Genomic DNA, 71,135 nt, shown 5'->3' with positions numbered 1-71,135 from the left:
GAGAACCCACAGATGGCGAAGTGAAGGAACAAGTCCCTGGTAAATAATGATGGAAAAGCCTCAGGGACAGCCCATTATGTGTCCTTCCACAGTTTGTTTATTTCACAGACACATGCTCATGGTTGTGGTTTTGTATGTACTTGTAAAATAAATTCCCATTTTCTACTAATAAAATTATGCTTGGTTGGTATAACAATTATATATATGGCATTATGATTGCTATGAGAAAAGGCACTCTGTTAACTTTGCAAACAATCGTGTCAGACATATTACACACCAATGTGTCACATACTCACCCATTTGTGACTTTATGATACCATTCTGTCCATAATCTCCCTGCCCCCTTTTTTGCCAACGAATACTTGAGCATTCTGCAAGATCCTATCTTTCTGCCCTCTGTACTGAGATCTTACAGAACTCCTTTAGTTTCATTGGAAATCAGTGAAGAGACACTAGATATCAGAGAAAAGCAGCTAAGAAGAAACCTATATAAGCTAAGTAAAACCTATAGAAGAGGAAATAACAAATTGAGAAGAAAGTTATGGGAACTGCTTAATATATTACAGAGGATATTATTGTGGGTCTTATTAAAAAGGTCAGTGGTGGTCATGAAAGGTTTGTACATAGTGGTTGGGTTCAACCAGACAAGAAGCAAGAGAACAAGATGCATTATGTTCATACTCTATGCCAGACACTTAGCTAGATGAGTCTTAAATATTCAATTTATTCTCCTCAGGAACTTTAAGGTTTGCATTATGATCCTTATTTTATAATGATAAAACTGAGGCTCTGAGAAATTAAATAAATTGCTCAAATTCATCCACTAAGCATGATGGATGCTTAGTTTGGATCCATCTGAGAGGATGGATCCTGAGAGGAACTGAACGTCATTGTATACACTATCTCACTGAACAGTCCAACAGCTCTGTGAAGTATTATTCTCATTTTTCAGATAGGAGACTTATGTGCAGAGGAATAAAATGTCCTACATCAAGGCTCACCTAGTAAGCAATGATGGAGTTGAGATATAAAGTGGGGCTCTGGCTCAAGTTCATGGTCTGTTCACCACATCCCAGATGCCACAGAGAAACACAGAGAGAATTTAGCAGCTTCTAGAGAAGGTGATAAATCTGGGAAACAGAGAGTTAACTTAACCCACGGAAAGTCTTTGCATAAGGAGCTGCTTCCAGATACGAGTCTAAGGAGCTATTATCACATTACTATATGGATTACCTAGTTACCTTTATAAGGTGTACACATAGTTGTGTTTGAAATGTACCCACATTCCAGTCAGGAATGCGTGGGTTGGAACAAGTAAAACATGGATCCTGTAATGAAAAATTACATCTTGTCACGGAAGGCAGTTTAACATATAGGGAGGAAGAGGAAGACCATATTTAGTTTTTATATTCTATTGTGACACAGAGAGACCCTGTCAGAGCAGGCCCTGAGATCAGCTTTCAGATTTAAGATGAACATTCCTAAGTGGGAAGGTCCAGATGAAACCCAGATAAATATACAGAGCAATTAGGTTATGCAGCAAGGAGCAACAAGAGTGTGGAAAGATTTCAAAGGTGGTTCAAGCCAGAGGATATGTGAACTTCTCCCAACCAAGATGCTACTTGAGGAAGAAAATTCCTCAATAGTAAACCAGAAGTGAAAGTTCATCTTTCTCAGCTGCCTAAAGGAGCCCCTCCAGGCACACCAGGGTCTATCCCAGGAAAACCAGCAGGCCAGATGAAAAGTAAGTAACCCAGGAATGAAGCCGATGCGCTCTCCTTTTGGAATCTGAAGCTCCCATTCTTTCCAAGCCAGAGGAGAAATGGAAATTATCCGTCTAACGTCTTCAACGTTGCCCAATCCTAGTGGGTGAGGGGGACCCTGTTGGAGAGAGAATGGGGGACACAGGTCAAATGAGACAATGAAGAAGCAGAACTATTCCCTCCAAACAAGGCTGAGATTCCAAACAGGAAAATGGGAGATTGGGGTATTTTTGGTGCATGTGAATTCCTGTTGAGGCTCAAAACCCCATTAAGCTCCAGGCCAATCCAAGTCTAGCCAAAATGAAATTCAGTGTCCCAGGGCCCAGGTTCTGCTGCTAAGGATGTAAAGCACTTCTCTTGGCACATACCTGAGCCATTGCAGAGGCCAGGTTATCAGCTCATTTCTTCCCTGACACATGGGCACTGCCGGAGCTATGTACCTATGAAACTAAGTCCACAAAGGATAACCCAGCTGCCCCTTTTCTCAGTCACAGTGTTTTGCTGTGTAGTAAAAATTGCTCATCCATTCACATAGTTATTCAATCTTTGGTGACCACCTGCTAAGCACCAAGTGATGTGTTAAGGGATGAAGAATTCAGACAAGAATCCAACAGTGTTCCTATTAAAGGAATCTGTCCCATGGGTAACACAGATGTATGAACAATGTAGTATGTGCTTGAATCAGGAGCACCACAGAGGAAAAGATGTTTGAAGCATCTTTTGGTTGATTTTTAAAAATTTAATTTTTAGTTGTAGATGGGCACGGTACCTTTATTTCATTTATTTATGTGGTGCTGAGGATTGAAACCCAGTGCTCCATGAATGCGAGAAAACCACTCTACTACTAAGCTACAACCCCAGCCCTGGTTGATTATTTTTAAGCATCTGTGAGATGTATCCTAAGATTATACAAAGTGAATGTTCATCCATCCGATGACAATATAAGACACCTAATGGCATGTACCCCAAATTCTCATTCTAGCCCTCTCTCAGTCATGTCTCCTCCTAGTGGCAATATCCAACAGGTTAGCAAGCCATTGAGATTCCCCTGGACATGCCAACTATTGCCAAGCTTGTGTGTGTTTGGTGTGCTATTACCTCTACACGGAAAGCCCTTCTTACCTTAATCTGCTCTGCAAGATTCCAGTAATCTATCATTCAAGGGCTGACCCAAATGTCAACTCTCTTTGGAGTCTTCCTTGAACCTACAGAAAGTACTCACTGCTTCTTCATTGTACCCCCAGGACCATTCACACACCTCTGTTGCAACATGTGTAAACTTTGTACAATAGCTACTTGTTCCTGTGCCCTTCTCCCTCCTCCCATCAGACTGTGAGCTCTTCTCCAGGTAAGCGCCAAGCTGAGGACAGCAGCCACTCAACAAATGTTTATGGAAGTGGAAATGAAATTTACTGCTCTGTAAACTCCCATGTGTCTTACCTTCAAAGGGACCTATTATAAATGCTAGCCCAGCCCCCTCTGAAAGGAGAAAGGTCTATTCACCCTGCAATGACCACATGCTCTTTACCCACTTATTGTTGGGATCCTATAGTGTTATGGTCAGGGAACAAGGGGAACAGGAGGAAGAAATACAGAGTATAATAAAATCCAATTTATGGCTTTTTAAAGGGCTATCATGCATACACCCAAATATGATTATCTTGGCAATAGAAAATACTTAGAATGATGTACAAGAAACTATTGGTAATGTATGATTTTGGAGAATGGGTCCAGGCTAGGAGATGGAGATTTGATTTTCCATTGATACCTTTTAATGATGTTGACATTTTTGTCATGAGTCCCTATCATTTTTCAAAAAGATAAGACTTTAAAAATGAGTCTTGTGCTTATATGTGTGCTACATGCCAATAAAAGTAAACAACACAAAAAATAGGTCAAAATTGAGATGGCTGAGCATTACCTCACACTAAGCTGATAATCCCTCTTGGGAGTTGGATGCCGATCTCTCAGCCTCCTAGACATTCAGCAATGGGACAGCAAGGAGATGGAGCTAAAATGTGGTTTCTGATGGCTTTGTGAACACCTGTATCCTGCCATGAGGCAGGGAAGAACAGACAAGGATCTGAGCACCTCCACAGTGCCAAGAAGCCAGGGCTGTCCTCAAATGGGATGCTGTTCTCATACTTTGCATATTTAAGCATTGTTTGGCTTCTCAATGGAAGAGAGTGCAGAGAAGAGAGAAAAGCAAGGAGTGGGAATAATGAGAGGTTTTCAAATTGTTCCAGTTTAAATCAAGGTTGCCTTCTGTCCCCAGAGTGAAGGGCCACACAGACAGACCATTAGCAACATGATCAGAAGAGGGTTGAGGATGTACTTGTTTATGAACACTGTGGTGGTCAGACTGCCTTGGGTTAAAAAAAGTAGTCTGGATGCCCCCATTGGAAGACAAATGATCAAATCCACTGATGGGGTATTTCATCCGGGGGCTCAACTACCAGTTGGCCATTGTTGATCTTCCCTCTGCTCAACTCAAAATAAATACAACCTCCTCCATAGAACCCTGGAGGAGGTGGGCACTTACAGACCAAGCCAAGAGCTGAAACGTCCTGCCTTGCCAGTCTCTCCAGCTGCCACACTGAAGCAGGCCCACGAGGAGAGAAGCACATGCCAGCTCTACCAGCCCCTTCCAGTGGGACTGCTGGGAGAGGCCAAAGCAAGGCCTTTCAAAGTGGACAAATTCTGAATTAACCTACTCTTGTGTTGGAAGTAAAGTATGAAGATGTCACAGCAAGGGTTAACCCCAGGTCATAGGAAACTTGCCACCAAGGGCATAAAAGGAAGCAAAAAGAGGTCCCTGAGCCATCAAAATAGATTTTGCCAAGTCTACACATTTAAGTTCTTCCGCTTCCTCCCTGGAGTGAGCACTTCAGCTCTTACTCAGAATCTGTGGTCTCTTTCTCTAGGCCCCATTTCAAACTCATCTGGTTTCTGGTTTTTAAGCTGGCAAGATCACAGGCAGAAAATTACTGTGGATATGAGGAGCTGGAGAAACCATGTCTTTAATGCACTGAGAAGTTCTGATTGACAAGATAGAGAAGAAGCAGGAAAACTCTGAAGATCAGATATAGGGTCCCCCAACAGCCCAGTGGCCTGAGGATCCTTGATGTGAGGCAGGTAGTTCTTCTTGGGCCTCAGAGGTAGAGCAGGATACTGGCTCATGACTGGCCAGGAACAGGCAGCTCTGTCCCTGTATGACCTGATCAAAGGTCCCAGGGGGCTCTGGAGAGACTGCTGGTGATTGGGATGTTACGAAGCTTCTAGTGCAGAGCAGGACTGGCTCTGAAAGCAACGGGAAACCATGACAAGTTTTCAGATATTTCCATCCTATTTGTTTTTGTTTATTTGTTTGTTGTTTTTTAAGGTTTGAGGCTTAAGGAAGAAATCCTTCAGCCATCAGGAATCCAAATTCCTCAGACTCCTCCAGGTTTTCTTGATGTTTGTGGATGTTTCATAATCTCTAACAACTGAGAGTTAGAAGACACAAGAGAGAATGTCTTAGATCAGGAAATGAACCGGGAAAGGAATTGAGATCCACATCCCCCTCCCTGCCCCAGGCTCTAAGGGTCAAAGGTCAAGAACATGCATTTAACCTGACTTGATCCTTCATGAGAAGTCTCAGACATGTTTTTAAACCTCTGACTTTCAACCTCAGTGTTCATATCAGCAAACTGGGTACTATCACTAACTCTGAGAGGAATCAGAAGACATTAAATAAGATATTGTATGTTAAGTATCTAGCCCAGAATCTAGTATATAGGTATGCTTAGTAAATGCAATTTCCATTTTCTTTCTAAAACAGCTTTCATGAGCCAGGCACAGTGCTACATGCCTGTAATACCAATGACTCAGGAGGCTGAGGTAGGAGGATCGCAAGTTTGAGGCTAGCCTCAGTCATTTAGCAAGACTCTGTCTTAAAAAATAAAAAGTGATGGGGATGTAGCAAAGCAGTAAAAGGTCCTTGGGCTAAATCTTCAATATCAGAAGAAGAAAAGAAACAAAAATACAAACAAACCAAAACTACTCTTTGAACACAAATCCTTGCTAGCCCGGGATAATAATTCAGAAGTTTGTCTGGAGTTGCTGGAGCAAGTTTCCAAGGATCTCATCTGGAGTGGCAGGTAAGCAGCCATCCCCAAAGGCAAGATGAGACAAGATGATAAAGTGAGAGATTGCAGGAAATAAGGCAGCGCAGTAAAGTATTAAAGAGCAAAATCTCTGTTCAAGATCTGCATTGAACTCCTGATTTCAGCTCCAACTAGCTGAAATCCTTGGGCAAGTTTCCTTACTTCTCTGTGTTGCAATTTTCTCATCTATAAAATGGGGATAATAAGCTGGACACAGTGGTGCACACAAATAGTCCCAGCAATTCAGGAGGCTGAGGCAGAAGGATGTTAAATTGGAGGTCATCCTAGACAATTTAGTGAGACCCTATCTTAAAATAAAAAAAATATAAAGGGCTGGGAATGTAGCTCAGTGGTAAAACACTCCTGGGTTCAATTCCCAGTACCACAAATAATAACAAAAATAAAATAAAATAAATGAGGATAATAATAGGATCTACATCATAGTGTTATTAAGAGGACCAAATGGGTTAATCAATACAGAGCCCCAACACAGGGCCTGGCAGAGTGAGGTGCTTGCTCTTTCAAGGCTGGCTGTTGTCATTAAGCACTCACCACTTCCACAGGACTGAGAAAGCACAGCAGAGCAATTGACAGCAAACTCTGGGAGAGGTCTACTTTCTGCATTTCTCCTACTATGTGCTAGCTATGCAAGCTGGAGCAATTTATTGAATCTTTCTATGGCTAAGCTTCCTCACCTGTGAAAAGTGGAGGTAATAATAATAGTACCTCATTCAGAGGAACTAAGTGTTCTAACACATGCGAAGTGTTTAGCACAGTGTCTGACTCCTGTGAATTCCCCAGGCATGTGAGCTATTACTATTCCCTGGCTATGAGGAACCCTGGAGGCCACACGGCCTCGGTTTATTTAAAGAGATTTTGAACCTATAAGATTTTATTTTCTTCTTTCACTTTTTAGGGTATTTATTTCTGATTTTTTGGGGGGGCAGGGGGCGGAGGGGACTACAGATTGAACCCAGAGGCGCTTAACCACTGAGCCACATCCCCAGCCTTTAAAAAATATTTTATTTAGAGACAGGGTCTCACTGAGTTGCTTAGGGCCTTGCTAAATTGCTGAGTCTGGCTTTGAACTCAACAATCCTCCTGCCTCAGCCTCCCAAACTGATGGGATTATAGGTGTGCACCACCGCACCCGGCTTTATTTCTGAATTTTAAAAAGAAAGATAGACTTCTTTATCTTTCTCTCAAAGACAAGAAAATATTTTCGCACCTTTTGTGCCCTGTCTGCAAGTCCCATTCTCCTATGTATAAGAATGGAAAAGAACCTCGGAGTCCATGTGCTTGCACCCCAGATACTAGGCAGGCAACACACTCACTGCAACATTCTAACAGAGGAAAAGGAGGCCTGCTCACAAGGTGAGGGCCCAAGATCATGATGTGGCCACATTTCCCATCACACTGGTGACCGCTCAAGGCAAGGTTGCTTGCTGGTCTTACATGTAACTTGCTTTGGCATTTTAGGGGAAACTTTAAAAGTAGCCTTCTAGATGGAAATGCAAGCTGTCAAACAATATAATTTTTGGGGGGGCAATATACTTTTTCTTTTTCTTTCTATTCTTCCACATTGTTTCCCTAAAGAAACAGTGTAAACTGAGTGTAAAGAACAAGAGTCTAGGCTGGGTATGGTGCCACATCCCTATAGTTCCAGGGACTCAAGAGGCTGAGGCAGGAGGATTACAAGTTTGAAGCCAGCCTCAGCAACTTAGGGAGACCCTCAGTCTCTTAGTGAGAACTTATCTCAAAATACAAAACAAAAAGGACTGGGGATGTAGCTCCCTGGTAAAGGACCTCTGGGTTTAATCCAGAATAACAACACAACAAAAATAAACAAAAAGCTAAGGGTCTAGTTTCCTTATTGTGATTAAATGAGTTGCTACAACAAAAGACAAAGGCCAGACTGACACTAGATGAATGTTCCAGAGGAGATAGTCTCTCTTTTTTGTTTTCTTTTCCAGTTCTTTCTCTCTTTTCTGGAGGAGGAGGAATGATAATTAGGACACATGCTCTACAAACCCTCCAATGTAAGTAATGGTCTTAGGAAGAAAGCTTAAATGTACTAGACAAAGAATTTCTAAATACTGACCCTTAACTCTTATAAGGCAAAGATAACAAGAGAAGGAGGGTGGGATGAGAATGGCTGTGGAAGCAGTAAGTCATAAAGAGGAGAAGAAAAGAAGGAAGAGGTGTGGAGGGAAGACAGTTAATGATAAGGAACCAACCGTGGGACCAGAGTTGGTCTGGCGTGATAGGTCATCATGCGCTGTACCTCCATTTCCCATGCTAGAGCCAAGGTGGCTGTCCAGGGTCAGACCTCCTGGTCCAATACAAGGCTCTGAATTCACAGAATCATAGCCTTTGAGAGCAGGTACAATCCCCTGAGTTTATCTGTCCTGGCCAGTACAGTAGTCCCTCTATACTACCCCAGATTTTTCTGTGGAAATGTCTTCTTTGATGAGAGACTCATTTATTACTACCTATGGGTTTCTGTTGTTGGACCATTCCAAACAATCCCAAGATCTTCTTAACACTATACTGAGCCCCCCTATGTCCTCTACAACTCTGGGTTCAAATGATATTTTCTGGTGGCCTACTTAGCCACAAAGGGATATATGGGCTCTGGAGTGTGACCACCTTGGTTTTTACCCAGGTTCAGCAACTTCTGCACTAGCTCTGTGACCATTAACAAATTAATCTTTCTGTACTTCAGCTTCTCATCTATAGAATGGAGATATTAATAGTACTGACCGAAATTAGATGATCTGGGGAGAATTATGTATGGCACAAACAGATCATATGTTCATGCTCAGTAAACTAGAGAACTGTAGCTACTGAAATTTTACACTAGATCATGGGGTTATCCAAGGCAAAAACTGGGCCTTATTTATCTCTGTAACTTTTTTTTTTTTTTTTTGTGCCAAGCACAGGGTTTGGCTGAATATTTTATAAAAAATAAATGATACTGGATGACTAAACAATTAAACAGCAGTAACTGTATTCAAGCATAAATCCCTGTACATCATCTTGGGTCTATGACAACCTCCTTTTATAAAAATCTATCACTGAATTCTTCCCCTGTCCTCAATTTAGCTACTGTTTGTTGCTCCTCAATCTAGAAATTCCCATCTTCTCTTCCCAAGGTGGGATGGAGAGCCTTGGCTCAAGGCAGATGTCACAAGAGCCACCCTTCAGACATCAAGTCCAATCCTGTAGAGAAAGTCACTGTGAAGTGTCTTGCCCTGTTTTCTTGTAGCTAAAGTAATAAATTGGGATTGATTTGTCCTGGTTTTTGTGGTGATCACATGTGGCCCCATGGGGTACAAGCCTTCTGAAAGCCTGGGGCCCAAAGGAAGAGGAATAAGAAAACTCTGGGAGAATCAAGATCACAGAAGGCTGAGAGGGAATGAGATAGGGGAGTGGCAGCAGTGGGGAGTAGACAAAGTAGGAAAGGAAGAGGATCTGGGAGCTAAGGGACTCTGCATCCAGCCCAGGAGAGGGAGCCTGCAGGAATGTCAGCAACAAGCTGGAAGGTCCAGCTGCCAAACTGAAATGGCGCTGCCTGTGGAACAAATAAAAGTACTAAGAGAAAGCTGGAGGAGGAAGCACAACGCTCAACCAAGAAATTAAATATCAAGGAACTGCTCCTTAAAAGTTCAGGTACTTTCCCATACATCATCTCCTGCCTATCCAGGTCTCTGGCAAAGTCAGCCTGGTGGCTGCTGAGCTCCCATCTCATCCCACTCCACTGTTCCTTAGGACACAAACATTTTAAGGTCTATAATCAACACACTAAATGTCCACACTGTTTGATACACCAGTGAAGATAGAAAAAAAAAAAAAAAAGTGGGCAAATCTTGACTTAAAAAAAAAAAAAAAAAAATCCCCCTGAACATCCACACTGCATTACCCACCGTGGGGGGTGGGGGGCGGGCAACCCCAGGGTTGGCTACCCTAGGACTTCCTTCACTAGGGGCTCTCTCCTAACATGTGGTACCTTTCTTCCCCCACCTCTGACACACGGGGTGAATGGCAGGGCACACAACCGAACAAGAACAGAAGTGCTCCCTCTTAAGCCCCCAGTATCCTGGGGAAGAGGCCCCAAGCCTTCACGGGAGAGGGGTAGAGGGGGCGGGGAGGGGGCGGTTGTAGAAGATTGCTTGTTTATTTGTTTCCTGGAGCACCCTGTTAAGAATCTCAGCAATTGCAGTTAGTGCCCTATAGTTTGGCAAGCAGAGCTGTTTCTCGTCGTTCCCAGCTGCACGGGATCTAATTCGCAAATACACCATCTTGCGTTCAACACTTAAATGGAAAACAAGCAGCCCGGGGAGGGAAGCAAGTGGTCTAACTCTGCATGCCCCTTTCGGAGGAATTTATATTTCTAGGTTCTTTGACTAGCTGGTGCCAGCTGCGGAGAAGATTTCATTGGCCACGACCCTCATCTCGCTTCCTGAGCCCACTCCCTCAAAGATTATGGAGCTGCAATTAAGCATAAAGAGAGAACGGTATTTGGTTGGGCCTTAGGCCTTGCCAGTATAAAACAGCAGCTAAAAGCTGTGAGAGCTCAGATTTTAAAGGAAGATAAGTGCTTATTCTTCCCACTGGAAACCTGGTTAAAAGAAATTAAGGCCTCTCTTAAAGGTAACTAAGATTAGAAGGCTCGATTTCCGTTTTCTGTGTTTCTGTGGGCCGAACGCCTAGGTCGGTCAGCGAGTTTCTCTGTGTGGAATGACGAATTCCTCTCGTCTGAATTCTAAAAAGATAACTTTGCCTGGTGCTGCAGCTGCGAACGTCTGGCGCCAAGCGACCCAATCCTGGCCGTGGCGTAGCTGAGGGAGGAGTGGGGGAGAGGGGAAAAGGGGGTAGAGCCGAGCCTTGGTGAAAAGTCCCGAGAGCTGCAAGAGGGAAAGTAACGGCGGCTCCTCCCGGCTTCGGCCCCTTTAAGTGCTTCACTGACTCAGCTAAGCTTCCCCCTCAGGTCGCGTTTTTTATGAATGAAAAACGTCCTTACATTCATTATATAAACAAGCCAATGCTGATTGGCCAATGGCCCCCGGTGCATAAATTATGTAAAACAGACCCCTGAGGGGGTGGAGAAAGACCTATCGTGGGCCAATAGGAGGTGGAGTTGGTGGGGCGGCTCCGCAGGATTTGCCCGAAGACAGGGTAAACAAGAAGTGATGGACAGCCGCGGGAACGGCCTCAGGCCAATGGGAACGAGTCTGGATTAGGGCCGCGGGCCAATGGCAGCGGGCGGAGCAGGGGGCTGCTGGGGGCCGGGCCAGCGCTCCAGCCTGGTTGGCAGCTGCCGCGCAGAGTCCAGCCGCTGGTGTACTGAGCGGTTCACCGTCTCCGGAGCGGCTCGACCCAGTCATTCGCCTAGGCGCCCAGGCCCGGTGCGCGCGTGCGTGAGCGCGCCTGCGCCGCCGGGACCGCTGCAAGGGGCAGAGAGCAGCATCCTCAGGTGAGTGGGCGTTGAGGGGGCAAAGGGGCATCACAAGGTGTGTCCTGCAACGGGTCCGAAAGGCCCAGACGGCGAGAGTTCACTGGCTGATTCAGAATCCTAAAGTCAGGGTGCACATCTGGGGTGAACCCCGGGGGCTGACTGGCCCCTCCCCCCAGCGGCCCGGCCCGGTCCGGTTCGGTTCCTGGGAGGCATCGGGCGGGGGCGGCTAACGGTTCCGGAGCGCGAGCGGAGCGGGTTTCCGCACATCGCGGGGGAGGCGCACCCGAGCGCTAGGTGCGGGTGCGGGGCTCAGGATCGAGGTGGGGGAACGCGGAGTTGCGGGGCTTTACTGTGTGGAGATCTGGGAGCCCTGAGGGGACTTGGAGGCTCGCGAGAAGAGACGCTTGGCGGAGCTTTGCAGTTAGGAGGAGGGGGCGGGAAGCAGCTTGAGGCTGAATGTTTGAGAGGTGCTCCCCCCACCCCCCACAACACCAAAAAACCAAGAAGGGTTAAATGACATAGGCATGTGCAGCCTGCGGGTTTGGGGGTCGGCCAGGAACTTATGCAGCTCTTGCAAGTTTCAGATTTTGGAAAGTAGACACCCAGTCCCCCACTCCAATTCTTAGCAGGGTAAGGGCACCGGGTTCCGCGGCGACTCTTGAGAAAATCCAGGAGCGCCAGAACTGCGGCCTGGGGATGGTAGAAAGAAACACAGTGCGGAGCGGGGAAGAAGAGATGCTGGAGCCTCGCGGTGGATTGGGGGTCCGGCTGCATTTTCAGAGGGAACGGGGAACCGAACTCCTGGTGGAGGATGGGGTGCGGAGGAGAGATGTTTGGGGTTGGAGGGGGGTAAATTGGAGGCGGTGGGTAGCACACGGCGCCGCACCTCGTTTTTATGAATGTGGGTGACTTTATGAATGAAGCGGGTTTCTTTCGTTGGCTCGCTGCTCCCTGCGGCTTTTTTTTTTTCCTCCCTTTCCCTTTTTGTGAATGAAGCATCGAGCTTTCTTCCTAAAACGCTGGGGTGAGGGGCCTGCGTCGGAGGCTGGGCGTGCGTTGGGAGTGGGGGCGGGGGCGCAGTTGAAGGAGTTTTCATGAATGGGGAAGGCTGGGAATTGGGTGGAAGTGTGTCTTGTTTTGTGAATGGGGCCCCGCGCTAGGGATCCAGTTACAGTCTCTACCTGATGTGGCGGCCGCGGCTCGCTTTCCCATTCATAAAACCAGGCCCGCTGCGCGCCACCGGGGAGGGGCCTCCATCGAGCCGCAGCGCTGTGTTGAAGTTTTCCTGGGGGCACCCGGGAGGGGGGGGTGCACAAAGGAAGTGGTTTAAACTCCTGGATGAACTCGAGCCTTCCCTTCAGGCTTTAAAAAATACTTTGAACACAATGTTTCTAGTCCTTGAACTCTGAGGGCTGCTTTAGATCCTCCGTGCTGCTTTGGATTCGTTTATGCCAGTTTCTTTTATTAAAATTTTAAAAGAAAATTTTATTCTCAGGGAGAAGTATTTCATCATGAAACTCTGAAAATATCTCCTCACCCCCCTCCCTGCTTTTCTCTTCTGTTGTCTCCCTTCTCCGATAGACATTTACAGAATTCCTAAGGCCACGACTTAATCAGACAGATTTTCGTAGGCGACAGAGAACTCTTTTTCATGCCCTTCAACTCAATGCTAAGATTTCTCAGATTTTCTATACGGGTTGGTGACATTTGAGAGAGGCTTTATTCTGAACGTTTTTGCGCTGTTAGGAAAGCAAGCAGGCAGGATGGCGGCAGTCTTTTTCTAGAAGTTATGAACTGTACTGTTATGCTCCTTTCTTTCCTTTGACTTTGAAAATATCTGATTACTCTGGCCAAGTGCTGAGAAGGCTGGCTGTGAAGAGTTTTCTTGTATCCTGCTCACTTGTGAAAATTTGATAGGTTCCACATTGTGAAAACAAATTGGATGGAATTGCCCATTGGGAAAAAAAAAAAGTTCCCCACTTAAAATTTATATGCAAGTTAAAGAAATTATTCATTAAGCATTGCTTAGGTCTGGGGTGAGTGAAATTAATGTTTTCCACCTTTATGTTTACCTAACTGCATTTTTATTTGGAGAATAAAATAAAGTTGGAAATGGTACCTTCCTAATATTGTTACTTTATTTTTCACAAATTAGAAAACATTGTCTCATCTTGCATTTGACCCCAATCTTTTCCCCCAGCCCCAACACATACCAAGAATGAAAAGAGTTTAATGCTGGGGGTGGGTGGGTGGATAATGTCTTGGAAATCTGACCTTACTATAAGAAAATAAAATTTAAATTATAATTCTTTTTTAAAGGTCTTTGGTAAAGATATGTTTAAAATATGTACAGTGAAATTGTTTATCAATTTCTTTTCATGGATATTTTATTCTTTTAGAAGTTGGAGATACCACAGATATCTCTATAAGTTGCCATGGAGATATTTGTGACATTACAGACATACACCTGTTTGGACAGAGGGTTTAGGTTTTAAATATAAAGAGTTGTGTCTGAAGATAAGTATACTTCTGATCAGTTTTTTCCTTGGAATTATACATAGTGTTTTTTACCACTGACCTATAAAATACTTTTAGAAACACCATGTGTGTCAGATTCTTAATTGCCAATAATTTGGAGTACTTAAACCCAGTTTCTCTACTTCCTGTCACTTTATTTTTAAAACCCTACTACAAATGCTCTGGAGTATCTTCTATATCAGAGAATCAAGAGATCACCTTTTAATGATGAAAATAAGGTTTTTGGTTTTGGGGGAGTTTTGTTTGTTTGTTTTTTGGGTTTTTGGTTTAGTTGTTTTGTTTTTTGTTTTTTTTTTTTTTTTTTTTTTTTTTTTTGTAGAGGAAAAGGAGTACCAAGTCTATAATCTTAATGATAAAAGAAAGACAGACAGACAATAATGACTGGGTAAATGGATTTGGCACTGAGTACATTGTGAACCTTTGATACCATTAATCAAGTTCAAAGTTGGTCTGAAAGCTTACACTTTGAGTGGGCTTTTAAGTACTTCAGAGAAGGGTAGTGATTTTGTACAACCCTAAAGAAAGAGCAGTATAAAATTGCTTCATTGCCCCCCACCCCCCAGTTAAAAATCTCCCAAATTCATATTACAGGAGGATCTCTTTTCCCCCAGAAATTACTCAATGCTGAAACCTTTCAAAGTGATATTAGAGACGTTGGAAGCACCATGGATGGGTTTTATGATCAGCAAGTCCCTTTTATGGTCCCAGGGGTAAGTTTATGTGGCTTTTGGTTTGTTTTGTCCTCCCTCTTCAGTGAGTCGTCTTCTCATTTGTTAGTGGGTCAGTTCCCTTTGGGCCTCTTTACTATACTTCAGTCTTGTCTGTTGGCCTCTTTCAGAAATCTCGATCAGAGGAATGTCGAGGGCGGCCTGTGATTGACAGAAAGAGGAAGTTTTTGGACACAGATCTGGCTCATGATTCTGAAGGTAGTGAAGCTTTCCCCTCCTCTGTTTTGTCTTCCTCACATCACTCCCAGTGATAGCAGCATGTAGACTCTTCCCCTCTTCTCCCTTGCAGAAGTAATAGCCTCATTCTGGGGTCTTCTGTTTTTAATTCCAGAGTTGTTTCAGGATCTCAGTCAACTTCAAGAGGCTTGGTTAGCTGAAGGCAAGTTTCTTGGCTGTCCTATTTTCCATATAAAACATTTTACTGTGCCTTTTAATAAAACTTAAAGATCTAAAATAAAAATCTCTTTTTCAGCACAAGTTCCTGATGATGAACAATTTGTCCCAGATTTTCAGTCTGATAACTGTAAGTACCTTTCTGGTGAAGACACATTTGTTCTGAAATTGGTTGGTTTGGGATCATCAATGTCTAGAATATTCTTTTCAGCCATACCAAGCCAATTTGGACAGTGGCATGCATGTAGTTTCTTTTAATAATTCAAGACCTTTTGTTCCATTTCTTATTAAAATTATTTCTGAAATGCTTCTACTCTATTGCAGGCAAGATTTACTGAACATAATTTCATCCTAAATTTGTTTTTTTTGCGGGGAGGGGCAGGGAGAGCATACTGGGGGTTGAACTTGGGAGCTTGCATATGTTAGGCAGACACTCTACTATTACATTACCAGTGCCCCCACACCTTCCCCTGCCCCAGTACTGGGGATTGAACCTAGGGGCACTGTTACCACTAAGCTACATCCTCAACCCTTTTATTTTTTATTTTTTGAGACACGGTCTCACCGAGTTGCCCTGACTGGCCTCAAATTTGCAATCCTCCTGAGTAACTGGGATTACAGGCATATGCTACTGTGCCTGGCCTAAATTTCTTTTTACTTTTAAGAATATTGCAAAGCTCTGATCTCAAAATTGTGCATTAACTGACATATAAGATGCTGGGCCAAACAATTATTAATCATCCGAGTTCTTATAGCTTTTTTTTTTTTTTTAATACATTAAGCCTTTGATACAAATGATGAATCTGGATATTTTTTTCCTTTTAAAGAGGCAGCAGATAGTTAATGGGAAATTCCAGTTAATTGTGGTTTCACTCAACATGTTAATTTTGTTTCTGCTAAGCTATCAGAGGGTGTCACAGAGTGACCTGATTTTATTTTTCTTGCAGTTGCTGTGACTTTACTGTTCATATAAGAGTAAAACCATTTTTATTAAAATGGTCATTAAGTGCTCATTACTTGAGATAATAAGATGCAGCTTGTGGCTCCAAAGATGGCTTTAGGTGCTGACAGGAGCACAGTTGGTTTTGACCTGAAGTGGGGGGAGCTGTCCTCAACAGGTTTGGGAGCTTTTATGGTCCAGGCAGAGCTATCAAGGACAAAGCTGGCTGATGAAATTTGAGCAGCACAGGGCTGCTCTAGAGAGCATTAGTCACTGGCGAATGAGCAGGTTTAAGAGAGGCCTGGAGAAAATGCTGTCTCTCTTGAGAGTTGCATCATAGAAAAATTCATGTCTCTTAGTCATAGTTTATAATAGCAAGCACCTGAGCCAGGCAAGGATTCAATTTCTCATTTTGCACCAAGATTTTTCCCACCTTTTTAAATCTGTGTGTGTGTGCATGTGTGTGTGTGTGTGTGTGTGTGTGTGTAAAAATGCCACTGGGAGAGAGGGTATCTTTGAGTCTAAGTAAAAGCTGGGTATTCTAAATCTATTAAATGAAAGAACAGAGGTACCAGCTAAACATTCTTTAATGATAGGCCTTATGTCCAAGGCACAATGCCATGAAACTTTAAAAGGAATAGACTAACACAGAGATGCATGGTTACCTTAGCTTTGTCGTAGCTTGCTGTGGATGTTTTCTATATGAAAGGAAACTCTTATTAATTATTGCCCTTTGATTGCTTTCAAGTGATTGGGAAGCTTGCCACTGAAAGGCTAAATAAAGATAATTCAAATATTGTGTGTGTGTGTGTGTGTGTGTGTGTGTGAGAGAGAGAGAGAGAGAGAGAGAGAGAAGAGAGCAAAATGAAAGACAGAATTTGTAATCTAACTTTGTTCTGTGTTGACAATTTGGCCCAGCCTTTCCATTTCTTGCTCAGAGCAACATAAACTAGAGTCTGTTTGGGAGGTGGCTTTCTTGGCAGAGGTTCTTTGAAACATTTTTATGACACTTTTGTTTGTTTCTCTGTAACCCAAAAGAGTTAAAAGGGAGGTGATTGCCTGTGCTGAAGCAAAGGTCTGTTCATAAGAGAAAGATGTCAGCAAATAAGATTTGTATTTGAAAAGATATTTATCTGGAAGAACAAGCTAAAGCAAAGAAATCAATAAATGTGTTTTGGTTCCTTAGAAATAATTCCTGCTTAGTGAACAGAATGTGCTAAGTTCAGTAATTAAAATACCATACCTTTAATGGAGGTGCTTTGGGAGATGTCCCTGATTACTAAGTGTGAGGTTTTTTACTTTGCTTTTTGCTTTAAATGCTTAAAGTTGAGTTTTTCTATATTTTAAGGATAAAATTGCAGCCTAGAAAAGCCTCCTCTAACTCTTATTTCTTGACATGGAGCTTAGGGAAGGATAGATTTAAATAGGTTTACTTGTTGAGAGGTTGGGCAAGAGCGCCATTATGGGGCAGTGTGGCCTTGAGCTGTTCATTCAGGCTGATCTGTTTGACTGTGGTTCAGACTGACATAGAGCCCCAGAAGAGCTGCCGGAGCCCACAGCTGGGCAGGGCAGAGCAGAGAACCCTTACTTCTTTGGGAAGACTTTCCACAGCCTTGTGTTGGAGGCCTCCATTCTAGTTATCTCTGGAAGAGGCCATGATTATTCCAGGGGAGGGAAAGAAACGTATTCAAATTTAATGAAGTCTTAGGAGTTAGTTTGAATCACCCAATCAATGAATTGTAAACCACACTTATAATTGCCAGGAAGAGCAAACCTTTTTTCCCACAGTACCAGAAACATTTGTAATAAACGTTCTTACCAGTAACCACTGATAATGTCAGCTTATCCTGTTAAAATGATTTGATTTAATTTTCCGGTATGTATGAGAGTGTGTGTAAGTATTAAGAAAAAACTGCTAAGTAATGTGAGTAATTTTTTTTTTATTTTGGGATATCAGTTTTGAGGATTATGACTTTTTTTGGGGGGGATAAACACTATAAGTTTAACTTCTAAAGAGATTATGTTTTCTAAGTTTTTCAGATTTGGGTTCCCTGCCCATAGATATCCATCCCTGAGTTATATGAATAAATGAAACTATTGTAAGTCTTATGGAAATGTCCAACTTACTTCTAGCTATGCAGACATTAATGAAGTATCTCTTACTACAAATTCCTAAAAGTCTAATTCAAGGAAGGAGAAAGTGTGACCTATGGACTATAAGCGTTCTGCCAGTACCTTCCATTGTCCCTTGGTCCTGAGAAGTAACCCTAAAAATCCTAGACTGTTTGAGCTGGAAGTCCCTTGTAGAGATCATCTTGTCTCACCCCTTCATTTTATAGCAGTAGCTAAAGAGACTGACCATTGATTGGTTTGGTGGCAAATAGGTTTAGGTGAAATGAGAAGGAAAAAAAAAATCTACAATAACATTTTTTAAGAAACTCTCACAGAGCTGCAGAATCAGGCTACGGGCAGGCTCAATGGATTCAAAACTCTCTCTCATCATTTCAGATACCTGGAGGTGACTCTCAGTAGAAAGCCTTAGGGAGATTGCCAGCCATGTAGTCCAACACCTCAATTCTCTTCTGTGATCCCAAGAAAGCTATTACATCTAGTGCTTCAAGTTTTTCCATTTAGGATTTGGAAGAGAGCAAGAAATTATAAAACAGAAAAATTATTAAAACTGATATTTCCTTAAAGACATATTAATGTGTATATAGATATTTTATCTGTTTATAAATCACTGCACGTATGTGTGTGTATCTATATAAATGAATGTATAGCTAAATACGTACATTATCATATAGACTACAAAACCAGGGAATCTGGGTCAGTATATCCATATATACACATCTTTACTACACATTTTTACAGAATTAACAAATAAAAGTCATAGATTGGTTCTCAAAAGCCCTTCAATGTGGGGGTGGAGTACATGTTACATTCTTTTTTTTCTGAACTGACTACTTGGGTACTTACGGGAGTAATACTAGATTTTGGCATACATAAATAGCAGTTTTTAAAAATGCAGACTTCAGGGCTGGGGCTGTAGCTCAGTGGCAGAGCACTTGCCTTGCATGTATGAGACACTAGGTTCAATCCTCAGTGCCACATAAAAATAAATAAAACTACAAAAAAAAATTTTAAAAATGCAGAACTTCATTTCTTAGTTTTTAAAATATCACTCATTTGTTTCAGTGATGGTATTGTGAATCCCACCATCAGGATCTTGAGTAACAAAAATATTTAATACTGAGGAAAGAGCATGATAAAATCTTATTTTAAAATCATAGCCTCAATACTAAATACAATTTAGATATTTGTTCTAAAATTCAAATGACCCCATTTTCCCCTTGAAGTGTTCTTTTTAGACCCGTGTTTCAAAAAGAATGGAACTACTGAAGGAAGTACAAGTAATTTCCTAAGGACTGACTAATTAACTGATAAGATCAACTTTTCATAAATACATTGCAGTAGATGGCTGGGGAAATAGGATTAATTGTTATGACAGCCCTTGAGCCTAAAACACATTGATCTTAATCCTGTGTCACTATGAGATTATTCTGCTGAAAAAAAATTTTTTTTTCTTTTAACATGGGAAGCAGATATAGTAGAAATAATCAGTTCCTTTCTTTTGGGCAAGGCACACACCTTTCTGACCTGATGGGGTGTAGAAAGCTTCGTGTTTACTTGCTCTGTGGTCCAGGGCCATTTCCATTTGAAAGGATCCTCCTAAAGTCTTTAGCATTTTTTGGAAGATAAGAAAGAGAACTGTAGGCACTTCACAAAGGAGAGGCATAAGGAAGCCAAGGCTATTGGTTTATACTTTTTAGGAGCAAGTGGTTCTGTAGGTAGGGAGAAGGAAGAAAAGAATGCTGAAGAAAGCTGAGGAAAAGCATGGTCTGATTTTACAGAGTGACTTTCAAAGTCTTTGTTAGGCAGCCCCACTACCTTGTCTCTGGAGAGGTTGCTAAATGATCTGAAATCCTTCCTGTTTTGATAGCCTCTAACTCTCAAGGACTCAAGACCTAAAGTACCCATTGACCTAAAAGAGCCTAAGTTTAACAAAGTCTGCTTTTTTCTAACTTTGATTCAGTTAGGCTTATTTAAAACAAAACCAGGTAGCCTTTCCAGTCCTTTGTATTTCATGAGGAGACTTGAGGAGATAATCTCTGTCTTCCAGGCAGATCACCTGTGTAGGTTCCAGAAGCAACAAGATCCTGACATCTATCAAGAAGCCCCCAATCACTCGGGCCAGGGTTGTAGCTCTCTGATAGAGCATTTGCCTAGCATGTGTGAGGCACTGGGTTCGATCCTCAGCACTACATTAAAAATAAATAAATTAATTAAAGGGATTGTATCCATCTACAACTTAAATTTTTTTTTAAAGCCACTGTTCATTCCTTTCTCCTTTAATAGCCTTAAAAATTTACAAGATTAAGACATAGGTAGCTGATAAAGCCAAAAATTTGTATTGTCTGCCATTTCTACTATCTAAGAGTAGTATTGTGACTTCAGTTACTGGGAGTGGGATAGGTTTGGGTGCCTGATTCTTTGCCTAGAGACTGTTTCCTCCAGTGTTTCGTGCGTTTTAATGGTGGTAAAGCATATCCAGTCTCAGAGACTGACGGCCCCCTCTCAGGCATACGGCTGCCCTTGAGGCAGCTTGGGCCCCATCTGTGCCCTGGCACACAGTGCTTCTCTACTTGGATTCCAAGGAGCTCAGAGTCTTGTCATGTTGCAGCTCCCAGCTCTTGGATGAGTGCCAGGCATGCTGATGCCATTACCGGATTAGGTTGCTTTTTTAAAAATTCATTTTGTGAACTCATCAAACTCATTTAACAGAGGCTTTGGTCGTCAGTTTCTATCATTGTCCTTTTCCTCTAGGCTCTGCTAAAAGGAGTGGTGAGATACTAGGCCCCTAGTTGTGTGTGTGTGCATAAATCATATTATAATGTGTGTGCACCTTTGGGCCTGCTGGGGAAATGATATGGACTAGCAACTCAGATGTTAAAGGGAGAAGAGCCCCACGTGAAAGGAACCTGCCTAGCAAATAAAGGAGATTTCCCTGATTAGAAGGAACAAGTATATAAGGAAAATTGCAGCAGAGGATGAAAGATTCCAAGAAGGAGGCTTAAATCTAGGTTTTAAAAAGCCAGGAATTTGAGTTTGGGCTCCTGAACCACCAAGGCATGGAGTGGGGGGATTGTAGTCAGAAAGACCTCAGAGGAATAGGGGCAGGCAGTGAAAAGACGTAAACATCAGACATTTGAAAAACAGCCAAATGTGTTAAGAGAAAAAAAAAAAAAGAAAGAAAGAAAAAGAAAGACACAATCTGTGAACTCAGTTATCTCCTGGATTTGATTTTCATAAAGAAATATGCTTTTCCTTGAAATAAAATGTGGTTGTCAAACCGGCTCCATCAGCTCTCCCTAGGGGCAGTTATTAAAGGTTTGGAAAAAAATCTCTAAGAAACCAAACCAGTTTTTGGCTTTGTACTTTTGGAAATCTTGGAGTAAATTTCACCGTCCAATCCCAGACTTGCACATTCTTCCCTTTTAATGTCTCCTGGGCATTCAAAGGGTGTTCCAAACCCTTCCAAACCATGCCAAAGCCAAGAAAAGGCACTGTGAAACTGTCCTAATAGGGAGCTCACAGCCCCCTTCTCTGCAGCCAGAGAATCTGTGTCTCCAGAATCCCTCTCCCCTGGGAGGAAGCCAGGTGGCTCCCAGTGTAGCTACTGGCAATGAATGGTAAAGAAAGTCTAGAGAGGCAGGCTTCCAGAGAGAGCTGTCTCCTAATGCAAACCAGCTCGCCCAGGGGCAGGAGAAATACCAGTGAAGTCTGTTTTTCTCAGCTGGAAGCTACACTCCGATTCTGAACTGGACTGCTTCTGAACTGGGCTGCGTGTGATAGTTTTTCTTTTGCCTTTCCCCTTTTGCCAGAGGGCACTTCCCGACCTCACTTTTAGCAGATTTGCACACCCTTGCAGATTTCAGCAACAGTCTTGGCTGTTTAGATCCTAGGGAGGGTGCAAAGCAGGCAGGCGCCCCTGCAGTGTCTGAATTTCTTACATAAACAGAGCACACTGGGCGAGCAAGCGTCCCTGCCACGACAGCTGGGCACTGTTAGGTCTGCCCTAGCTAGCTGAGCTGCAGACTCCCCCTTTTGCCTGAATGGAGCATTCCAAATTGGTTGTGAATGGAGGGCGGGGCTCACTTGCAGACTTTTTCAATGAATAACCAGACCCCATTGTGCAGCCTGTGGAAAAACAACCAACTCAAACAACACTGGGACTGTTAGAAATATGCTTGTGATTGGCAGCTTGGAGAGCCTCCAAAATTAGTTTCCTTTGGCTTCCCTGCTGCTCCCTGTTCTCCAAGCCTGGGCTTAATGGAGTTTGAGTTTTCTTTTAAGTGCTGTCTTTAACCCTCAAGCTGCCAGGCTGATGGGGCTGCATTTACAGAGAAGGACCGCCTCTGCTCAGGAGGCCACGAGTCCTCTCCCTATTGGCCCCATCTTGTCTCCCTTTTTAGACTAGCTATCTAAAGGGCAGGATAATAGAGGTAGCTTCCCCTGGAGAGAGGTGTTGAGACTTGATCTGAGGATATTATCCTTTTATCTCCTTCCCTGGAGTTGTGGCTTTAACTCCCCACAGAAGATTCCTGTCTGCCCTTGGGCTCTGACCTCCATTGCTCTTCACTCCAGGCCTGAAGAACTTACCACACACGGATATTTCTTGATTAGGTTTATTTTTTTATTTTTATTAATTTATTGTGTGTGTGGTACTGGGGATCAAACTCAGGAGTTTGATCCTCTGAGCCACATCTCCAGTCCTTTTTATTTTGTTTTGAGATGGGGTCTTGCTGAGTTGTTGAGGCTGGCCTCAAGCTTAAGATCCCTCTGATCCAGCCTCCCCAGTTGCTGGGATTACAGGCATGTGCCACTGTGCCCAACTTCTTGCTTAAGATTTTAACACTGGATTGACAAAGCTGTAATTATTCCTTGGCCGCCTTTCCTGTTTAATTTCCCACTGTGGATGGATAAATGTCATTTTATAAAATCGCAAACTCTGGTATTCAGCTGAAGGGGAATCTCACTATGGCTGCAACCCTTACACTGGGCACTAATCAAATACTTTGCCTCCCAAAATGAGCATCGTAGGAAGTACCAGAAAGAACCCAGCCTCTGATCAAGCCCCAAACCAGAGTGACCTCTCCTCACACTGGAACCAGGCCAGGTTCTAGGGCTACATACACCTTAGCAGTGCCCACCATTAAACATCCTTCAGAGAAGGGGGCTGGCATTGGGCATGGTTGTGCCTGTAGTCCCAGCAATTCAAGGAGGCTGAGGCAGAAGGATCACAAGTTCAAAGCCAGACTCAGCAACTTAGTGAGGCCCTAAGCAACTTAGCGAGACCCTGTCTGTAAATAAAATATAAAAAAGCATTGGCGATGTGGCTCAGTGGTTAAGCACCTCTGGGTTCAGTCCTTAGTATCAAAAAAAAAATCCTTCAGCTAGCTAATACTCACAAAGGGCTCTGTGGGCTAGCCCAGGGCTATGTGATAAGGATCAAAAGAACAGTCCCTTAAAAAGCAAAACAAAACTTAATAGTAATGATTCCATACATTTTCCTCAGGATTTTATGGATCCCTTTTTAGTGCTTACTCTACATCCTCACAATGATAATACTGCCATTTGCACTTGTATTTTGTCATAAGGTTTTTTCCCTGAAAGATTCCCTTTGCTGTAAATTGATCTTGTAAGCATACTTTCCCTTCCTTATTGAAGAAAAAAAAAAAAAACAGGCCAGGGCAGATTGTCCTTCAGAGAGAGTTTGAAATGTGTCAGGAGGTGACCCTAGATATTGGTTGTGCAGGATGGTGCTGATAGGGGGCTTCTCCACTGGAGCTGAGGGGAACTTCGCTTACATAAACACTTTTTAGCTGAGTGCTTGGAAATGCTTTGTAATGGCCTGAAAGAGCACTTGACAAGGATGTTTTATACTTTCCCATTTAAAAAAAAAAAAAAAAGTAGAATGGAAGATGGGGATGTCTCTTGCCCATGGTCACCCTTAGTGAAGACCAGATCCAGAGCCCACCCCAAGTTTCCTAATCTGCATTTTAATAGAGAAAAACTGAATGAAGGTGACTACACTGTGCTGAGGAATATCTTGAGCCAGAAAGTTTCTGTGTCTTCTCAATTATCTCTTCTTTTCTTCCTTTCCTGACCAGCCATAGAATTTTATTTCTTGAGAAAAGCACGTAGGGCCTAACATATTCTATATCTTGATGAATATTAAATTTAGTCCCTGCTTCCAATCTCCATTTGTTGAAATAGGGAAAAAATGTTTCTAAGGCTCCAAGTGTCTCCAAAAGCAGAGAGGCCCTATGATATGTTTTTATCCAACTCAGCTACAGCAACCTGCTCTGCACAGTCAATACCTAGGAAATGTATTTTGTACGTGACTACATTCTCTCTTCCCAATACATCTTCCAATAGGCCTAATACCAGCCTCTTCACTAGTAGGAAAATAACTCTTTGAGTCTCAAAACCTGAATTCTAAGAGTCCTTGGGATGACCTTAGGAAAAAAAAATATGCTATTTTTTATTTTTTTTAATATTTATTTTTTTTAGATGTAGATGGACTCAACACATGCCTTTATTTTTTTTTTTATGTGGTGCTGAGGATCGAACCTAGGTCCCGCTCACTAGACGAGCGTTCTACCGCTGAGCCACAATCCCAGCCCCTATTTCTTATTTTCTGTTTCTTTTTTTTGGATGCTTACATTAGTCAGGTGCTCCTTGGCTTCATTTAAACTTTGTGCAGCTGATACTTAATGCTTCCAGTAAGACTGCATGTGCTAGAGAACAAGGCACAGTCCAGGCACCCTGCTCACTTTCTTAGTTTCTGCTAGTAGGAGGAGGGCTGTGGACAGAAGGGAATGGTTTTGGAAGGAGAAGCTGATTCCTCTAGGGTTTGGATTTTCTCCTGTCAGATTTTAAGGATGAATTTTAAATTTGAAGTTGAAGATAAGATTTTCCACAGGGTTTAAATGCTATTTCAAGTACTGTTATATTTCATTTTAGTGCCAGTTTAGAAGAGAATTGTATAAATTGGGAGTAAGTGTAGAAAGGATGATAAAGCTTAAGGTTTGGTTTCACTCCTTCTTTTTTCCTTTCAGGAAAAATGTCCTGTTATCCTTATGTAGGTGGTGTGTTCCACCCGAGCAGCCCTTCCTGGTCCGCCACAGCAGGGCTGGAGTGGGAAGACTAGGGCTCTCCTCAGACCTCTTTCTCAGTCTTGAAAATGAAACAGTTGCCTATCATTGGTAAATGTTACTATTAAAACCCTTTGAACAGCCATCCAAGGAAAAGTAGTAAGCTGGTCTGAGGATGCTCAGATCCTCCTTTTGGTGTAATCAGGTCAGTCAGTCACATATTTTTTCCTGTCAATGTCATATGCACAAAAGTAACCAACACCCCAGATGGAAGCAAGCTCTGTGGCTGAGTCTAAAGCCCCAGCCCACTACAGTGGAAGGGCGTAGTACATCAGAAGCGGGGATGGGAGGGGGGTTCCTTATTTTTATCTTTTTTTTTTTTTTTTTCAGTTAGATCTGTCCATGTGGACAAGCCATTTACTAAAACTGTTAAATACTTCGGTTTCTCCAAGACCCACAAGTTCTGGGATGTGATTCTTAATTAGAAATAATCATTCTGTACACAATTTTCTTGTGGAAGAGCTCCATCCATATCTATTGACACATGAGCCCTACCTTAATCAAAGTTGGCCCTGTTCTTTTCTAAGCTCCTTCTCTTTAATTTCTTATATTCAAGCCCTCTTAGGTTCCCATTCTTAGAATTCTAAAGCAACAATTCTAAATTGTTAGGATTGTTAGGACATGTGTCCTCGGAAGGAAAGAAGCTGCATAGATCCAAGTTGTTTCAAGTACAATGCTGTTGGAAAGAGTATGAACTTCAAGTAAACCCGAAACTAATTCATCTAGGTTAAAAAAAAAAAAAAAAAAGTCTCTGCTACTGTTGGCATTCAGTTTTCTTCCTTACTTGATAACAGTTTTTCTGTTTGGAAATGACTATTTAAAAGATGCAGTTTGTACCAAGAAGGAGAGAGCACTTCAGTGCTAGACAATCATTCTTACCCACAGTTTACCATCTGTGAGTCAGGACATTCCTGATTTAGTACATATGTACAAAGTGGGCTCTTCTTACTTCCATGACCACTTCTTTGGGAGGAAGGAAGAAAGAGCATTAATACAAAGAATGTCTTTCTTTCTGTTTAGCCAGACTTAGAATAGAAGCCTTTGAAAATCACCTGTGTCTTTCTTGTTAGTATTGATAGAGGTGAAGAAAGGACAAAACCAGTGTCTCAAAATCCTCCTAGCAACCTGCCTTCCTAGCTGATGCCCAAGAACATGCCAGCTTTTCTACTCTGACAAACTTGACACTGGAACATATGTCACCCTCATGGCTCTTCTGTTCTGAAGACAGGCAGTAGACCAGTCTGTGCGTCTCTGTGCAGAACCCATTACTCTGAGCTCTTCCCTGGGCCCTCTGAACCTTTAGAGGTGGAAATGGCTTCTAGCTTTATGCATTGGGTGGGGGGAGGGGGGGTAGATAGCTTTGAGGAGTACCTTTGCTCTTCCTAGCCAAGCTTCCCTTTCCCATTTGTCCCACTGTCTATCCTTTAGGGCCTGAGTGTCATTCTTAACCTGGGTAACGTTTCTTATCTCTGGAAGGGGAGTAAAAAGGTAGTAACTGGGGAGGCTGAGGCAGGAGGATTGCAAGTTTGAGGTTAGCCTCAGTCACTTAGTGAGGCCCTAAGCAACTGAGTAAGATACTGGCTTAAAATAAAAATTAAAAGGGCTGGAGATGTAGCGTAGTGGTAAAGTACCCTGGGTTCAATGCCTCCCGTCCCCCAAGAAAAAGGTGGGTGGTGGGGAGAGAAGGAGAAAGGGGAATTATGGGGACTGAAGTAGAGCAAATTATATTCTGTGCTTATTTGGTTCTGTCAAAATGAACCCCAGTCATGTATAACTATAATGAAAACTCATTTTAATAAAAGATGGGGGAAGTCTTGAGCTCCCCCTGGAGTTTGGAGTGCCCCCCACATTTTCCCTGGTCAGCCCGAGTGGTACTGTCCACCCCTTTGGTTGTAGTTGTAAATAATTCAGCGACATCTTAAGTTGACTCTCATGGGGAAAATTGGGGGTGTCATCTTCAGAGTTGGTGATGTGATTGTGAGGTATCATGTGCTCCAGAGCTAGCTGCTACTGTTGCTTGAAGAGGTCATGAGAAATGGTGGAGGGGGAAGGAAGGAATTTCTTGCTGGATCCTTGAGCTGGGCCTAGCAGAAGCAACTCTCCCAACTGCCTTCCCGCCCCCCATGTTAAATGACATCACTAGATAATGTCGACACCATAGTTCAAATAATATGATTCTAACAGTTAGGAATGCCTCCAACAGTTAGAAATCCAGAAATCCCCTTCCTGCAGAGTACATGTCCCTGTCAAGTCAATCCCTCTTCCCACAAAGAAGTTGATCTGCCTTTGTGATCGCAAAGCCACCATTTTCATCTCTTCCTGCTGTGATTCCAGCCAGAAAGGCTTTGTGCGAGGGTCTAATGGAAGCTAGGACCTGGGGCCCCTGAGGCTTGAATTGCTGATGTGCTTTGGCATCTTCAGAGCTGGGTTTTTCCGTAGTTGAATTTATCTTTCATCTCATATAGTTCACATTCCAAGGAGCAATAAGGGCATAAAATACTGTCATGCTTTGGGGCTGGGGTTGTACCTTACTGGTTGAGCGCTTGCCTCGCATGCATGAAGCACTGGGTTCGATCCTCCACACCACACAAAAATAAATAAATAAAATAAAGATGTTGTGTCCATCTATACAAAAAAAAAATACTATAACACTGGCTTTATGCAAACCAAATTAGAAATGCCCCACTCCTAAAACAAACATATACCCTGCAGCACCTTGCCATCAAAGAACAACTCTATACACTCCAGCATTTTCCCAGAGGAAGTGATGTTCTACAAACCCAATACTTCATACATGTCACAATTTAGACCCACGGTGCTGTTATCAGCTGAACTCCACAGTGGAGATTAAGGGTGATCTGGGATAAACTGGGAAGGGGAGAGAGGCTTACAGAGCATGGCTTCATGGACTTAACCTCTTCAGGTTAAATTGTCTAATTTTAAACCTAGGTGGGGGAAATTTTATCACTAACTCTTAATTCCTCTAAACTGGGAGAAATTCACTCTCTCTCAGGGGGCTTCTTGAAAAATTAGTCCAGTTATTTTCTAAGCTCCTTTTCCTTCCCTTAATTTCTAAGTCCTACATTCAGGGACCTTGGGTTTCCATTGTCAGAATTCTAAAGTAATCTTCCAATGTTCCTAACAACTGTGTGTTTCTGCCACCCCATTTATATATCAAGAGTGGGTTCTCTGAAGACACAGTCTCTACACTGTCTTTCAAGCAAAGTGCTTAGCATTTTTTTTAATAGTTCACTAGAGAAATTCCTGGGCTTGTTCCCCCCAAATACAGTTCTGGTTCTTGAATTTCCCAACACTTGGTATAACCTCAACTGCTCTTAGATATAAGAGATGTCCCCTTACTTCACTTCTGTTCCCACTGTAGTAAGACCTGGCTCTGATTGCACTGGTTATCATTTCACTCTGGTATTCCCCAGCTTTTTTTAATGTAGGGTCATTAAAACTTCAAAAACTTGAATCTTGATCTTAGGTTGGTGCTATTCCTATTCCAGTGTAACCCTAACTCGTTTTGTTGGATCTGTTCTTCCCCTTGCCCATATCATGATATTAAGTTCAAAGCCTTTTTCCTGGAGCTGATTGTGTTACCCAAATATCTGGGACTAAATTCTAACAATAGAGTGGGGTTTTTTTGTCCACACACCAATTATTGAAGCCTTTTTTGCTGAGTGTAGTTTTTTTTCACACTGCATAGGAGAAATCTGATTCCTGTAGCCAAATGTTCCAGGAACTAGCTCCATTGGTTCCTAATTTGGCTTGTGGGTTATTTATTGAACAGAAGGTGATATCGCCATATAGAAAGGACTTTAACCTCATGGTTAATCCTATACTCTGGGACCCCGAAATATACCATGAGGGTCTTTTGGTCCTTGCTGAGAAACAGGACAAATTGGAAAAAATACCTGGAATAATCAACATCATAACCTCCTCCCACCGTAACCTCCTCCCTCCGCCGTGGTTAATTATCAATCTAAAATCCTGAGTACTACAACTGTGCCAATCCTAAAGCAATCTTCTCTATACCTACTGATTCCCTATCTCAAAGTAGAAACCTTATTTTCTTCATGTAGGACTTAGCCTAAGACAAATGCATCTGTTCTTGAAGTTTGAGATTGAAGAATGAACTTGCCCTGAAATCTCACGGGGTGTGTCTGCGTAGGTGTTGACTGTACCAAATGTTTATCGTGTCTCTCAGACATTGACTCCATCCCATACTCCTGCTGCCATCCTTGGTTCCTAAGGCATAAATGCACAAGGGATTCTCCAAGGCCAGCATGCTTTCTTCAATACAATTTAGATCTTTAGCTCCATATCCCTTTCTGATTCCACAGCCTGATAAGCTAGTTTGGGCCAGTCGGAGCCTCAGAACCTCTTGTGCCTTTCCCGCCAAGGGCCCAGCAGCAGAAGTCTTGGCCACCCAATTCAAGTTCTGTTTCCTTGCCCTGGTCTTGGTCCTGTTCAGCCATTAGGGACAGAAATTGCTAAGCCAGCTGCTTGGGGGATGAGAATGAGGGAGAACCTCAAGAAAGAGACCTTGAATTCTTTTTAATTCTGCTAACCTTCACAGTTGATGATAACTGTATTTTGCTCTCTTGAGGACTCTGGAGATAAAATCTAATGCATTGTCTAGCTTTTCTGGTAATGTTCTAACCTTGTGAATATATATTCACAAAGAATGAATTTTTTTCCCCAAGAATGTTTTATGGCATTGAGTTGGACATATGTTTTAGTTCCTGTTATATATCAGTAATATGTATATGGAATTACTGATGGGTGTTACTTTGGCTGGTCATTTTGTACTTAAGCAGTCTTTTTACTTAAGCAGTCAAGTGTTGGCAGCAGGAAATAGTCACAGTGGGAGCAGTGGCAGTTTTTGCCATCTCTAGGGTGTTTTCCTTGCCCTTTTAAGTGGGCCAAGGCCAACAAAATATTTGAGAACCACAGGCTTAGACTTTAGAGTATGACCAACATTTATCCTTGTGTAATTTTAGATTCCCAGGGTTGTATTATCCTTCCAATTTGGTAACAAGCCAAGGGTGGCTTTCTTCATGTGTGAATGCATGGGTTTGAAGTTCTTAACACTTCTGCTTTTGACATGTTAGTCAACCATAAAATAAAGGATTTTTTTCCCCCTCTTAATGTTTTTTTTCCATTTCTTAGAGGAAATGGAATATAATATGTCTTATTGGATTTATTTTTAAGACAGATTCCTACATTTACTTCATTTATTTCTGTATATGTATCCTTTTTTTCCTTCTGAAATATTTGAAAGCAAGTTGCAGACATTATGGCATTTCACCCCCATGTACTTTGTGTGCATCTGCAAAGATTAAGGACAGTCTTCCCTTTATCCTAAGAAAATTACATGTCATTTGGTGTAATACTCAGAATTTTCCAGTTGTTCCCAACAGTCTTTTATGGCTAATGTTGATATTGTTTCTTGTTTGTTTGTTTGTTTTACCTAAAATTGAATGAAGAATCACACATTGCATTTATTTTATTCCTCATATATCTTCTTTAATCTACAATAGTCTCCCAATTTTGCCCACATAACACTGACTTTTTAAGAGTACTGGCCAGTTATTTTATAGTTGTCAAGTTTTTTAGGATACATTTTAAAAGGATATATAGAAATGCAGATAGCACTCAGAAATGCTGATCTCAGGCCTAGAAATACAATATATTGTTGATTCTCTCACTTTTCCCATCCATGTATGTACTGACCTTAAAAGAACAGAGTGAGTCCCTTTAATCCCATCACAAATAGTTTGTGCATATTTGGGGTGAGGGGCTTTGGGGAGGACTCATTATTATTATTTTTTAGCACAACTTGTTTAATAGTTGATCCTACAATTTATGAATGATTTTTCACTACATTAAATTTGAGAATTTATGCTTACGAAGGTTCAGTGTATTAGATGTTGAAATAGCATTTTCCCCTGTACCTCCTCCAGTTCTGCTTTTAGAACGTGTACCCCCTGACTAAAATTGGTATTTCCATTTTTTATTTTCAAAACCTGTTGCCAGGCAGGATCAATGCTAACCATTCAGATGAGTTTGAGCATGCCTTATTGGCTTGAGAAATCTTAGACATCCCTTTTTCCACATACTCTTTTTTAAACTGCCAGAAACAATACACTCACTTGGTGTTCTTGTGATCCTTATTGTTCCCAGAACAGGGTATTATATACTTCCATTGTCATTCACTAGTGCTGCTATAGCAATCACAAAGAATATGGAGATAATAAATTTTATGCCTACAATGAGTTTCTACTTGGTCCTAAAATAGAAAAACATTTCTGACTACTTCTAATAATATGGCAGAACTTAAAAAATAAGCCTCATCCTATTCACCCTTTTTTTTTCTTGCTAATTAGCTGTATGAGCTTTGTCTCACAATTCATCAAAAAAGGCCAGAGCTAAGAAAAGGCAAGACAAGGTTAGAAAGTAGACTTTTGACTTTATCTTGATTTTTCAAATCACAGACCCCAGAGAATACTCCCTCTGGTCACTAAAAGCCCTCTGGTCTTTGGGATGCTAGACAAGTTAAGGGTAAACCATCAAGGAAGAAGAGGCCACATCTGCTCTTTCCTGTTGGGTCCTTTGGTTTTTGTTTTGCCAATGTCATTTTTATATTCACATGTCCCTCTGCTTGATAGTCTTTTCTTTGCCTTCTTTCCTCATGTTCTCTACACCTGACATAATCAAAAAAATAGTATGGTTAGATGCCCTGGGCTTCCCCACCCTCATTTCTTGACTAAACAGCACATGGTTCTTCCCTTAGAGGGAAATGGGTGCCATAGTAGCAGTTTGAGAAGCAGTGACCCCAAGCTGGTAGTCAACATAGTAGTATGTTTAGGAATCAACCTACCTCACTTTATTTAGGATTATGGTCTGGAATCTTAATAATATCTGGCCATGACTGTTTGAATACATTCCACATCACATTTGTTCTGAAGTGCTATCGGAGGCTCTGGAGCAGACACTGGCCACCTGAGACGCAACCTCATGGGCATGCCATTCAGAAGCAGGTGTTGGTGTTCTGGTCAACTTCCGTCATGAGACACAAACTTCCATGTAAAGTAAGAGGATCATGGCTGTTGAATGTGACCAAATAAGGGCCTCTCCCAAGGCCATGCTCACACAGCTGATTCGGAAAAGATGAATCTGTCCCACGTGAAGGTAATGAAACTGAAGAAGGGAGGAGGAAAACCCTAAAACAAAATCTAAAGGACAACTGGTAGAAGGCAGGCAAAGCCTCTGTGTAGAGCAGCAGAAGTCAGGGTGGGTTTAGGCCTTCTTCCCCTCAGACTGCAGTTTAACTGATGAGCAATTTCATTTACTCTCCTACATAAATGTTTCATGTATTCACAACAAAGTCTGTGGCAAATTGAAACTTAGATGATTTTGAAACACCAAAGGAAATTCTTATTAGTCAAGGTAGGTTTTGCCTTTAAGGAAAAAATCCTTTTGAATGAAACTTTCATTCATCATAACATTTAACATAAGTGCTTCCCCTTATTCATATCCCCTTGCTGTACTGGTGAAGTTTGCTATTAACCCTGTGTATAGGGTAGCTGCCCCAGACAGAGTCCACAGGCCTGTACTTGTGGACAGGAAAAAAATTTTGCCAGTGGAGAGAATTATTATTTCTTTTGAATGGACCAGCTTATCTTTTTTTTCTATCTTAAAATAATTGGGTTATTTCTTTGGAAGATAATTTTTCTTTTGTGATGGTAGAAAAGCTTTCTAAAATTTGAGGAATCTTAGCATTAACTCATTGATGTCATTGGGACAGGACAGAGCTGCTTTTTAAAAAAAGTAGAAACTTAATTGAAGTAATAGAAATCATAAGGGTACAGCTGCATGATGAACTTTCGTGAACATTATAATCATTTAGATCAGGAAACAACTTATCAGAGTACAAGAAGTCTCCTTTTGCCCTATCCACTTGAAAGTAACCTCTGTTCTGCTTTAATGGATTAATTTCATCTCTTTTTGTACTTTATATAAATGGATGCATACAGTGTATAACTTTTTGTGTCTGGATGCTTTTGCTCAGCATATATGTGACATTCATATTCATGCAGTTGAAATTTATTCATTCTCATTCTGTGTAGTGCTAAGATTTTGTTTGTGGTTACATGGAACTTATAGATAAACTTTGGAACAATTGATCTCTTTATAATATCAAGCTTTCCAATCCATAACAATACATTTTTATTGGAACTTTGGAACAATTGATCTCTTTATAATATCAAGCTTTCCAATCCATAACAATACATTTTTACATTTTTTGAGAGTCTTTTAATTTTTCTTAGTGTTTTGTAATTTTTAGTATAGGCATCTTACATGTTTTTTATTAGATGTATTCCTAGATATTTGATGTTCTTGTTGTTATTAGGAATTATTTTTTAAATTTCACATTGTTTTGGATATTGGATATAGAAATAGTTCTTTTTTCTATATTGACCTTATATCCAATGACTTTGCAAAATTAGACTGGTTCTTAAACTTTGTGGATACTTTAATATTTTCTGTGTAACCAACCAAACTATCTGTGAATAATGACAATTATATTTCTTCCTTTCTAATCCTTCTGCCTTGTGTTTGTTTTTCTTGCCTTATTGCATTGGCTAGGATCAAGCCTTTTTTTTTTTTTAATCATCTCTGGGTCAGAAAAATTTTTGAAGGAGCTCCCTAGTAATATGAAGATCAACTAGGAAATTATATTCATTCACTCATAAACACCAAACGTTTTTTATTTTTATTTTTTGGCTGTACTGGGGATTTAACCAAGGGGTATTCTACCGATCCTGTTATTGAGGCATTGATTGATTGATTGATTGCAATACAGGGATTGAACACAGGGAGCTTTACTACTGAGCTGTCTCTCAGCCCTTTTTATTTTATTTTGAGATAAGATCTTGCCAAGTTGCCAAGGATGACCTCAAACTCAGTCTTCCAGCCTTAGCCTCCCAAATTACTGGAATTACCAGTCATGCACCACTATGTCCAGCCATATCTAAATTTAAAATGTTATAGTATAAAGCAGTCCACCATATTTGTAATGCATACCCATAAATAAATAATTAAATCTGATTTACTAACTGCCCTTGGCATTTCTATCCCTGAAAAGCAGAAACTTATTTATATTCATAGATAGATAGATAGATATAGATATAAATATATAGATATAACATAATATTCATTTATATATTATAAAATTTGGCAAGGATCCTTAACAGAGTTCTTGTCAAATAGGTATTCAAAGTGTTCCTGCCTCAGAGGTATATAAGAGAGGTTGTCCAGAAGCATTTTTAGGGAAGGACAGGGTTTCTGGTGTGAGAGACAGCACCCACTCAATAGTATGGAGTCTGCTTAGTTAGTGACTGGCTGTAGAAGATAGCAGGTCTTCCAGAGTGCCTGCATTTGTCTAAATGAGCTGAAGACTTTGATCAACTTGAGTATAAAAGGAGAATGTGACCTTTTAAGTGGAAATTAGAACAAGAGGCAAGGATTGCCAAAAAAATGAAGGCTTTTGAGTCAGAAAAGTTAGTTGCCAATAGGGGTGAAGGAGGATCCTAGGCATTTTGGTGTCTTGCAGATAGGGGAAGGTGTTCATTCTTGAGTGTAATTAAGTGTCTGAGGTGTAACCCTACTGGACAGTGCAGAGGAGACATAAGGATACAGCCTTGGCAGTGGCAAAAAGTAATTCTTCCATTGTCTTCTCCTGGTTTGTCTTCCTTCTCCATCTCGTTTCCTATTTCTTTAATCCCTTTTTGATTTAGTCTTTTTCCTATCAGATTCCATCTGGGAGGTAATGGAATGGAATGGCTAAGAACTGCTTGGGTGGAAATTCCAGGCATTTACTGTGGCATATTTCTTTGAGCCTTATTTTCCTGTCTGTAAATGAAGATAATGAAGTAGTTTTGTTTGCCTTTTGTTTTTGTTTGTTTGTTTTTTGGTACCAGGGATTGAACTCAGGGGCACTTAACCACTGAGCCACATCTCCAGCCTTTTTTTTTATTATTATTATTTTTTATTTTGAGACAGGGCCTTGCTAAGTTGCTTAGGGCCTTGCAAAATTGCTTAGGCTGGCTTTGAACTTGCAATCCTCCTGTCTTAGCTTTCCAAGTGTCTGGGATTACAGGCATGCACCACCAAACCCAGCGAAAGTAGTTTTCTTATTTGGCTAGGAAAATTGAATGAAATAAGGTACATGAAAGCAATTTGGCAAAGAGTAAATGTTAAGAGGTCTGCCCATATGCCTCTTTGTTGGTCTCTCTTGTTCTTTTCCAGAGGTATGGTTTTTCCTTGCCCATTTTTCCTGTGTTCTAGAGCACTTTCTCTTAACCAGGTGCAATGAAGTATTTTTATTTTAGTTGAGAAAAAAGGTTTTAACATTTTTAATGTACAGAGTGAGTGAGTGGAATATCTTCCATTTTTGTCAATATGGCAGAAGACTGCTAAAAGGACGGTAGGAAGCCTTTGCTTCTTCTCCCCTCTCATGGGTAGCTCCAAAATCTTCATCAAGTCCTTCAACTCTTTTGGTCTCAGGGGACACTTAACCACTGATCTCCATCCCTAGCCTTTAAAATTTTTTTTCTCTCTAATTTAGGGCCTCTCTAAATTGCTGAGATTGGCCTTGAAATTTTGATCCTCCTGCCTCAGCCTTCTGAGTCACTGGGATTACAGGCATGGACCACCATGCCCAGTTCTTCAGAGTTCTTATCTGTATGTGTAAGGGCTTGATTTATGTGTATTAAGGTCTTAGTCTCTCTTAACTGCATCTATGAAAGGATGCTAAGAATCAAATTATGCATGCTTTGAGGAAGGGCCTATGTCTAGTTTGCTTTCCATTACATCCTCAGAACCTCCAGAATGGTTGGCCCATAGAAGATACTCAAAGAATACAGTGAGAGGGCGAGAAAAGGAAAGGAAGAAGAATTCTTTTTTTTTTTTTTTTTTTTTTTTTTTATTGTTGGCTGTTCAAAACATTACATAGTTCTTGATATATCATATTTCACAATTTGATTCAAGTGGGTTATGAGCTCCCATTTTTACCCCATATACAGATTGCAGAATCACATCAGTTACACATCCATTGATTTACATATTGCCATACTAGTGTCTGTTGTATTCTGCTGTCTTTCCTATCCTCTACTATCCCCCCTCCCCTCCCCTCCCCTCCCCTCCCCTCCCCTCTTCTCTCTCTGCCCCCTTTACTGACATTCGTTTGTCCCCCTTGTATTATTTTTCCCCTTCCCCTCACTTCCTCTTGTATGTACTTTTGTATACCTCTGAGGGTCTCCTTCCATTTCCATGCATTTTCCCTTCTCTCTCCCTTTCCCTCCCACCTCTCATCCCTGTTTAATGTTAATCTTCTTCTCATGCTCTTCGACCCTACTCTGTTCTTAGCTACTCTCCTTATATCTCTTTACGATAAAGAAGGTGGTCCATATTCATCAAGAATTCTTGTTAGGGCACCATTGACCCATACTATGGGCCCGTCTTCGTAACTCTGGGCTTAAAATCAAAGTTTCTAATTGAAGAAGATATTTATCAGTTCAAATAGTAAACACTTTTAACATTTCTAACTTCCCCTCAAGAGTTTATGATCTGTTTTCATTTCCAATTTGTTGCTGTCCTTTATAGTCCTAGGTCTCTGTCATTGTTTAAGGCAGCTATGCAAAGGTACTCTATTTTTGAAAGCACAGGGTATAATTATGCAACATCATAGCACCATCTGCAAGGTGCTGTGCCATTTTCTTTATTTCTCAGGCAGCATCGCATACCTCATTTTACAAATGAGGAAACAGACTGAAAGCAAAGAACATTCCTTGGGCTTCTGAGTTCCTGCTTTAAATACACCACTGTCTCCAACACATGCCATAGTCTGGGTTTCTACCTCTGGTCCAGCATAACTTTGGGGGAACTGAGCTTTCTTCCTCACCACTCATAGGATCCCCCTGTCAGGATAGATCTGTGAGACCTTCCATTCTTCTTCCTTCCATGTTTCATTGTCCTTCAAATGGTTGATTCCTGGGGGAAGAAACTATACGTGACTAACATTGTACCTAAACTTATAGGGTGGATGTGGTCCCTGCCTTCAAGGTTAAGAACCAATTGGAAATAGAATCTGCTTGTTTGCTCTCCAACATTTCTTGAACTCCCCTTTGTTTATAGAACAGAAGATTTTACATGTAAATTAGTTTTCAGGTGAAAAAATACTATAAAAACTTAGAACCAAAATGGTGTAATACACGCTAAAAGTTCTGTTTATATTTGAAGAATTGAAGATATCAAAATTAGCTAAACTTAGGTCAAAAAGTGATTACAAATGAATACTTTTAGACAAAGTAAGAAAAGTACTTTTCAGGGGCATGTAACTTTTGTTTAGACTGGAACATCATTACTTGTCTCCATTATTTTGCCCAAAATACCTATGGCAGAGGACTAGTGAGAGTAGAGGCAGTAACCAGGGCCATGCTGAGAGCTGCCTCAGGGGGACCATGTTCTGTGTCAATCGTCTGACTCTCCCTCCACATTTAATAACAACATCCAAACAACAACAATCTTGGCTACTTTGTGTCTGAATATCTGAAGACATTTGATAACAATTGAGTGTTGGCTGCCATGATGTCACCATCGAAAAATCATGAGAGACTCTAATATTAGACTTCTAAATATAATCTGCCTGTTCTCAACTTATTTCATGTATTCCGGAAAAGCAATTGGCATTATGTAAGAAAGGAATTATAAAAACCAGTCTTTTTTAGTCAGTCACTGGCAGGACTCAGCTAAACCTTGTTGTCTGGGGTCAGGGGCATTGGTGCACACCCGTAATCCCAGCTACTCAGGAGGCGGAGGTAGTAGGATCACAAATTCAAGGCCAGCCTAGGTAGTTTATAGACCCTCTCAAGATAAAAAATAAAAAGGGCTGGGGGTGTGGGTCAGAGGTAGAACATTTGCATGCCATGCACAGAACCTTGTGTTCAATCTTCAGTATCTCTCTCTCTCTCTCTCTCTCTCTCACACACACACACACACACACACACACACACAATAGTAGTTTATTTAGCTTATGGTTTAGAGGTTTAGCGTCTGTTGCTGGTTCATAACATGGCAGTAAAGCAGAAGGGAAAGTGAGCATGTGCAAGAGAGACAAGTCTGAAAAGTTGGATTGTCTTTATAATAACCCATTCATTCCCTCGAGAACATCCTTAATTCTCTTCTTGGGGGCAGAACATTCATGACTCAAACACTGCCTTAAAGTCAAATATGAGTTTCAGAATGGACAAAGCACAGTCAAACCATGAGTAGCATCATGTATGGAAGGACTGGTTGTGAAAAGCTGCCTTTGCTGGTTGGTCACTAGTTGGGCCTGGGCCAGACATGACCACAGAGGTAGCCAGGGCTTCAGTATGCTTTTAGCCTTTCCTAGTAAGTTGGTTGGTCTGTTCAATTCCTTTGCTTTTTAAAATTTTTGTAGTGCTCCTGAAGTTGAGTGTTTCTTATTCAGAGCTGATTATTTAGAGTTACTTGGAAAAGGACTTTAAAAATCATATATATAATTTGCTACTCTCTCTGAATAAGAAATGTATTTGCACCAGCAGTTTGAAGCCTTTGATAAGCTAATGTATAGTGCCTATCAACACTTTTTTGTTGTAGATGGACACAATACCTTTATTTTATTTAGTTTTTTTTATGTGGTTCTGGGGAATGAACCTAGTGCCTCACCCATGCTAGGCAAGCACTCTATCGATGAGCCACAACCCCAGCCCACCTGTTGGATCTTTAAGGGTTTTGGAACCTCTGAGAAACAAGATCCATTGCCAACGAAAGTTGGGGGAAAGATTTGGTTAATTAAAAGTGTCATTTCTGATTTTAAAGAATTGGGGAGGGGGCTAGGACTGTAGCTTAGTGGTAGAGCGCTTGCCTAGCATGGGTGAGGCACTAGGTTCGATTCTCAGCACCATGTATAAATAAATAACAATGAAGGTCCATCAACAACTAAAAAATATTAAAAAAAAAAAAAAAAAGAACTGGGGAGGGGGTATAGGGTAAGAAAGAGGTGGAATGAGACAGGCATCATTACCTTAAGTACATGTATGTCTATACATATGGTATAACTGAACATGTGGTACGACTGTTCACCAGGTACAATCAGAAATGAAAAGTTGTGTTTCATTTGTGTATAATGGATCAAAATGCATTCTGCTGTCATGTATAATGAATTAGCACAAATAAAAGAAAAAAAGAACTCTTCATTGGGTTTTGATAGGAGTTTATATGTGTGGTTTGCTTTCCTTGACACGCGACTTGACAAGAACAGTCAGCTAGTTTACAAGGTTTGCAGAAGGAAGCATTAAGCTCCTTGTTAACAGGCTGACCTCTGTCTTCTGATTTTCAGTGGTGCTTCATGCCCCACCTCCAACCAAGATCAAACGGGAGCTGCATAGCCCCTCCTCTGAGCTGTCGTCCTGTAGCCATGAGCAGGCTCTTGGTGCTAACTATGGAGAAAAGTGCCTCTACAACTATTGGTAAGTGAAGCAGGGAAAGGCTTCCCAGAAACAGCCATCAAGTTCAGTGACCCAAATATTATCCAGCAGATCCTTGGGGGGTCTTTTGTGGCATTGATATAGGTGTAGCCTAATCCATTGGGAACCACTGAGCTACACATAAAAGGCAAAACATTTAAAGTGCTGTGGCTCTAAGGGAACCAAGTTCATGGGATATCAAGCCCTGCTAGAGCCCAGAATACTGGGTGTTTGATCTGTGGCTTTGAGGCAGGTAATATATACTTCTTCATGTCTATCATATGTTAATGTGAACTTTAAGCACCAAGGAAGTAATCTTCAAATCAGAGTAAACAAAAGCGTCCCGATGCCTGTGCCCTTTACTTAAGAATATGCAGGCCCCCAGAATGAAGCTTTAATTTTAAATCATTCTTTGCTAGAGAAGGTAAACATAGATCTCTGCCTGAAAGGGGGAAGAGAAGACTTGTTAATTCAAGTGATATTACATCAGAAATTTACCTTCTGCAAAGATTCTAATTCCAGGAACCCTGGAATATTTAGGAGAGGGGGACCAGAGAGTACCTGAGGTGGAAATTCTCCCCTCACCCATCAACCCCTACACGTGCCTACATGCACAGAGAATTCTTTTAGAAAGAGGGAAAAAGGAAACCGGAAGCAGAGGCTAAAATTATCTTTGTGAAAAATCACTAGAAGTGTTAAACAAATCCCTGTGACGCAGTGTGTTTGTCACTTTTCAGAGGTACAAATATTCCCTCAGGGCTGCTAGCAATTTAACTATGTTAATGCTGTCATTTCCTGGCAACACTGGGCTGCTCACTACTGTTCTGCTGGACCTGGTAACCATGCTAATGGCTTCATTGCAGTTTAATGGTTCCTTTTCTTTTTCTATTCACAGTGCCTATGATAGGAAGCCTCCCTCTGGGTTCAAGCCATTAACCCCTCCTACCACTCCTCTGTCACCCACCCATCAGAATTCCCTGTTTCCCCCATCTCAGGCAACTCTGCCCACCTCAGCGCATGCCCCTGGAGCTGGCCCAGTACAAGGTGTGGGCCCTGCCCCCACCCCTCACTCGCTTCCAGAACCTGGACCACAGCAGCAAACATTTGCGGTCCCCCGACCACCACATCAGCCCCTGCAGATGCCAAAGATGATGCCTGAAAACCAGTATCCATCAGAACAGAGGTGGGTGCTGCTCCGGACCTCCTGAACTGCCTCCAGCATCCCTCTCCTTTTCTCAGTGGGAGAAGGGAAGCAGTTAGTCGTGTTTGCCAGGTACCTATAATGTTCTCATTCCACTGAGGCATCTTGTGAGGTAAGACCAATAATGATATGAATATGACTTGTTTATATACCACACTGCTCCCGAGGTACTCCAAATGGTTTGTAGACATTACGACATCCTTATGAGGTAGGTAAGGAAGAGATAATTAGTGCTGCCCGCCCCCCTCCAAGCTAGGGGAAGGTTGACTTGCCCAGGATGTGTAATCTGTTGACCCTCTTCAAGGGCAGGTTTCCTGGCTCTTCATTGATTTTTGTCTGTGAGAGATGATCTTTGGTTTATGCTGCCTGTAATTACTTTATTACTATTTTACATACATATTAGGGAAGATTGCTGAGTTACAGGAGTCATTATTATTCATCTGATTTTAACACGTTTCAACAGTAGATTAACCAAAGACCTTGATTGTAACAATCTGCTTTTGAGAAATCTCATGGTTAGTTTTTCCTGTAGTTTTTCATTTCTAATAAGAAAAGCGAGGCATCAGGGGTAATTTGGAGTCCTTCATTTATCAAAAACTAAAAGTATTAAGGGAATTTATTCTGTACACTCCAAACTTGAGTTCCAGCCTCCTAACTCTATTATCTGTGGTATTCTAGAATTTTGAAGGTTTATAGTCTGCCTTTACGTAGAATGCTCTGGGGACCTGTGTCTTTTTTTATTCCAAGTCTCGAATGCTGAGATAAAGGCAGTTGTCAGTGATATTACCAAGGGCTGCCACATGATGAGCATTCCATTTCATTTCTATCTTGCCATATATTGGGTGGGTGAGGGAGCAGAAGGGAGAATGTAGAGTGTACTTCCCCAGGCCTGGTCCAGCTCAGATTCCTATCCATATTTACTTGGAGTTCAATTTTCCTTATTTCTAGAGAAGTAAAGTGCCTCTGGCTGGTTCTGATCCATTCCTCCTTTGCTCTGACAGCCCCATAAAGAACTACATAATATGGCTGGTTGGTGTTTATTCCCTTGGTTAGGCCAAGGGCCAGGAACACCTATGCTGTACAGGGCCCCAGGGGTGAGTGTTATTAGGGTGCTGGCTCAGGAGGGGCCTCTGCTCATTTGAAAGAGCTGCCACCAGGCTTTTGACAACTGTTACTTTATATTAACAACCTTGTCCTTTTTCAAGATAATTGGGATATTTGGACTTTTTATGTAAAAAGTACAGGTTTGTTTTTTTTTTTTTAAGTTGGCAACTGATTTAAATTAAAAACAACAACATTCTGCAGTCTAAACAAAACCTATCTGTGGGCAAAATCACTCTGCATGCCTGCCAGTTTGTGAACTCTGGCCTAGACACCATTTTTATTTCAACAGTTTTTTAGTGTTATGTTTTATGAACTTTTTAATAGCTCTGTGTCCAGGACAGAATTAAAAAACAAAACATTTTATAGAAGAGAAATCAGGCATTGGAGCAACTAAAGGACTTTTAAAGAACGCACAGCCAAATACAGGGTCCCACATTCAGAAACCAAATGTAAACTCCTGTAACTATACTATTTGTTTTGGTTATAATTTTTTTTTTTTAGTTGTTGACATGCACTAATGGCTACTAAAAACTGGATAAGTGACCTTGATTCCAACTTAAACTATATCCATCTCATAATACCACCAGAACTTCTCTCTCAAATTACAAAACCCTCAGGACCTGCATAGTTACTCCAAAATCATGTGATAACATATCTTTTTTGTTTTGCTCTGGTTGTACTTTATCTGGTCAGGTGAATCAAATAAGCTTTTTGAGGAAATAAGCACGGTTTAGACCCCTTTTTTTAGACTGCATTTCGCCTTATGTGCTTACTGTCCCCAGTATATATTGATAGTGATGGCAGTTTGCTAGAATCATACTTGAAACAACTAAAATGTAATCTAGTCAAAAGTGCATTCTTAATGTTTCGTGTAATTTTCGTATATAATTCTTCACAGCTCAGTTTATTTTTAGAAGATAAACACTGTGTTTGAAAGCCGTGATTTATCTTGATTTCCTCCCCACAAGAAGGGGGAATACCATGTAATTTGGCATGTTCAGACATGTTCCATTTACACTGAACGACCAGCTGCTTCTCCAGGGACGTGCTCTGCCTTCAGCCAGCCCAGTCCTGCCAGGATTTTCAGCAGGCTGCTCACGGTGTTTACATGTGCCGGGTGGATCCTGCGTTATGCCCATAGTGCTGGCCACATGTATTTCTGTCTTTTATTGTACCATATCTCATTACATCTCAAGTAGAGGAAGGTCCCACGATTCAGTGGAAGGGGCTCCACTGAAGAAATATGTCATCTAAGAATTTTGAGTTACCCTGATACCCTCATGCACTTGACAGCCAGAAAAGATAAAACATTCCTGTAGTGGAAAAATCCACTTCTGGATAGTCCCTGAGAGCATCACTATCCTGGAGGTGATCGCGCTGCCATTGATAGACTCTAGTGGCTGAGTGATCAAGAGAAGGCTACTTATATTTGTCATCTTCTAGGAAAAGAAATGGCCTAACCTGTTCTCTCCCTTGGTGGTGACAGTCCATACCTGAAGGCTTACTGGGATAAGCTAAGTTTTCTGGAATTTTGATTTAATAGAAACTACTCAGTCCTTAAAGATAGTAGATAAATCAAGATCTTTAATAGACTCAAATTTTTCTCGTTTCCATTTCTTCTCTTAAGGTCCATACCTAATAAATTGTCATTCATTTTTACCTCTCACATTTTATAGTTTTTAGAGAAGAAAAGACTTGACTGTGAGTCACATGTATTGTGGGCTGACCTGAAACAAAGCAAATGTGTCTGATGCATCTCTTCTCCACGCACCCTGTTAATAGCATGTTATGTATGGCAGCACAGATTCACTTTGGGATCCAAACTAAGTTTCTTAGATGATTAATGGAACCTAAATAATGAACTTCTATTGGTTGGAATACAGATATATATATATATATAAATTATTTTTTCTCTCCTTTTAAAATTCTGAATCTTAAGAGGGCTGGTTTTCAACATTTTACCATGTTTACTGAGGGGTTATTACCTTTTATCAAGATGTTTAGTAAATGTTCCTTCTACCTCTAGTTTACTAAAAGTTTTTAACATGAATTGATGTTGAAATTTATCAGACATTGTTTATGGCCCTATTGAAGTGATCATATGATTTTTCTCCTTTAATCATTTGGTACATTACACTGATTTAAACAAAACCAACTTTTTTGTTTGTTTCTTTGTTTGGTACTAGAGATTAAACCCAAGGGCACTTTGCCACTAAGCTATATCCCCCAGTTCTTTTTCTGTTCTATTTTTTTTTTTAAGACAGGGTCTTTCTAAGTTGCTGAGGGTGACCTCCAATTTGCAGTCCTCTTGCCTTCACCTCTGGAGTAACTGGGATTACGAGCATGTGTCACCTCTCCCAGTCCAATCTTGGATATTTGTGACACATTCAACACTTGTTTATTATGTGTTATCTTTTTTTTTTGTAAGTTGCTGAATTTGGTGGATTTATTTTTTGTTCGTTTGGCACTCCTGGGGATTGAACCCTGGGCTTCATGCATGCTAGGCAGGTGCTCTACCACTGATCTACATCCCTAGCCCTGAGTTTGATTTCCTAGTATTTATTTAGGACTTCTGAATCTACATTCGTGATTGAGAACAAAGTATCATTTTTTTCTTCTGTTGTCCTTGTTAGGTCTTAGCATGGAGGTCTCATCAAATGAATAAAGGGTATCATCCATTTTCTGTATTCCGGAATATTACACATGAAATTGGTATTCTTTGTTCCTTGAATTTTTAAAAGAATTTACCAGTAAAACCATTTGAACTTGACATTTTTCTTTGTGGGAAGATGTTTAATTACTGGTTCAGTGTCTTTGCCTGTTACAGTTTTGTTCTGGATTTCTATTTAGTTGAATAAGTTTAATAAAATGTTTTTCCCTAGGAATTTTTGTGAGTTTTAAAATTAATTGGCAGGAAGTTGTTAATTATGTCTTTTTAAAAAATCTCTATAGCATCTGTAGTTGTCTCTTTTTCATTTTTGATATTGTTTGTTCAGACCTTTTTTGCTTTTTTTAACCTTAACATATACTTTGTCTTTTTGATAAGTAACTTTTGGCCTTATTTCTATTGGTATTTTGTATTTCATTGATTTCATACTAAAACTATTCTGTTATTCTTTTTTTCTAATTAATTTGGTTGGATGACTAGTGCATTAATTTTTTTTCCCTTTTTATTTAGAATATGAGCTTATAACCAAGTAAGATGTCTTTTGAGGCTGGGAATAATATAGACTGATTTCCATGTCTCTTAAGGTTCATGTCTTATCTAGAAATAGTTGCTAGTCGTTTCCCCTTTCACTCCCCAAAGTGTCCCAATTTGGACAATCGATGATTTGATCTCCCTACCCAAGTCCTGCTTTAGTTACATTATATAAGTTCTGACTTGTAGCATTTTAAAAATGCAGTTACAAGCATTTCCTAGCATTTCTTTTGATCTTGGAGTTATTTCAAATATGTTTCTTAATTTCTAAGCATGAAATGATTTTTATTTAAATGTCATCATCAGAGTATTTAAAAAGTTGATATAATTGGGGAAACAAGGTAGGCCTATGACTCTGGAGTTGAACAGACAGACAGACCTAGGGTTGAATCCCAGCTCTTCTACTGTAGGATATCAGGCAGGCACTTCACTTCTGTAAGCTGTGGTTTCTTCGTCTGAAAATGGAAGTATACTACACTTCCTGCATAGAATCATTGTATGGATTAAATAAAATCACATTGGGATAGAGAAGATGTTCAGTAAATATTCTGAGACAATTTTACTTAAAACACCGCTTTTATATTCCATATACTAAAAGAAATCTTCCAAAACATATGGAAATACCACAAACTTAGAAAGTTAATGTTAAGTTTTTAAAATGTAGCACTCCTTTTATCCCAAATCTTTTCATCATAAGGCTTATCATTCTGTAAATGCACAACTGATACTTGATTCATCTAATATCCTAGTAGCGTGTCATATTTGCTTCACCTTCCTTCTCCCAGATTTCATCTTGAGAAATCAGACCAACATCTAGACCTAGAAAGGACACATTTTCCCCTCCCATCTCTCAGGGTTTTATCACAGTTTAGATCGACTGGTTTGAATCTAAGCAGTGTTGACAGGTCTCCAGGAGTTGACAGTCCTGGGAGTTGTTTCAGAGGTTTTTGGGTGTGCTTTTAGGAACCATGTTTGGCTCAGGAGTATATGGCAGGAAAATAAACACAGATGTGAAGTTGGGCAGCACATTGCCACTTACAATAAAAATCAGGTTCCTCTTTCTGAAAAAGGAGAATGGATATTGTAGACAACTAATAAACTCTCTTAGTTAGATTTGTGTCTGTGATGGTCTTCTCCCAACTTCTTAGGGTCTTTAGACTTGCATAGCTTCTGATTTTAGTTGGGGAATTTATAGAAAAGGTCGGGTATTTGTAGGTTTTGTGTATTGAGGACCTAGCAGTGTGCTGGGCCCTATTACATACATTCTATTATAATGACCTTTACAATAGCCCTTTGAGTCAGACATCCTTGTTGTCTGTCTTTTATTGATGAGGAAACTGAGGTTGGGAGCAGTCACATAACTCACCCAAGGTCACACAGCTAGTAAGTGGTAAAGATTGGGTTTCAACATGGAGTGTTTAGACTCCACAGCCAGAGCCTCTCTGTTTTTCATCATCTTCTCTTAGCCTTAACAGAAATATTAAGTGGTGGTATTGGTTTCTTGGCAGATTGCACACACCATCTCTAAGCTGGCCTCCGAGCCCCTACTTCCTCACCTGGCACCCATAGCCACTGTGTAGGCTTCATCAAATCTGTACTTTTCTCCTCTTTTTTCCCCATAAGCATTGTGTTTACTCTATATGTTGGCAGGAGAGACTGAAAAGGAAATGCAGAAAAAGCATCTAACGGTTTTCATAACGTAAACCAAATGTTGGTAGCGTGGGTGAGCTCTTGGGAGGAAAGGCGCTATATAAATCTGACAAATAAATAAATAACTGGTTCTTTAAATAAACTGGCACTGTAAAAAGCCTTACTCAGTAGTCCATCTTCCTTTGCTCACCAAATGTGAGTTCATTATGCTTGAGCTCTGTTGGGGTCATGGGCCGCAGTGGGAGGGAAAGGAGGCCGGGTAGAAACCGGCTGCTCCTGGATTCAGAACGGTCGCCTGCCTCAGTAAAGAAGCAGCGGCTTTGTCCAGGCTATTTTATGTAGACAACACATTCTTAGATACTTCAAAAGCATTGCTGTGAGGGGAACGGGGTTCAAATGAAGGTCAGTGAGTAAAGTTCACAGAATGTATTTTGAGGACAAGAACTGCATTACTTTACTAATCTCTACAAATAGGAACAATTACAGCAATGAATTCTGCGAGAATCTTCTTCCAAATTTGTTGGGTTGATGACCTACCCCCAAGTTCCCCTTTGCTACTCCTGCTTTTTCAAAGCAAACCAGTGCTGAACAAACCCCAGTTACAGAAGCTGCCCTGCAGACCCCAGGCCTCAGAGCTTCATGTGTCCTTAGAGTATGGGGTTGAGGGGTGGCCGGTGCCCATGTGGAAGGACCTTTTCCTGCAGAGGCTATCCCAGGCCACTCTAGAGTTTCATGCTGGAAGGTGAGAAGATGAACACTAAGCGGAAGTGGGGCCATCAGACCTGCCAGCTGCAGAGGCTCTGGTTACAGAACTGAGAGGTACAGGCCATTTTGGAGCCATCAGAGGAACTGATTTGTGGAGGTCACCTTTGAAGTTGCTAAGATGGTGGCAGAGAGGAAAAGGAGAGAAAAGGGAAGGTGGGTGCCCTCGTTACTCCTCCTCCCAAGTAGCCTAAGTTTGGGCACTTAATAAAAATAAAGCCTTAAGAAGAGCTTTTTGAGTTTCCTTTCTGAAAGACTTCAGGTTTGCAGCATGCTGCTGTGCCTGAATTCTAAATGTCAAGATTAAACGTGAGTTGCAAATTTTCTCTTCTTCAGAGACCCTTGCAAGGTTTCCTTAAATAATAGCAACTTTGAAAATCTAGTTCCTGATAAAGTTCTGCTGTATGGCATGCCTGTCCCTTGTAAAAGGCTATCGGCTCGCTGAACCTTATGCAGTTACTAAAACACATTGAAGACATCAGCCAAGCAGATATGGGTACTTTTGATGTCTGGGGTAAAAGGATAAGTATATATAAAATTGCTCAGGGATCATGTTATAAGATTATCTTACGGCTCTATGCCAAGCATGGTGGCACACAGCTGTAATTCCAGCTCCTAAGGAGGCTGAGGCAGGAGGACTGCTAGTTTGAATACAGCTTGCCAATTTAGCAAGACCCTGTCTCAAAATTTAAAAAAGGGTTGGGGAATGTAGCTCAGTGGTAAAGTACCCACAGGTTCAATCTCCAATACTGGGGGGGTGGGGGGGGCGGAACATGCAATGCTGGTTGCAGTGGAATGATAGCCACCTAAGAACATGCTGTGACGTGCTACACCCCCTGATCTGAAGAGTGTTTTATCTGCACCCAGATCTCTGCAGTTTAAGATTTCAAATCTTGATGTTCTAGAAATCTGTTGGCCACCTGTTGCCACAGACTGATTTAAATCTAAGTCAAGTTATTTGATTAAAGCTATTCAAAGGATTCAGCTAAAAGTAGAGTAAGACCAGTGTTACAGAATTATATTCTTGGTTTTATTAAAAACTCATCGAGGAACTGAGGGTGAAGCTCAGAGTGTGTTTAGCATATATGAGGCCCTATATTCAATCCCCAACACTGAAAATAAAAACCCTCTTTGAAATTAGTTGTTATAAATCATTCATTACTTCTCAAACCCTGATTCCTATTTTCTACCTGAGAAAAACCACGAATGTTTCTCTACGAACCCAGAGGTTAGTGCCTCATGCAAATGTCATGGATTAAGGGTCTCCTCAAGCCATACTCTAAAAGCCTGTCCCTGTCTGTCAAAGATCAGGGCCATGGCAGAAGCCAGGCTTTATAGATATGATTGTGTTTCACCGTTCCAGAAGCTTTGGGAGGATAGTATATCCCCACATCACAGATAGGGAAACAAAGCCAAGACTCTTTGCTCTGTCACTTCCCTAGTAAGTGGCATCACTTGAGGGTCTCAGGCTTTCCCTTCTGTTGTACTGCCCATTCAGCAGGGAGGGCAGTTGGCACACAGCTGGATTTATCTGACAGCTAAACATTAAGGATACTCATTGATTAATAATCATAACAAAAGGCTTTTTATTGTTTTGGGTTTTTTTTTTTTTTTTGAGAGAGAGAATTTTAATATTTATTTTTTAGTTTTCGGCGAGCATGCTACCGCTTGAGCCACATCCCCAGCCCTTTATTGTTCTTACTACAAAAACAATGCTTGTTCGTTTTTAAACCATAGATGGGCAAAAAAGAAAAATCACCAAGAATCATAATTCTCCCAAAGCAAGCAGCATTAACATGTAGGTGTAAATCTTCCCACCATTTTATATGACTGCCATAATTTTTTTTTTTTTATTTTAGTGAAACTTTGATGTTCTATGAATTGTTTGGCAATATTTTGAAAATCTTTCCAGGTTCCTATGTGTTTGCATAGTACATTGTATGTCATTTAAGTGGTTATATCACAATGAACTTGGCCAGTTCCCTTGTTAGACATTTATATTAGTGGCCATCTTTGTAGCTCTCTCCAATCTGATTCAAGTGACATTTATGTGCCAGGCACAGACTTATTAGCTACTTGCTTATCCTCCAAGGAAAAAAATATTTCTCTTTTTACTTTGTACATTTTTTTATTACTAATGAACTTAAATTTGTTTATGACCATTAATGTCTCTTAATGATTTTCCTGTTTATGCCCTTTACCCATTCTTTTCTTCTGAAATGTTAATCTTTTATTGGTTTTTAAAAGCTATGACATTAAAATTGTCTGTTAGAGATTTTTCCCTGGTTTTACTTTTAGTTTTGGTTTTGATATTTTCTGACTATTATAGATTTCCCCACCACCACCACCAATTTAATGTTTTTCTTTTGGTTTTGTTTCGGCTATTTTTTTGGCTTGTAGAAATTTAAACAGTGAGATATATCCATGTTTATCTTCATGGTTTCTGCTGTTAGTATGATACTTAGAAGTTTCCCTCCAAAACTATTTAAGTTTTCATATCTATTTACTTTGGTATTATGGTTTCACATTTTACATTGAAATCTTTTATCCATTTGAAATTTATTTTGGCATGTGGTATTAAATGGGATCTAACTTTTTTTCTCACTAATTTGAAATGCCAACTTTAACAAGTAGTAAGTTTTGGAATATACTTGACAGATTTTGACTTTCTATTCAATTCCTTTGATCTGCCATCAATTTTTCACTCCTACCATCAGTGTTAATTATTATAGTTTTATAATTTGTGTCAACATGTAATGGGTCATTATTTCTTTCTAAAATTTTTTCATCTTTTAAATAAAGGTTAGAATCACTTTGTCAAGTTGATTGGGAAAGTATTTACTTTTATAGAATAATTTGCAGTGATTCAACAGCTTGAAAGTCCTAACTACTTTTTTCCTTTTTACTTAGATCTTCTTTCTTTGCTGCAGAAAACAATTTCAAGATTTTATTCTTATGTAGTCTGCACATTTGCTGATTATTCCATGACTTTGATTGCTGATATGACTGGGATTTTCTTTTCTTTTTTAAAAATACATTTTTAACTAATTTGTATTCTAAGGTCCTCAAAAAATTCATTCTATTCTATATGTAAGAGAGAGTAAATGAACTAGTGAAAAAATATGTGCATTTTAGTGGTAGTTGCAAATACTTGGTCTTATATAGTTAATATGTAACCTGGCTCATAATCTGTACAGATAGAATATACGTTAAATAAATGAAGGAGATTATCACATCATTGCTTTGATTATTGTTGTTTTGCCTCCCCACCAACTCAGGATTGGAAATGTGTAATATAATTTTGGGAAAAGGGTAAAATGTCCAAAAACAAGGATTAATAAGTAGTTTCATTAATCTGAACCTCTAGTCCCCAATACTCTAAGTAAATATCATAATGTCTCTATTAGACAATTTAACTTCTTTCTTCTTACAGATTTCAGAGACAACTGTCTGAACCCTGCCATCCCTTCCCTCCGCAGTCAGGAGTTCCTGGAGATAATCGCCCCAGTTACCACCGACAAATGTCAGAACCTATTGTCCCTGCAGCTCCCCCACCCCCTCAGGGATTCAAACAAGAATATCATGACCCACTCTATGAACATGGGGTCCCTGGAATGCCAGGTCCCCCAGCACATGGGTTCCAGTCACCAATGGGAATCAAACAGGAGCCCCGGGATTACTGCGTTGATTCAGGTGAGCATAAAAATCATGCCATTTGTTTCTTCTTTCTCATATTTATCTGTCTGTTCGTTATTGAGTGACTTCTGTTGTAGAATCTTGGGGAATAATAATTTTATAAGAATTGCCTTCATGCTGGGAACAGTGGTGCATGCCTGTAATCCCAGCATCTTGGGAGACTGAGGCAAGAGAGTTGCAAGTTCAAAGTCAGCTTCAGCAATTTAGCAAAGGCCTTCAGCAATTTAGTGAGACTCTATCTCAAAATACAAAATAAAAAGGACTGGGGATGTCGATCAGTGGTTAAGCGTCCCTGGGTTCAATCCCCGTACCAACAAAACAGGAATGTCTTCAAGGGCTGGCAGTGTATAGTTCAGTTGCAGAGCTTGAGGCCCCGTATTTGATCCCCAGCACTGAAAAAATACAAATAAAAATAAATTGCCCTCTAAGAACTTACGAGTTAGTAAAGCAAACATGGTTATATGAAATTGGATATAGAACAGAGCAGCTGTGCTGATGGTAGGAAGTACAGTAGGCAGAGATAGTGCAAAGTGCACCTCCAAGTCAAGCCTTAAGATTTCTGGGGTATGGTCTCAGATGGTACCCATTTAAGGCCTCTTAGCTATAGGCTCACTGGACACAAGGAATACATTCTGTATTCTCGTCCTATTCCTGGCTTTGTTTTTTAATTCAAAAGACCTATTAAAATCCCAATGTAACTCTAAGAAAGAGTCCACATTTAGGACCTGGTTCTTTCTATTCTTAAAATAGTGCTAAGAAACCACCTGGTATTGCATAGCTGTTTGGAGTACTGGTATACCATACAAAAGATTGTTTTGTTGGTTGCTTCTTGGAATTCACTGCTCTGTTGTAGCACTGGTAACTAGGAAAGCTGTGTCCTTCAGCAGAAAGGTATAACATGAGAGCAACTGTTGTTTGGTTAAAGGATTCTTGCGTAGGAACTTTAGCATTTCAAAAAATTTAAACTGTACACAGGGAAATTCTCCTCCCCCCACCACTCATTTATTCCCTATGTGTCTTACAGGTTTGGCTTATTAGATGAAACCACTGAGGGAAAGGAGAATTGGAATTTTGTAGCTTGCAACATTTAGGAACTGTGTTTCCTCCTCTTCATTTCCCCTTTAGCTTTACTAAAACTTTTTCACTCTTTTTTTTTTTTTCTTCTTGCAGATAAAAGAATCCAAGGATAGTTTGTGTGTTTTTAACCTTTCCTTTGGGTGCTTTGCTTTTCTTTTTTTGTACTGGGCATTAAACCCAGAGGTGTTCCACCAATGAGCTACATCCCAGCCTTTTAATTTTTTTTTTTTAAGACAGTTTTACTAAGTTGCCCAGGCCAGCCTTGAACATGCAATTCTCCTGCCTCTGCTTCCCCAGTAGCTGTGATTCAGGCATGTGCTACTGTATTTAGCTATTTGTATGCTTTTCTTAAGACCCTGGGAAGAAAGATCATGCTATCCATATGGAATATGAATAGCTTTCACATATGGAATAGGATATAGAATTTGCCTTGGTCTTCACTGAGATTACATATAGATTGCTCTATTTAAGCAGAAATTGGTTAAGGAAAAGATTGGGGATGAGGGCAGAGGGAGACACCCGTTGATTTATGACAGAAAAATTAGGTAGTGATAACTTGCAAAAATATCCACTAGCATTCCTCTTAAAGGCTTTGATGTACTTTTCTTAGGAGTAGACATAACCAGAGACCTATTTCCCTTTGGGATTGATATTTTAATCAACTGTGATAGGCTTTTCACCCTACCCCACTCACTTGAAGCAAGACACTCAACAATGTTACCATATCTCTAATTCTTGGATCTGAATAGTGGTGTCCCTGGGTGAAGGCTTGTCCCACATAGGCACAGCTCAGTTCACTTTTCCTCTCATGGACTCCTTGATATACCATGAGGCCTGAAGAAGACATCACCTGAGTATGAGTGGGTTTCAGTATAACAGACTCAACGTGACAAAAACTAATACTTACCAAATTGCAGTCCCCACTCCTGCCAGTTCTTGTCCTAGCTTCTTAACTTCATATCCCCTAATCCCGTGGGCCCCAAAATACCCTCATCCCTTGGAGCTGAATGGGACATGACCATCAACAGTAAAAGGGAGCAAGATGAGAACAATCTAAAGCAATCTTCTTCCTCTACTCTCCATAAAGCCTAGGAGACAAAGTTCAACCTTTTGAAAGTTAATTTTTCTCCCATTAATTTTCTGGCCATATTTGGTATTAACTTGTTTCTCAAATGTGTGGATTAGTAGGGCAAGGCATCATTTTTTTTCCCCTCCTGTGATTATTGAGAAGAGTCTTACTTTCAGATGGTGGGTTAAGTTTCCCATGTTACTTATTGGGATGATACCACTTTACCAGAACAAAACCAGAAGGACTTGACCCTGGAGCAGAAAGTTTAGGGACTTTACTACCAAGCTGATCCTGTGTGCTGCTTTTCCTACAGAACCTTTTGACAGGAGTCTGTGTGTCTCTGTTTCCCTTTCAGAAGTGCCTAACTGCCAGTCATCCTACATGAGAGGGGGATATTTCTCCAGCAGCCATGAAGGTAAGGAATTTTCTTTTTTAAAATATACTAAATTTAAAAGTGCTGTTTCCAGACTGAGGTTTGAGATCATAGGTTAAACTTTTCTTAGCTAATGAGTATGCATGCTGATTGATCATAATCTTCAGTTATCTTGCACATAGGGTCTGAGGCATGCTTCTAAGCACTTGTGAGGGCTGCCATCATTTTTAAAAGCAGTGACCCTAACTTTTAAGAGTTCATAGGAGAATATGGGGAAGAAAAAGGGAAGTTGGTTGATTTCCACATTTCCAGACCGATCAGCCTAAACTAGAACTTTATAATTAGGTCAGTGAGGGTAATCCAAGGACATGCTAGAAAACAATTTTAAAATGTGTTTCTAGGTTTCACTTAGTTTGGGTGGCTAGCTTTCCCTTGTAATTATTACATAATAAATGGTTGCTGCTTTTAACATGGAAGAAAAATTTGAGGTGTTCTTGGCAAATAAGATGTGTAGATGTTCTATAGCACATGGCCCAAGGAAGTGGTCAGATGGAGCTAGGAGCTCAGTTTCCTGGAGGAGCTTGCTTTTGATCTTGTTTTAATTAAAATATAAACTTCTACAGCTTCTTGTCACAAGTAATAAAAGTTATATAAAATTTAGCAAATACAGATGGACAAAAAAATGAATAAAAATTAAATTTCATTGTCCAGAGATTATCATAAACTTGCTATGTAAAATCTTCCATTTTTTTTCTTTGCAGACATAAATATTATACAGATCATACACAGAATTCATCATTTTATACTGTTCTTTCTTTTAACAATAGTCATTGACTCAATGAATGCTTAATATATTTCAAATCCTGTTCTAACTTCTTTAAATGTGTTGATTTTAGTCATTTAATCTTTTCATTACTCCTAGAAGACATATATTCCTATTAGCCCCATATTATATGAGGAAACTGAGGCTCAGACAGTTTAGGAGTTTGAAAGGTTTGCTCAAGGTCATATGACTGGGTAGGTAAAGCCAGAATTCTAAGCCAAGGCTTCATCGCCCTCCACAATGTACAGCCAGTGTAATTGCTGTAGCTTCCAACATTCTCCTTGATTGTGTCTGTAGTGGCAGCACAGTATTTATTATGGGTATGCATTTAGCTGATCACCTCTTGCTGAAAATGTAGATATTTCCAGATTATTCACAAAATAACCAGAAATAAACGTTCACCTAATTAAATCTTTTCACGTTCCCTTGATTAATTCTTGAAGCTAAATCCCTGAAATTTCTGGGTTAAAGGAATGACATTTTCAAGGCATCTGCTGCCAGTGTTTGTGAGGGCCTGTGTTTTGTTGTTGTTTGTTTTTAGGGCATCAACACAGATTTTTTTTTTTTAAATCTAGAATTTCTTTAAAAGAGTAATTAGATGGGAACACAGAGGAGGAAGGGGGCCTTTTGTGGGGGGAGGATAATTGAGCTGTCAGAGCTGCAAGGATCATTTGCTGAATAGCTCCTGCATGAGTGGATGACAATAGCAAATCAGCAGGCTCATTTGATGGAAAGGAGCACCGTTGAGGACTGAAGTCTGTGGGGCATGAAAGGCCTTGAGAGGTAGGCTCAGGGCTTAAAAGTCACCCTTCTGGGCAAAAACACTACTTTAGGTGGTAGGTTTAGGATTTCCCTGAAATAAGAAAGGTTTTTTTTTTTTTTTTCCTTAGAACAGCTTCCCCAGAAGTGTATCTTCTTGTCTGTTAAATAGCATTTCTTCTTAAATATCTAGAGCAGTGTGATTCCCCAAACCGTGGCATCTGCTTCACCTGGAACTTGTTGGAAACACACATTCTCAAGACTCATTTTAGATCTATTAAATCAGAAACCCCAGAGTGAGGCCCAACAGTCTATATTTTCACAAGGTCTTCAGGAAATGCACCTCCAAGTGTAAGAACTAAAGTAGTGATTCTCAACTTGGCTGCATATTAGAATCACCTGGGGAGTTTAAAAAAAAAATTATGTTCTGCCTTCATCAAAGCAATTAAATCACAAATTCTGGGGTGGGCCGAGCATGGTGGCACATGCCTGTAATCCTGGAGGCTCAGGAGGCTGATGCAGGAAGATAAAAGGTTTGAAGCTAACCTCAATAACTTGGTGAGGCCCTAAGCAACTTAGCAAGACCTTGCCTCAAAGTAAAAAGAATTTTTAAAAAAGGGCTGGAGATGTGGCTCAGTGGTTGAGTACCCTTGCTTTAAAAAAGAAAAAATGCTGGCGTGGGTTCAGGTGCATGTAAGATTGAGAACCACTGATCTCTGGCATTTTAGGCGGAAGATCTGATACTCATGAAGCATTGGCTGATTTTTACAGGTGATTAGTAACAAGGGTGGTTCGTATGAGTTTCCCACTAGTTTGGTTAGGTGGGACATCCGGATGTGTTTCCTCTGGTTACCCTGTGAGGGTCCAGCCCTCCAAGGGAAGGACTATAGGACCACTGGCTGCAATAGGCACAGCTGTGCAGGGCTCTCTTCCAGGTTCCTGAATGTCTCTACAGAAGCAATTGATGTTTGCAGCAGGCAAACTAGGAGGGAGTGAGGGAATAAGGGAGGAAAACATTTTACATAATTACAACATTTAGCAAAGAGCATGCTCTTAAAGGAAATATTTTTAGTAAGACACTGGGTTGCTTACTATACACAGACTAACTGGTGAGTTTGTGTGCGTTTTCTCCCACTCTTTCCCATTCCTTTCCCTGACCCAGTGCATAGAAGAAGTTTTTTTCAAAGATACCAGTATTTTTAATTGTTCTAAATAACCCTGGCATGGTTTTTCTATCCTTATACATGCTTGACCACAGATGCCTGTGAAACAGTTAGCAAAACAAGTGTTTCTGATTGGCATCTGTGATTGCTAAGATAGCCTTCCTGCCTTAAGCCTTCACCTGGAATCCTTGCAGAATGTTTTGAATCTTTCATTTCCACTTTACCCCTCAAACAAGTTCTTCCTTCCTGCCACCTTTATTTGAGTGATTAGCTGGTTGTGGCCACAACTGAAATAACTGATGGTGCAAATTCAACTGACATAAATTTCACTTAAACCAAGAGCATCTTCCAGATGTTTTAGAAGACCACATGTGGCAATAACTAGAAACCACAAAATGATTACTCCTTACAGGCAGTCCTTCATCTGATTAGTTTTAAAAACCAAACTGAGAATTTAATCTAGCCCCCCACCGCCCTACACACACACACACACACACACACACACACACACACACAGAGTATGTTTATTCTTACCTCAAGAGGAAGAAAGGTTCTAAAAATAACGTCATAGTTTTGACAGGTGTGTAAACTTTGAAGTAGTTCACTTATAGTATCTTTATAATGAAACCATTAAAACATCATGTATTTATCAAAATACATATGGAAGGTCAGAAAATAAACATATAGGTTCCTAGCAACCAAGGTAAAAAAATGATACAGATAAGATTGTGATGTAAAGTATACCAACTTATCATAAAAGTCAAACAGGTTTCTAATACCAAATTGGAAAATAAATTGATCAGGACTCACTAAATCTCTGACTTAAAGGTTAGCATTGTTTTCTTAAGTCTTTTCCTTAATGAAGACTGTGGAATCTCCTATTTATTCAAATATTTATTGAACACTTCTGTCTGCAAGTGCTATGAGGACACTAAAATACTCAGTATGTGGTCCTTCTTAAGGAGTTTCAACTCCATTATAGAGAATGTTACGAGAAGGCTCTCTCACTGTCCAGTTAATTTCTTAATAGTAATTATCCCAATGTGCAGTTATTTTTTTTAAGCTATCATTTATTATAGGAGCTATTCTTGGTGCTCCGTTGTAAAGAAATAAATCAGTGGAATAGACTATATATTAACTCATTAAATTCTCATAACAACCTACAGGGTAGGAATTATTCTCTTCCCCAGACTTTCTTGATGAGGAAACTGCAGCACAGAGGGATTAATATATTCAAAGTCACAGCTAATTGGGGTCCATCAGTTTGGCTCCGGGACCTGCATATTTTAACTTCCACACTATACTATGTCTTATTTCTTTTTATCCTTTTTGTCTGTCTCCCCCAGTTGAGACATAAGTTCCATGAGAACAAGAACCAAGTCTATATTGTTCTAACTCCTTACCCACTTCTAGCATAATGCCTGGCCTCAATATTTAGTAGATTCAACAACAAATAAATGTCAGTAAAATACACTTCCTTTGATGTAGTTAAGCAACAGAGAAATCATGCCTAGAGCTAAGGAAACAAAAATCAGTAATAAAAAACTCAAAACAATCTTTAGTTTCCTCCAAGTTGGGCCAGGCTTTTCCAGTCCTAACCTCTTAAAATGGTGTTCTAGACCTGCCAAGAAGCTACTTGATTTGGGCAGACTGAAAAGAAGGAGAAAATAGTGGGATCATATCTTGGCTCCTTTACCCATAGATTTTTCAAGTCACAGTGAAACTCTCTCTGATTCTAATGACAGCCCTTTATCACAGAGTGCTTTCCCCTACCTGTCCCCACTACATGTCCAATTCACATTTACCTGTACTAGCCAGGTGAATCATTTAAGAACCAAACCCAGAGAGGAGGAATCCTTCACCAGGCAGGATCCTGGTGATGGGCTAGAAAACAGAGAGGGTGGGATCCCTGAGGAGGAGGTATGTTAGCTGGCTTTGCTAGGAAGTCTCTTTGGATTTCTTCCACTATGTCTGGTAATACCTTCAATTGGCTTTGCAACTTAGACTCTTTCACAATCTTCTATAGGCCCTGGTCTTTATTTATTGAGCCATGTACTTTACTCTCCAATAAGGTATTTGAGATGTTTAGAGAACCTGGACAAGTTTATATGGAAGATTGAAATTAATATTAGCTAAAGGCAAATGGTGAAACCATGTACAGGTCTAATAAATATGTCTGGCTAGGTTAACCAAAATAGATGTCTTTTATGATCTAAGGGCACAGTCACAGCAACACTGACCCATACAAACATAAATAAGATGTGACAGGCGTACTTGTGACTCAGCGCTTCCCTTAGTCTTAGTTCTGATAGCAAGAATTGATGCTGCTCTGACTGAGGCTCAGATGATTACATCAGAACTCAAATGCCTTAAGTCCTTTTGAAGTCACCCAAAATTCAGTGCAACATAGATACAGCATAGGGCTTATGAGCTGAAGTGACCAAATCCTATTTTAGTCTCTAAATCCAGTTTTAGTATTACACAGAGAATCTATTAAGCAACATGTTCTTTCTCTTTCAACTCCTTCAGGTTTTTCATATGAAAAAGATCCCCGGTTATATTTTGATGACACTTGTGTTGTGCCTGAGAGACTGGAAGGTAAGTAGCCCATCCAAGGTTTAATGCTAAATGAAAGGGTTGGAGATGTCAGAATTCCTCAAGCAGTCTCACCAATTAAAATGATTAAATCAGAATCAAACAACGCTCTTTTTTGTCCAAATCTCCAGAGAAATTCTGGACTAAATTCTTGCATACACATCTTTGTCCCAAACAGGCAAAGTCAAGCAAGAGCCCACCATGTATCGGGAGGGCCCTCCTTACCAGAGGCGAGGCTCCCTTCAGCTGTGGCAGTTCCTGGTCACTCTTCTTGATGACCCAGCCAATGCTCACTTCATTGCCTGGACAGGCCGAGGCATGGAGTTTAAGCTGATAGAACCAGAGGAGGTAAGCCCTGGACACTGGACTCAAATGAGTTTTGAATTGTGGTGGTTGATGTTTGTTATTTAGATCTCCATTGAGGCTTTTTCCTGTATTAAGTTTGCTCTTTATTCTGGCCTGGCCAGTGGGCTTGGCAGAACCCTTCTTTTTAATAAAACAATTTTTATTTCATGGACAGCCAGAGTTCTCCACTATAAAATGCATAAAAAGTTTCTAACCCTACTGCAAAATCAAGGAGTAAGGACATGAATATGTACATCCAAATAGGATATGTTCTGACTCTTGGAAAGTCTTTTTAAGTGTTGTTTCAGCAACACAGGCTTATTTTGGGGTCAGCCCTTGTATGTCATATCTTATATCTGAGGTTTACATGGACATATTATATGATATTTCAGTCATGTGCTACCCCACTATTTTTTTAAGTGTCTTTAACCCATGGAAATTAAATAATCAAGAGATAGGTCAGTCTTAGAAACTTGGATTTGGATTTTTTTTTTTTTTTTTTTGGTACTGGGAATTGAACCCTGGGGTACTTAAGCACTTAGCCACATCCCGATTCCTTTTTTTTTTTTTAAGACGGACACAATATCTTTTCTTTATTTTTAAATTTATTTTATGTGGTGCTGAGGATTGAACTCAGTGCCTCACACGTGCAAGGCAAGCGCTCTACTGCTGAGCTTTAACTCCTGCCCTTATCCCTTTTTCTGTGCTATTTTGAGACAGGATCTTGCTAAGTTGCTGAGGTTGGCCTCAAACTTCTGATCCTCCTGCCTCAGCCTTCTGAGTCCCTGGAATTATAGGTGTGCACCACTATGCCCAGCAGGAACTTGGCTTTTCTTATAGTGTATCATGTAGCATCACAATAGTTGAAGAAATGACACAAACCACCATTATTTTTTAATAGAAGAAAAATGAAAGAAAGATTGTTGTTCTTTTGCCAAGAACTATTGACAGAAAAACCTAGGACTGATCAGTGTCCTTTCTTTAGTGGAGAAGACATAATATAGAACCCTTTTTGGAATACCACATAACAGAATAATTAAATCAGTCTCTCAATGTAACATACTTCAAAGGGAGGTGGTGTTTTAATTTTGTTTGATTTATTATCTAGAGTTATTATAAATGGAAAAGCAGTAACTGCCCCCCCAAAACTGACATTTCAGTAGCATGAACTTTTAGGCATATGTGTTAAATCAGCAGAGCAAAAGATATCCTTGAGTTGGGTATAACGGAAACGGAAACAACACTCTTGGAAAGCATTTGAGCAAGGACTACAGTTTTAGATGTTCAGTTAACTCCAGGGCTCACTTTAGCACATGAAGGGGATAAATTAGCACCAGGGTTAGCAGCAGGAGGTAACAACCTGGCACTTGGTTTGGAAGAATGAAATGGTCTGAAAGATGATCAGAAAAGGAAGAGAAAGTATGGGTTGGAAGCATGAAGAGTCCTGATTGGTAGAACAGGCAGATTTCATTAAAAGCAGTTTAAAAAAAAATGTGTATGGTATTCTCTGCCTTGTTTGTATTCATTCATGAGAATGGATGTGTGTCCACATCCATTTCAGGTACTATAAACAGCCTGTAATTAGGATCATTCTACCTTCAAAGCCATAGCTTGGTACCGCTGTGTTTTCCCAAGCATTTCTCTCTGTCTAAGTCATGTGGAAATGGACCATGTTTTAGGCTTCCAGCCCTCCTGGAGAGCCATCCGCTGCACATAGGCCTATCCTTCCCCTCCCTTCTTTCCTAATAATGTGGCCTGGTTTATGTGAGGCTTGAGGAAAGCAAGTTACCTCAACTCACCAAGGCTTTTTGAAAGCAAGTCTGTCATGTGGGCAGCCTTATTGATTTATCTCATTTCACAAACAGGAGCTTTTATTACTTTATTGCCACTGCCTCAGGCCTAGCACGGGCTGTCCAGCTACAGGTAAAGCTGGTTATGACCCTTTGTAAAGCTGTTATTGAATCTTCTGCTCTCCTGCCAGTGGTAAAGAAAATGATGAACAGATGGCAAAGGGCCCCTGCTTTCTTACTTAATAAAGAAACTAATATTAATCCAGAATGTTCATAAATGCCAACCAGCTGAGTTGCATGTGTGAGAGGCTTGTGGCAGCCTTAAGCCTCTCCATGTTGATTGGGCAGCTTTGTTTCTTCACGAATTGCTCTTCTCACCCCACCTGGAAGTTCCCAGGCATTCCACAAACTCTCAGTGCTCCCTTAACCTTGGACTGACTGAGTTCTTTGAATGTTCTGTTAGTCTCAGGACACATGACATTGCTGAGTTTTCCCCCTTACTCCTTGTGTAACTTTGAGGCCCCATTCTTGTTAATGTCAGGAAGATACCAACTCCTGGAAAAAGCTATAAGGAGTTGTCATGGGGGAGCTTGAAGGGTGAAGCGGAGGAGGAAGCTGTTGGGGACGTAATTGTAGGCAGCTGTGTGGCTGAGTAGTGCACTCTGGGTAATTATCCATAATATCCATTACACTGTGCATGGAAATTGTGGTTTTAAAACTGCGTTTTGGCAGGCCCCCTAATCAAATGTCTTTTGATAGTCATCCAGCTTAGCACCCTCTCAATTATGACTGACTCGGCTTTAATCTGGAGCCATTTTAACTGTGAATCTGCATTAATGAATATTTTGGGGGGTAGGGTTGTTTGTTGAACATGTGGCAGATAACTGATGCCTTGGGAGGTTTTAAAGGATGGGCTGCTAGAAAGAACCACTCCCTGTGCTGCGGCTGTTCTCTCTTTAAAGGGGAGGAGGGGATAGGTGGATTTTTTTTTTTTAACTCCTTCAGCCTCAGTCTTTAAGATGTGTGTTCCCTGAGTTACTAAAGGGAGACGTGAAAGAAAGAGCTGGCAATGATCTCTTGCCTGCTCCTCCCACTGCAGAAGAGGGGCAGCCCTCATTTCCAGCTGCTCTGGAGCTGTGCTGCATCATGCATTACTATAGAAGGAGCAGCAGTGGTGAGGGCCACTGAATCATAGGGCTCTGGCCTGGGAGGATGAGTCAGTAACTATGGCTACCAGAGCTGCTTTGAAATCTGTGCATATACAAAACCTCTCTCCAGTAAGCTATTGCATATGCAAGTGACAGCAAAGAGAGGTCACAATTGAAGTTGAAGAATATTCAAAATTGCTTTCTGTTGGCATAGTAAAATGATGATGCTGGGATTCTTTGAAATTTACCCGTGTCACTTGGGGCAGACGGTGGTTAAAGATTAGTTTCAGAGAGTGTCATTTCTGTTGAACAGAGCAGAAGAACTTAGGTTGATGTAGCAGATTTTCCTTCTAAACCACTATTTTCCTTGCTTTAAAATATTTATTCTCTGACCAAGATGTACTTTTGGTCAATTTTGCCTTTTGGGCTGTTTTTAAGATGGAATTAAATGGGTGTACAATATGGGGACAGTATATGTGCCAAAGGGGCATGAAGCTAATAAATGGAAACATAATTTTCATGGGATTTTTTTGCATGGCAGAGTAGAATCATTACTGTTGAACTATTCTAATTAGGACAAATGCATTCTTCCTTCTAGATCATTTTTGGTATTTATTTTTTAAATTTTGTGGGGCTGTTTTGTTTTGCTTTGTTTGCAGTACTAGGGATTGAACCTAGGGCCTCACATGTGCTAGACAAGTGCTCTATCACTGAGTTATATCCCCATCCCTTTTTATTATGAGACTAGATCTCTATGATGCCCAGTGTAGCCTTGAACTTGCAATCCTTCTGCCTTGGCCTCCCAAGTAGCTGAAATTGCAGGTGTGTGCACGTGTCCAGCTCATCTGTTATTTATTAAAGGTTGTTTTATAATCCTGAATTCAGGAAGAGTTGCTTTCGTTCTGTCAAAATAATTTAAGGAAATACTTCATGCGAAATGCTGTTTTCGCCCCGCTTTCCTATTCCATGTTTAACATTTGGCTTTTAAAGATTAAAGGAATATATAGTTATTTTTTTTAAGTTACCAAAACTGACCTAAAATGTTCAAAATATGACCTGATTTGTGTACATTTAAAGACCTCTGAGAAAACCCACATTTCCAGGGCTATTTTTCTCCTGCCTCAACAATCATCATCATAAGTAAAATTTTGGAAGTTGAGATACTTAAAACCAGAAATGCTTGACTGCCCTGATAATTGGGTAGACTCTAGTAAGAAGTTTTCCTGCTATAAGTCTTCTTTGCCCAAAGCTCCAATTACATCCCCCATCACTGTACCTCAGGTGTACTGGGTTAGATATAATGCACTTCAGAACTGTTTGTGAGGCCCTGTTAATTTTTCATTAAGTGGATAATGGTGGTATGTGCTTTAATGTCCATTCTGCAAGTCTTCTGGGAGCAGGGGATTGGATGGCAGAAGGCCGAAATGATCTGATTCCCCCTTAGTCCGAGAGCAACAATAAGTAAACATCTCCCGGCCCCTCTCCAATCTTATTAGAATTGAACTTTTGCTCTGCTTGCCCATTAGCAACTCACTAGTGTGTTTCTAATGTTTCAAGGATGACCATTCTAATTATTCCTTATTGACTGCTACAGAAACCATAGCACTTAATGGCAACATGTTAATGGTCTATGGGTATTGGTCAATAATTCATACGTGGAGAAACAGTAGAGAGCTTGCATCCTCTGGGACACTAGCCAAGCCCTCTGCAATCTTAAAGTGCTAGGATTCTTCTAGGTCTCACCGCCCAGCAGTTGTGACTGAATCATCAGCTTTGTTCAATGTTTGGTCTGAAGGGAATTAAATGCTTTCTTTTGTAGGTCAGAGAAATGGATCATTGGCCAAAGCAGGCAGGTTACAGAACTGGTGCTCCTGGGATTGGGAGAAAACTGTAGGCCCAGGGAATGTGTTTCCATTGCCCTTTGCTTTCCTTGTCTTTTCAGGTTGCTCGGCGTTGGGGCATCCAGAAGAACCGGCCAGCCATGAACTATGACAAGCTGAGCCGTTCTCTACGCTACTACTATGAAAAGGGCATCATGCAGAAGGTGAGCAATTACAAGAGACTCTTAGACCACTCTGATCAGTTTCAAAGAAAATGTCCAGGGCTTCTATAATAAGACTGTTTATGATAGCTGAAAGAAAGTGTTAGCCTGATGAGTGGTTCTGTGGTAGAAAGGCATATTGAAAAAACAAGCAAGGTAAGAATTAAGTGGATAATTAAGAGCACCTTTAATGTTCTTGGATACAAAGAAACCAGGAGTTGCTTATAGGAGACACAATAGGAAAGTTAGCCTCTTCTGCTTTGTTTAAATTGCATGATTATTAAGATGTCCACACTAAGCCAGCCATTTTATCTGGAATCAGTTTGAAGGTCTCCACTCCCATAAGAGCTTTGTTGAAGTCTTCAGTTGTTAAAACAACTTGCCCTCCAAATCTGGTGGCTTAATGCTCTCCAAAGTATTAGAGGAATAAGAAAGTCTTATTTTTCAAAACCTATAGAAACTAAAACTCAAAAGCCCAAAGTTTATAAAATGGCAACTGAATCACCCAGTAGCAGGTTGCGTTTTGCAGGGTAGAGGACAGGGTATATTTTGAAGATGTCAGGCAACACAAAATACTTATTGGGATGGGTGGTGATAGAAGATGGGAATGGCATATCTTTTTCTGACCTTCCTTAGCCACCAAATTTTATACTGTGCAGTTCCCAAAATTCTGGCATTTATGCTTTTAGGCAGTCTACATGATGTAGACTGAGTATACTTTATCTGAAATCTTGGGACCTGAAGTGTTTTAGTTACACAGTTTTCTAGGTTTTGGAATATTCACATGGACTTTACTAGTTGAGCATCCTTAATCCATGCAACAATCACAATTTTAGGATACTTTATCACCCCCAAAAGAAACCCCATTCCTGTTAGCAATCACTTCCCATTTCCTTTTGATCCCCTATCCCTTTTACTTTTAGTGTCATCAGCTAGGCCTGACTTGGATCTAGTAGTATTACCATCCTCCTCTCCTGCCTCACTGTTCCACACAGACTGACTCTGGGGGATTAAGCTGTGGCTTAAAAAAAACAGAGATGGTTGATTAAAATTTGCTTTGATGAAGACTATAGCCATCCAGCTTCAGAAAAATCTCAGATTTCTGATACTTGGGTTCTATGAAAAATTGGTGCAGATACCACATTCTGATGACTAAACATACATAGAAGTGGAACTGTGAAATAAACTAAGACCTCTTGGCCTGATTGTACTGTTACTTCTGCAAGCTTCTACTGGAACCACATACTTCTTAAACCCAAGATTTGAAAGCAAAGCCATATTTTTTTAATTATTTGAGAATCACAACAGAATGACAAATGGGCAGGATTAAACTCAATAATTCAGATTTTTTTATCCTAAAGTGCTTATTTTACCAGTAATGATAGCAGTCTTCCCTTGCCTTTCTGCATTACCTGACAAGCTGAGGATCAGGTTTGATTTTCAAGGATGTGTGCCCTCCTGCACTGTTGCTGCATGACCAAAAGAGAGTGGGTGATTCTTTTGACCTGGATGACTCATCAGCTACCCGATGAGCACCGTAAATAATCAAGACCTCTGGTTCCAATGATATCACAATGCATAAAGTCTATACCAAGGCAGATGTGAGCTCTAGAGTACAGCAGAATCTTGCAGTGAATAATTTTTTTAAAAACTGAGGGTATCCCAAAAAGCATTTCTACTTGATTATGGGACATCCTTAAAATTTCACACAGATTTTCCAATCAAATTCCTAATCCTTCAAAATAATAGATCCAGGGGATGGGGTTGTGGCTTAGTGGTAGAACACTTGCCTTGCATGTGTGAGGCACTGGGCTTGATTCCCAACACCACATAAAAAAATAATTAAAGATATTGTGTCCATCTATAACTAAAAATATTTTTTAAAAATAATAATAATAGACCCAACCCATGAAGAATGTAAACTTTGGAGGTAACTGAAAATGAGGTCTGGCTTTGCATTACACCTTTCAACCCTCAGACCTTGGAATCCCAGGCAGCAGCTTCAGCATAAGCGTGTTTTCTAAGCTTTCCAAGCTGTCAGGATGAGACCAAAAATGAGGATTTTCTTCTGAAAGAGCCTGTCTGGTGTGAATTTGAAATTGAAATATCATCTGTTTCAACTGATGAGTTAGGTCCCCAAGATTGCTCAAATCCCAGTGATTTGTATAACCGGCTACTCATGAGACCTTTTGATTCTTAGCTCCCTGAGAGGTTGGGCTTCAAATTGTGTCATTTTCTTCCCTTGACCCCCATTCCCTGTCCCAGCTGGGCCTTTTAAGGTGTGTTTCTCTCGCAGGTGGCTGGGGAACGATATGTCTACAAATTTGTCTGTGACCCGGATGCCCTTTTCTCCATGGCCTTCCCGGACAATCAGCGTCCATTCCTGAAGGCAGAGTCTGAATGCCCCCTCAACGAGGAGGACACCCTGCCACTGACCCACTTTGAAGACAACCCTGCTTACCTCCTGGACATGGATCGCTGCAGCAGCCTCCCCTATGCTGAAGGCTTCGCTTACTAAGTTCCTGAGTGGCTGAGCAGCCAAACCCTAGAGCTAGCAGTTCCCGTTCAGGCAGATGAGGGCAGTGGTTTTGTTTGTGTTCTTGGCTGTTCTAAAGCTTGCCATTTGAATATTATCCAGAGAGCCCAAGCCATCTCTGGATTTTCACCCTGAAAGGCATATACCTTGGCTGGGGAGTGGGAACAGGCAGGGGCAGAAAAACCACCAAAAGGTTGGTGCCTCGACTCTGATTCTGATGAGGTTTCTGGGAAGAGAATGTGGGAATGGAGCCTCCTCACTACCATGGACAATATATGCAAAGCAATACCTTGTTCAGGTTAGTACCCTCAAAATGGGACCCAGTGTGTGACAATCTGCGTTGATCATGGACTACTAAATGCCTTTACATAGAAGGGCTCTGGTTTGCACATTTATTAAAGAAATCACAAGCTCATAGAAAAGTAGGTAGACTGAGTTGGGGAGGCTCAAACCAATTAAAGGTTAAAAATATGTGTTGAAATTTGAAGAGTTCTTCTAGCTCAATCTGAAATACTTCCCCTTGGTTTAGAAAAAGGGGAGAATCAGTCCTGACAGCTGTTACCCACTCCATGGTTCTCAAATCATAAACCATTGCTACGCTTGGGAACCTTCCAGCCATGTGGTCACTAAATAGAGCAGGCCCCCTCTCTCTTCCCAGTCACATGGCTGAATGTGGATGGCTTTCATTTTAGGGGAAGGGCGATTAACAATTTTGACAGTATTTAGTTTTGCTTTGATTGGGGGGGGGGGGCGGGGGGTTGTTTTGTTTTGGTGGTTGTTTTGGAAAAACAGTTTATAAACTGATTTTTGTAGTTTTGGTATTTAAAGCAAAAAAACAAAAACAAACCTTTTGGTAACTGTGCACTGTGTCCCATAGGCAGGGCCGTGCCGACTTATGAAGAGCTGCAGCTTGAGAGGGGCTTTGCTGGGGCTGTTCCTTAGCCACGTAAAAGCCCACTCTGTGGCCTGCTTTGTGCTTTCTGCACCAGACAACCTGATGGAACATTTGCACCTGAGTTGTACATTTTTGAAGTGTGCAGGGCAGCCTGGACACAAGCATAGATTCTATGTGTATAGCTCCCCGTGTTCACTAACATGCCCTCTCTGGGAAGCAGATGTACATATTACATGTCATGTCCATTTGAAACTTGGTCACCTGGTGGGAACCCTAGGGATTCTTCCCTGGGCATGACTAATGACAATTTCCATTTCATCCGTTTGTGTTTTTTTTGTTTTTGTTTTTGTTTTTTTTTTTCCTTTTTCTTTACATCTTGGGCTTTAAACCCTGCATAACAGTTCTGTAGGGTTTGAGGCTTACTGGTGACACCGACAGGTAAAACAGTGCTAGCACTCTGGTTTCCTGCCACTTTTTTAAGTTTCTTCTAATTGCTGTATTATATTGGGAAAGTTTAAAACAACCAAGTTAAAGCTGAGTGAAAGTTGAGCTCAAAGTAGAAGAAAGTCACTCTAGAGGGTGATGGCACTTGCTGCCTGCTCCAGTGATGGAATTTTGTGCTCCCTGTGTCACTCAGAACATTAAGAAGGACTGTGCTGTTCCTCATGTGTGGAGAAGACAGTGCTGAGTCCATGAGTGTGAGGCACATGCTTTGAGTTGCTTTTCAAAAAACGGAATGCTCCATGATCCCCCTTATAACCAACAGCACATTTGTGAAAAGGTTCACAGGGATAAAGGTGCATTTTATAGATAATGGAAAAATGAGATTTTCCTCTATGGGAAATTAGCCCACAAAGGTGTGGAGCTTATATCTTGGGTCGTAATTAGCATTGTACTCTAATCAAAGGACTCTTCTAAACCATATTTATAGCTTTCTAATCTACACATAGTCTATACATAGATGCATATTTTACCCCCCAGCTGGCTAGAGATTTATTTGTTGTAAATGCTGTATAGATTTGTTTTTCCTTTCTTTACTTATCCTGGTTTGGGATTTTTTTTTAAATAAATTTATGCTATTTTAGCAAGTATGAAAATAATCTTCTGTCGCCTGAGCTGCCCCTCCCCTGCTGTAACCACGTGGCCCGTGCTGTCGCAAGATATAGGATGGCGGCATCACTGTTGCATTCCCATTGGACTCATGCACCTCCTGGGTGGTTTTGGTTGGGTTTTTTTTTTTTTTTTTTTTCAGGGTTTTGAGGGGGGATTTTGTTTGTTTGTTTGCTTCTTTTCCAGAGTGTGGAAAGTCTACAGTGCAGAAAGGCTTTAACCTGCCAATTGATTTTAAATACTTCCCCCTGCGCAGGGCTGTATGCATCCTGCCAAGCTGCGTTATATTCTGTACTGTGTACAATAAAGAAGTTTGCTTTTCGTTTAACAAGCGCCTGGAACGCCTCTTTCTTGCCCTCAGTGGTCTAACTTTCAAGCAAGCAAAAGCCACCTTTACTCCCCGTACCCTTACCCCTGCCGCACAATTATTTTGCCTTACCAATAGATGGTAGAGTTCAAAGTAGTTGAAGAAACTGTTGCCTGGATATTCTAGTTAAAAAAAAAAAAAAAATCATCCAAAAGGGATGAGAGAGAGAAAGATTCTTTTCTTAGCCAGTGGTGAACAGAGATCACCCCACCCCTCATCCCACTTAGTCACCAACTCTTGGTAACTAATTTTTAAAAACAGAGTTCATGTTTGGACCTTGGATTGTGTGAAAAGATTAACTAGACTAGGCTAGTTAAAAGATTAGCTAGACTAGTCCCAGGATGATTCTATTTTAGACCCTTAGACAGATACCTTGAAAACCAGTAAAAACTTACAAGACCATTTCCTAATTTTCTCCCAACAAGTTTTGCTTTTGACAAGTAAAAATTTTACTCATTAGTAAAATTTGGTCCCTTTGTAAAAAAAAAAAGAACTTCCTGTTGTCTTGTTGTGTTTCTTTCTGGCCATTCAACAGTGGGTATCTTTCCTCCAGGTATCTCTTTCTTGTGAGAGTTTATCACTTGGGAAACCCATGGAAGGAAATCAAGTTTGCAGGGTTGTGTGCAGGTATTATGCCCTTTAGTGTTCTGTACCTTTAATTTGGGTTTTGCAAGACTCCTATTACAATGGAGAAATAAAATTGAGCCTTTTTTTCAAGTCTACAACAGAAGGCTTTCTGTAAGTTTATCTACTATCTTTCTTTCACTGGTTTACAAGCTTTAAGTGTAGTAACATCGAGACTGAATCGGTGCACAGCCACTCTATTTGGAGCTTGTGGGGAATGAATGTCTGCCACATAAACCCCATTAGCTTCAACAGATTAAGAAAAGATGCTTAGGGAGAAGGGGCAGGGGTGCAGGACAAAAGGGGCCCTCCTCTCAACTCCACCATGATAAGGCTTTGACAGTCAGCTCCCCCATTATTCACAGGCTCATTATCCAGCCTGGGCCCAGACCCAGATCGTTAACCTAATGCGGGAGGTCACCAAACACTGCTGCCCTTCTAGTGTTGGGCGCTAGGATAAGGAAGCCAGAAAATGTGAAGTTTATTCTTCATCAGAGTCCCTTTTCACGAGCCATGCCAGAGGAACAATGCTTATTCAGTTGTCAGATGACAAAGAGGTAGTGTGAGGGCAAAAGAATGTAGTTCTGAAAGCCAGAGTATGTGCAGAATCTCAATTCTGATGCAGCTGGGACAAATGGAAACTAATGTGGAAGAAAAACACTCATGTACCCAGACAGTTGGAAACCTTGGAGAGACAATCTGATGCCCAGCCTTGCAGGTGGCTAGAGCTCAGCGTGTAGCTTGCAAAAATGGGAACGTCCAGAAAAATATCCATTTTAAGACAAACATATATAATGTAAGTATTGATGCTATTCAGCATAAGTGTATATTGTACTTTAAATAGGTGCCCGGAGTGAGAGTGATACACAGGCAAGCAACTGTATCCTTTGATCCCAGCAAATACACTGATAATCCCATTCAAAAGGGGCCCCTTGACTGACCAGCCTTTCCTTACTTAGCTTCTCCAATTTAACAGCTGGCTCAACCTCCAGGCCTGGATTTGTTGA

At 40.7% G+C, this 71,135-nt stretch overlaps 1 protein-coding gene across 1 annotated transcript; it reads left to right on the top strand.

The window, feature by feature from the left end:
- Positions 1 to 11,272: 11,272 nt before the first annotated feature.
- On the top strand, positions 11,273 to 67,847 carry Etv5 (ETS variant transcription factor 5). Its single transcript, XM_027951501.2, has 13 exons — positions 11,273 to 11,384; positions 14,496 to 14,614; positions 14,743 to 14,830; positions 14,964 to 15,011; positions 15,105 to 15,155; positions 39,675 to 39,804; positions 40,697 to 40,984; positions 51,151 to 51,410; positions 53,915 to 53,974; positions 59,207 to 59,275; positions 59,451 to 59,620; positions 64,498 to 64,599; positions 66,893 to 67,847. Exons 2-13 carry the CDS (start codon positions 14,570 to 14,572, stop codon positions 67,112 to 67,114), a joined length of 1,533 nt encoding a protein of 510 aa, XP_027807302.1. The 5' UTR covers positions 11,273 to 11,384; positions 14,496 to 14,569; the 3' UTR covers positions 67,115 to 67,847.
- The last annotated feature ends 3,288 nt before the right edge of the window (positions 67,848 to 71,135 follow it).

The sequence above is a fragment of the Marmota flaviventris genome, chromosome 8 (assembly GCF_047511675.1).
Source record: "Marmota flaviventris isolate mMarFla1 chromosome 8, mMarFla1.hap1, whole genome shotgun sequence".
NCBI lineage: Eukaryota > Metazoa > Chordata > Mammalia > Rodentia > Sciuridae > Marmota > Marmota flaviventris.
This window is presented reverse-complemented; position numbering and strand designations above follow the sequence as displayed.

Bases quoted from the DNA above. Each gene is read 5' to 3' on its own strand.
- Etv5 (XM_027951501.2), top strand. From the start codon at position 14,570: ATGGATGGGTTTTATGATCAGCAAGTCCCTTTTATGGTCCCAGGG. The intron at 51,411-53,914 runs GTGAGCATAAAA...TTTCCCTTTCAG, and splicing joins GGATTACTGCGTTGATTCAG to AAGTGCCTAACTGCCAGTCA. The intron at 64,600-66,892 runs GTGAGCAATTAC...TTTCTCTCGCAG, and splicing joins AAAAGGGCATCATGCAGAAG to GTGGCTGGGGAACGATATGT.